Here is a 53,687-nt window from a genome sequence, read left to right as displayed (position 1 = left end):
AAGGTTTGCTGAGCGTATCCTACCATCTAAGCCCAACGAACAAAAACAAAGGGTTCAGTGCCAATTGATTGTAGATAGCGTCTCGCATTTCTTGTTTGGAACATAATTTCATCCCAGCACATATTGATGATACGTATCTATGCCATCAATCAACGAGGACCTTTTATCAAACGCAAGGATAAAATATTTCAAGGGACCTCACAAACGTTTCAATCATCAGACTGCAAACAATTTAAGTGCAAACGAAGACTTTAGGTGTAATACCATTATTGAAAGACAAATCAATCAGTGAAAAAAGATACTCAAAAAACTACAGTAAAAGTTCGTCTTCACTCAATAGAATACAAAAACACTTTAAACGAGCATATAATTTCACGAGAGTCTGTACCCTAACCACGGCGGTTCAGCAGTTGATTGCGCCGTTATCCTGGAAAATAAAAGCTCTGGATGTCAGTATAAGCCCGAAGCCTGCTTACCATATAACAGTACACTACTTTTGGAGGGTCGCCACTTTTGGGAGGGGAGGGCTGGCTCTCTTCTGTTAGGATAGCTCAGAGTTTGCACAAGGCCGAGGACCGAGTAATATATTGCGGATCAGAGATGGCAGAAATAATGGACTAAACAACTGTGGGAAGGCTACAGCGCACAAGGACTAATCAGACAACGTATCTAGGTCCAGAAACAATAGTTCGGCTGACCAGTACCAGCGTTCACCAGGACTGAGATTGAGGTAGGTTGGCAAATAACCGAAACGACCAGGAGGGACTCCTGGAAACGACAATGGACCTTTTTTGCCGATGTCACGCTTTTCCGATGTTTTCACTCAAACAAAAAATGAAGCCTCGGTGCTCGAGGCTCGATTTATCAGGCCGAATCTAACGAATACGCGAAGTATCATAAGAATCCGTGTCAAACTCGCTTCGTGAAAACTTGCCAACTTTTAAAAAGAAATTTATTTTAAAGACAGGGGTTGCCCGGCCTGAGATACATTTCTTTGTGAGGTGAGTTGGTAAGCCTTGGGCCCCATGTTTTCAAGAGTTTGTAACGGATTCTTATGAAGCGTATACTGTCTAAATTCGGCATGATAAATTGATCTACGTTTTTTTCTGTGTGTGTAAATGCGAAAAAAAAATAATGAAAAAGGAAAAATTGATGATATTGCGTGACATCGGCAAAAAAAGAGTTATTGAGCAGTAAACAGGTAAAGTAATATCTCCTTTTGTCGCCGTCACGGAAAGCTATTCGAAAAGCCAGTGACTCCGTACTGACGATTAGAGTTTCGTGACAATGTGAGACAATAAGTTTATATGGGATCTTGCGTGTAGATACTATTATTATCAAGTACCCTTCAGACTTGAATCTATGTGATATTGTGTTACGTCGGGGTCAAATCGCAACCTTTCAACCACAAAGACGTTCTTTAGACGTTCTGTATCACAGAATTCCAGTCTGGCTGTCGCAATCGATCAAGCAAGCTTCGAATTGGGGATCGGATGAGAGTGGGATAGCTTTGTACCAGCTCAAGCGCTCCCTTTTGACGGTCATGGGTGGCAGAAGGTTTTTAAGTCTACTGGCCATCATCGCTTGGACTGCTCGGACTGGAGAAGCACGTAAGTTGTCTTCGGATCCTTTATGCATGGGTTGCGATGAAATATAAGATTTGTAGACCTTGCATGCAGAAACTCAGACTCACTGCTTTGATGTGATTAAAGATAGTATGATTTCATCGTAAAGACACCGCAGGCCATGTTTTGCCACGTTCGAGGGAAGTTCTTTATTGAAACAAGAGGGTCGTGCATTAACTGAATTCCAACGCACTAATTCATACTTCAAAGAGACTAAGATGTTGAAAACTTACTAATGTTTTGGAACATGAAATTGGGCAATTATCTTGTCAGCCTGTTGGAGGGTAGATATACATCAGGGGCGGCCAAATTGGGCGACGCAGACTTAAATAATCAGCTGAATTTATTGAATATTCCCCATTTTGCAAGTGTTCTATAGGACATTATCTAATCCAGGACAGAAGTGCTTTGTTCTCACCCACCACAGTGGGTCACTACCGTTCTGAATTGTATTCGTTCGACTATATTTTATTTTCGAATTCCTTACCGAGTTTCTTTGATTTCTGCGGGTTACCGCTATCCACGTCAGCTTTTTTACGTGGTAACTTAATATTAAGACCGATCTCCGTTAGAGCTACCTTTTGGAAAAGCAAATATCGTGGAACAATTTTATTTAATTCGAACGGGATGGGAATTGAAGAAATGAATTCGGTTCAAAAAACGACAGATAAACGTTTATGCCACGTCTTATTCTTTGTTCCTTTGATATTGATGTTGTTGCTACTGCTGCTTTTAGCGTCTTTTCTTCACATTGCAACACAAGTAATTGGATAAGAGTAACCTATTGTTAAATAAAATGCTCCATTTATCTAGAGAGCAGATTTTAAATGCTACAATCACTTTTATAGCGTGACATGTAACCGAGCTGTTAGCTTCTTCCGGAGTACGACATTTGTAGACTGCAGACCGCAGACCGCAGAATGCAGACTTCTTTAACTTTTATCGTATTCTCAAGAATTCTCATTTCCATTACCGAGAGCTAACCGCTATTCAGGCTAACCTGAGTGATATTCAGGTTAACCAGAACGCTATTTTAGCCTAAATGTAGTCTGCAGATGTCATACACCGAGCTCTTGAGTTTTTCTGCATATCAGGTCACCTTCAGTGTGCATTCACCCACGTGAAAAATTGGTCAACCTTGAATAGAATTTTTCTTGTCTTCAACTGACAGTAATCTATTTCACATAAACATATTAATACTATGTTTATGTCAGATACATCATTGTCAGTTATGTGGCACTGGATTAATAAATTCATTCAGGCACGTAAAAAGCCTGTATTGATGTATTTACTCGTGTCAAATTTGGAACGAATCAGTTTGCGCATACTTTTTGAAACAAGCAAAGTAGTCAAGGTATTGTACTTGATTTGAGTACTCTATAGGGCAAAACAAAATCAAGCCTAGGCGAAATCTCTTTTCTTTTATTTGATAGAACTTCAAGCATGTCCACCCATTGATCTTGGATTAATTTTGGACAGTTCTGGGAGCCTCAATTTTGGAGACAACGAAGAAAAGATACAGGAATTTGCTAAAGCCCTGGTAGACAAATTTGACGTTAATCCAGGTATAAATGGAACTCATGTTTCAATAGTCCAGTTTGACAACGAAGCCACATTGCTTCTGGGATTTGATGACCTTCAAACAAAGGGAAATGTTGGAAATACCATCAACTCTTACAAAGTTCGAGACGGACAGACATTTCTTGACAGGGCTATTGATTTGGCAAACGAACAGTTTGAGATAAGCAAGGGTATGAGAGGACCCGAATACCGCAAGGTGAGAATAATGCCTTCTTATCTTCAGATATGCACTTGCAAGTTAAAAGCCTTGAATATGAGATCTAAACCTGCGCGTGACTAGTTTGCACTGCATGCATGCAAACCTTTGATAACTTCCTTGCTACATCGTTACCATACAGAACGGCTAAACTAGTTGGGAATTCCAACTAAACAGGTTACGGTAAAACACGATATCGTGAATATTTCAGTCGACCGTGCCAGTAACTAATAGTTTGATTTTAGACATCAAGTAAGTTAAACCTGCATACGAGCCAAGTTACCCATCAGACCGGCGCTTATCTCCGGTTTCTATGTGGCGAGTACGAGTATTTCTTCTTCCCCTTGGATCATCGCGGGGCTACCCCCAGCATCAAATTCGCTGGTACCCATTTATACACCAGGGAGTATAAATAGGGGCGCTGTGAGAGTAAAGTGTCTTGCCCAAGAACACGACACAATGGCCCCGGCCAGGGCTCGAACTCGTATCCCTCGATCCGGAGACAAGCGCACTAACCACGAGGCACCCGAGGCCATTGGTTTCAAACAAATCTTGCTTAAATGGCTGAGTTTGACTTGGAGTTCTGATGCAAATGGAACTTAATTTCAATAAAAATCAATTTAACAAATTTGCATCTGCAAAATTTTGAAGATGTTGTCCGATATTACGGCGGATATTATGGCGTTGAAGTAATTTTTGAGTCAGGCTGCGGCGGGCAATAAAGCCTGATATAACACACCCATATTCTTGTAGAAATGCTATTTGCATCGAACATACGGCTAGTGTTGTTGTTGTTGTTGTTGTTGTTGTTGTTGTTGTTGTTGTTGTTGTTTGGCTAGTTTTGCCTTTTAGAGAAAGGAAGAATTTTATGTGGTTTAGTTGAAAACAATCATGTAAAACTGTCATTTGTTATTACAAATTTCCAACATGCAAAATTATGTTCTTTTCAAAATCTCAGCCATTGGGTTTATTCTTAAAATATTCTTAAAATTTCGCAAATCTCAGCTTCGATATTCTTATAAATCACATTCTTATAAAAAACAGAGTGTAGCTGAAGGATATATAAAAAGATTCTTATCACACTTCAAAGAGTTAAAACGTACGGCAAACTTTGCAAGTCCTATAACTGCGTTCAAATAGTATAAGCCAAGAAAATAGGTAAAGAGTCGACAATCTTTGCGGATAATGCAAGGAGAGCGAGTATTGGATTCTTAAAACGAATTCTTGCAATTCAAAACCTATTTTGTCTCTGCAAGGTCCTGGTCATTTTTACCGACGGTGCTCAAACTCAGAAGACACAAAACCCTCGAGATGACGAACGTATCTTCCCAGGGGATAACGCTCAGAAACTTAAGGACAAGAATGTTACAGTTATTTCTGTTGGTGCTGGTACCCCTGACCCAGTGGAACTATTGGGTATGGCTACTGACCCCAGTAAAGTTATCATCGGAGAGTTAGAAAACCTCGCTCGCGCAGTTAACAAAATAACTGAGGAGATATGTAAAATCGAAGTTACGGTAAGGAAACTGTAATTACCTTACAAAGGTATTTATTAAGGCAGATTTCGTACGAATTAATATTGACAATCAGTAGAGGGTCCAACATTAGGCTTGTTCAATCCCGCATCCCGCTGCGCTTTTTGGCTCAATCCCGTCATCCAGCGAATGTTTATCTCGATCCCGCCAGGTTATAGTCGCAATTCTCTGTGTAATGTCCGCAACCTGTGATTTTCTGTTTTTCATCCCTCATCTCGCCGTCAATCTTAGGACTATGCCGCATCCCGTCAGTCAAAATGAGCAAATTCCGCTCCCGTCGAGGTATTCAGTTTTATTCCGCACCCCTCCCTTAAAATTTATGTCATTCCGCACCCCGCCTTTGTTTTTACTCACATACCACATCCCCTTAAGCCTATGCTGGTCCCTCATCAGCAATACAGCTAAAAGGACCATTAGTCGAAGACTGTAGATACACCTTAAACGATGGATTGACAGATACACAGAGGTATTTTACGATTTGTTAGAAAATATATATTTAAAAAATTATCTCGTGTAGTTTCCTTAGAGTAGATATTCGTTATTCATTATCCAGCTGCTCCAGGTTTCCTTGTTTCTGTATGCTACAGAACATTGGATTCCTTCACCTTGTTTTTGCACGCTGTTTTGTTTTAATTATTTCCTTATTCCCTCATCACATATACTTTGATAAGTCGGCTCTGTATAAGCACAGATTCCTGTAGTATGTATTTTATTACGAATACGTGTATATTATCAAATTGTATTTGCATTATTTTTGTTGTTGTTGAATTTTCCATGTTTTATTGACTATATACCTACACTCATAATACGGGGATGCTAATTGGTTTTTTAGTTGTTTTCCATGAGGCACGGCAAACACAGTTGTATGTGTACTATTTGTACTACTTACACTATAACAGCATTTCTTAATTTCACCGGCCGCTTCAAACTGAAAGAAAAACTTGGAAGAGTTCGATAACTCCTTATGAAAACCTCCGCCTGCAAGGCGAGTTTACCCAAACTTTCTAACTTCCCCACCCTTCTTTTGTGTTTTCATCAATCTAGTGTAAACACGCATGCTATTTTCATTTTCTTAACTTAAATCCGGCAGGTTATCGGTCCACCTGGAGACAATGGATTGACAGGCCCAGTGGTCAGTAAAAACCTCTTTTTAATGAATAATAGACGAGAAATAATAGACGATACACAGATAATCTGAACGAGTTTATGATAAGGAAAGCGAAAGAAATTAGGAAAGCCACAGTTCCACAGTTATAAGTTGTTCAACATTGCTTAGAGCGGTTTTCGTTTGAGAGTCGTAAAAGCAAAACCAAAGGAATCACTCTGGCCAATCGCAACTTAGAAGAACACGGACAATCCAATGAACCAATCAAAACTCGAAGTAAATTTACGTAGCTGACGCTTAGCGCAAGAAAACTCTTGCGAGCCAATCACGATTGGTTTTCGTTTTACTTCTGATTAGTTGAAAATGTGACACGACTCTTTTTTTTAGTCAGTTGTGTAGCGTAGTTCATGCGAAACAATTACTTTTCGACACTCAAGTGTAAACCTCTCTATTGCAATACGATGTGTAACTGCATGAGGTCAATTAACCTACTGAATGTCCTTACTACGATTTCTTTCTTTTCCTCCTTTATTGGTGTTATTTGTTTGGTTTGTTAGTTTACTTTATTCCTTTATTATTTCCTCCCGCCCTAGGGTTTACCCGGACCTCGTGGATCCCGCGGGCGAACAGGTCCAGTTGGAAATACAGTAAGTTGTCTTTGATGTCAATGACTTCTATAGCTATTTACCTTATTTTGATACCAAATATGCAATCATGATAAAAATTTGCGACAAATTAATGTAAATATGTAGCTTATTATTTGTACTGTATTGTGGGATAGTGAAAGCACCCGAATAACTTTTATTGTAAGAGGTTAATAAAAACAAGATAACGGACAGCTCATCGTCGATGCACGTTGAAAGTGCTAATTTTCGAAAGTTCACTCTCCTAATTTCCACATTATATTGCCTAATGCCATTAGGTATCATAGATGCATCATAGATGCATTGGTTAAAAGATTATTGGTTCATTATTGAAAAAGTGCAGGTCGTAGTTTGATTGCTTAATTTTTGAGATGCTCCTCATTAAGGAGTTGAAACCTTTGTTAAAGACCCAAAAAGACTATTCGCGTTAAACTTTCCACTTGACTATGCGTGCTAATTCCTGATTGCGTCATCACCACATTTTTAGTATCTCATTTCGTGTCTCGTAGGAATTCTTTTACATTTATATTCGTACATTAAGTGAACGTCGAAACGTCGTCACAAAATTTTAAACTTTTTTAAAGTTTTAACCAGATGGTTCTCAACATTTTTTCTCAGTTTTTTAAAGTTTTTACAGTTAAATTGTATAGCAAACCCTCTTTGGCTTTTTCCCCGAACCGTCTTTGGCTTTTGTTGTTCCTGTGAAGAGGATACCTGCGAGTGTATAACTAATGGATGGGGACTTGGCCATTGATGGGCCTGACATGATAACACAAGTAGTAGAATGCAAACAAATTTTGTAATTTCACGGTTACTGCCCTCTTTCATTTTCTAAGGGACCTCCGGGCAGGAAAGGAATTGCGGGGGCCCCTGGACCACCAGGTCCCCCCGGACCGCCAGTTGTTGGACGCGGGTCAATAATTGCTGTGAGTATTCCAGCGGGTATTGCAAGGAGCCAATTTGTTAGAATTTGTCATCAAAGCGTTGTTAGAATTCATCTTAAACCATAACAGAGACTACTTCACCAACAAATCACATTTAAAAGACAATTTTCTACTTGCTGGTAAATTCGCATGTGTTCAGCGCTAATCGCACAGTAAAATTGAGGCATGTCTTAACTTCCATTTTCCAGGCAGGTCCCTGGCAAATCTGCTGGCCAGAATACATGTTATGCACTCGATAACAAGTTAAAGGAGCTAATTTACGGTATGCGCATCCTGAAAAGTTTAGCGTACGTTTTTCAAATTCGTCGTTTGTAATCCCTGTCAGTCTTCTCCATCCTAAACCATCCGTATCCCTTTATCTTTTATTATTAGTTGTTAGATGTTTTTTTTTTTTATCTTAGTAAACGATTGTTTTCCGGTTTTCTACAATTTATAGGTTATTTTGTACATGGCCAAAATACCGTAACCGAGCTCCTTTAAATTAGCCTGTAAAGTCACACCTACGTGCTCGCTCTATTCTATTTGTTTCGGTCGCAGCTTGGATGGTCGACTGTACAGCTTGAATCTCAATGGTCAACTCTCATTAAGCATGCAAAGGCTATCGTTTCTCGAAATCTTAAGTGACGTACCGTGATTGATATTCAATTCGCACGAAAACGCCTAAGAAGCTGGAAACTGTGTCACGCAAAAACTTTCAAGTTCGTGACTCAACTTACGGCCAAGCTCTTTAATTACGCGTGTCTCTGAAGGAATGGGGATTATAAATGTGTGCCAATTTCTGATTATCGTTTTATTTTGTCAGACTCTATCAGGAATCAAAGGACCATACATGGCGCCAAATATCATCTCTGAAAGATCTGATCTTATAGCTGCACCGGTGAGTCAAGTTTAGTAGTAATGATTACTTTGGATCCGGATAAATTTAAAGGTTTTTAATGTCTCATCGCATTGTGGTCGAGTGAATTAATGTGGTAATACTTCCGGGGTTAAAGCACTCAGTTCTGCTATTAATTGGATTTGTCCTAGATAGTCGCGAACTCGAATCATCCTTCTCTGGTCCCAGAGGTTTTCTATTTCCGGCTTTTACTGAAGTCCCGTGAGTCGATAGATAGCTAACTGGTTGTAGATAGCCAACTGGTTAGCGAAGAGATTTTTTTCGATATATTAAAATTCAGCTTGGCAGTGAGGCTTAGAGGACACACAAAAAAGGGAATTGAAAGGCATTTTTATTCATTTCTTTTTTGTGTGTCCTCTATAGGCCTCACTATCAAGCTGATTCTACCAATTGTGGGTCGTAATATAACTGTGTTGTGTACTTCACAAACTTGACTTTCTCTTACGGAAACCTCACACGCTGCAACTCGAGTAACACGCGAACTTACTAATATCTCTATCCTTCACTTGAAGTCGCTTTACCTTCAGAGAACGAGTACGATTTTCCATTTTCAAACCAGTGAAGTTTCCAGAGCCCTCGATAGTGTTTCATGTTGGTTTTAGCAAGAGAGGGTTGCATATGGAATGTGATGGATACGTGACGTGATAATGTGAAGCCTGCAAACTAGAATTGTTAAGTCGCGTGCTTGTACTCAATTCTTAACCCTAATATTATATTACTTCTTGAGGTGTATTTTATTTGTAGTGCGCATGTAGCAGTTTCATGTCATCTAATGTGTTATGTTATTGTTTCTTTTGTTAGATTGGACTGCCAGGAGTTCCCGGTCGCAAAGGAGGAATTGTAAGACCGATAAAATACAGAGGAACCGATTTAATACGGACACGAAAGGGCCACGCCAAAGTGTCTGCATTATCCACTGGTCCATATTAAGCGGGTTCTCAGAAAAGCGTTGCCCAATTGGCTAACATAAAGACTAAAGAATTCAATTTTAACGAACGGTGTATAATGCCTTGACTGAAATTTACGTTCAAAGGCAAAACAACCTTATCAAATATATCGCTAAATGTCTTGTACTGGATGTTCTTTTGCCAGTTTCAAACGCGACTAAGTTACATGTGGGTCAGGCGCTTCTGCTTTTAGAACTTATATAAACCTTTCATTTTCTAACAGGGTTCATTTGGAACATGATCGCAACAAATGAAAAAAAAAAGTGCAGAGGGAAGATAGACAGTGTCCGTAAAGCAAGTTTAGTTTGTATGGCAGTGCCTCATTCGGGTCCTAGGCATGTCCTTCGCATGTCCGTATTAGCCGGTTTCCGTATTAAGCGGTTAGAGAAAACACATGAGCTATTCGTTGGGACAAGCAAAACTGTCCGTTATAACCGGGTTTACGTAAAGCGAGGCTCTACTGTACATAGTAAAGACCTATTTAGGCACGCAAAGTTCTAATTAGTACCGAGCTGAGGGCGCCATGACAGTCCTAAAACACTACCGCTATCCTTTGGCGTCATAGCTTTCTCTGGTGCTGCCTTATCAGATACTTTTGGCGGGAAACAATTTCATTGTGAGACGTCATGTGCTATCGAAGTAGCCAATAAGAACGCGCATTGGAGGGTAAAAGTTCCAGCTACACACAATGAGCAGATGTACCCTAATATTCACCCACTTAAGTATACTCTCTTGACTTTGACATGGTGCAAATTTATTCATCTGAAAGCAGCTTCAACGTTTGTTTTCAGGGTTCCATTGGTGTCGCCGGGAATGTTGGAGAGGCAGGAAATACTGGAACGCCGGTGAGTTGAATGTAATATACTTCATTTCAAATCACTCAAAACATGAAAGAACCAAATTTAACGAGTTTTAAACCTGAAATGAGCTAAATAATTGCCAGAGGAGGAAGAGAGGGATTGAATGGCGTACGCAAATCCGCCGCTCTGCAAACCTATTCACCCCTCCCCCCACCCTCCAAAAATAATCTGTAATTGTCACTTTTCTCGCTTAACCACGCTGTGTGATTTGTGCAGAAACTCGCGCTTCCTTGTTAAATAAGCGATCAGATACTAAACCCAGACCAAGCGCGACCTGACAATACACTTGTTTACGAGTTCCTAAAATGTCCAACGTTGATCTCTTATCAGGGAAATCCCGGCGCTCTTGGACCAAGAGGAGATGTTGGATTACCTGGTACTGATGTGAGTTATATATCTATATATATATCTAAGCTTGATAAAAGAATCGATAACATTATGTATTATATATATGACTTGTGTTTGTAGCCCGGCGATGTAACGCGCGCTCTGATTAGCTAATACAAGGGCATTATACAACTGTGTAATAAACAACTCGAACATTCGGTCTTCACGAAAAAATCCCAAACCTCGGCCTTGCCGTATCGACCGAGTGATAGCGAGGTCAACACAGCATGGCCGATTTAAGATTCTCGGTATGAGATTTTCACGTGAAGAAATCACTCTCGGTTAATAAGTTATTATTGTAACACTTGTTGTGCCCAACGCCACTTTGACTAGTTTGCTTTCGGTGTCAAAAAGATTGGATTATGATTGTCCGCGCGAGTTAGTCTGATGGAAAGCAACCGCGAAGATGTCAGAAAATTTCCAACACTAATTAGGAACCTTGGTAAATGGTATCCAGACATTATTGATCTGATATTTCTGAATTTCGATTATATCGCAATTTTCTTACTTACGTTAAGATGATGTTAGTTTGAAAGGTGAGTTTTGGGAGGTGCGTTAATGCGGGGGGGGGGGGGGGGGGAGGTGAGTAGTGCTTCAATAACTTCAATGCCAATCCTTCCTTTTAGTGAGGAAACTTGCTAACTTGTTTGTTGCCTTTCTTTGTTGCTTTTTTCAATTATTTTTATTGTTTTAGGGAGACCCTGGTCCAAGGGGATATCCTGGACCTCCGGGATACCCTGGAAATAACGTAAGTCACACTCAACCCATTGAATTATCTAAATAAATTTAAAGGAGCTCTCTAGTACTGATTGTTTTTGGTGAAGTTAAAAGGGAAACCCGTGTTAGACGAAGGCGAAAAAAATGGGAGCACTGAAGAGTTAGTAATAAAACAAAGTGTCAGAGGTGGCTAGTTTAGCCAAGATAATTTTGGTCCGCTGGAACCGGGAGGAGAGGGGTAACCTTTGGGCCTTTTGAGAATATTAGGCGTTTTCTTTTTCAAGATTTCCTATCCATGATAAACAAAATGTAAACAAAGCCTCTAAGGCCCAACTGGCTCATAGCTCTCGGCACATACCTCCAACGTCTGTCGACATGCTACTAATAGTAATAGACATGGGATAATCGACACTCTTCAAGTGAGCTTGCATTAATGTGTTAACATTTCTTTCAGGGACCTGTAGGCGATGTCGGTGGAACGGGGCTCCAAGGATCAAGGGGTCCAACTGGCCGTGATGGAAGGACTGGATCACAAGGGGATCCAGGGGAAGATGGTGACCTGGTATGCTATCAATAACTGTTTATCTGCCCAGTAATACTAGTCGGTATAGACTGGCTGTATTGTTGGGTGAATAACTGCAGGTGATCTGGTATGCTATCAATAACTGTTTATCTGCCTAGCAATACTAGTCGATATAGACTGGCTGTATTGTTGGGTTAAGAACTGTAGGTGACCTGGTGTGCTATCAATAACTGTTTATCTGCCTAGCAATACTAGTCGGTATAGACGGGCTGTATTGTTGGGTTAATAACTGCAGGTGATCTGGTATGCTACCAATAACTGTTTATCTGCCTAACAATACTAGTCGATATAGACTAGCTGTATTGTTGGGTTAATAACTGTAGGTGTATTTACTTGGTTTTAATACATGATAAAAGTAACAACGTAATGATTTCCATTCCCATATTGTTAACTTGTTTACACATAGGGAGAGAGTGGTTCTGTTGGGCAGCCAGGGGTGGAAGGAACCGCGGTAGGTTTTTTGTTCTTGTTTTTGTTTTTTGTTTTTTGTTCCTCTCCTTTTTTATTTGCAAAGATTAACAATGCTCAAGTTTATTTCGAGGAACAATTAATATTTATTTAGAGTAGAACGAACAATATCGTTTTCTTGAATGGAGGGTGCCCAGTGTTTAATCGTTGATTTTCTTCCTTCTTATGACGACGTAGGGCCAGCAAGGAAAGACTGGGGCAACTGGTGCCGCTGGCTATCCAGGACCGCAGGTGATACTGATTATGATAATCATGAACAAGAGTTGTCTTTACCAAGTTACTTAGCAGACCTACTCGGATATCAGAAGATATGTTCGTTGGCACAAAGTGGCTTGGATAGTTTACTAAGTGAATTGTTGGGCAGATAACAACAGTAGCGACTAGATATATTATAATAATAGTAATAGCACCTTTGTTTAAAACAGACCAACGTGGGGAGCGTTTGCACAATGTTCCGAGCCAGAGACTCACGTTAAAAACTCTCCACAAAAAAATTAAAAAAAAAAAAAAGAAGAAGAAAGAAGGAAAGACATGTGGTTTGTTGATTGATAAGTACATGGAGATAAGTGGATTGTTGATCCTAACTGTCGTACCTAATTTTTGTCTTCTGTTTAAATAAGGGTTTAGACGGTCAGCAAGGCTCTCCAGGACCTGTTGGTTTAACGGTGAGATAAAGCTAGTTATTTTTTATACAAATTACGTTATTATTTTCGAAAACGGTTGCAATCTTTCAGTGTCTAGATGAAGCAAAATCAGGCTGATTACTACCGTTGGTATCTCGTCATGGAAGCTGGTCATATATCTGTCTAAAATTGAACGATAGACGTTTAAACGTTTAACCAAAACGTAACGTCTTCTGCAAAGAATATTCAGTTCATTATTGTTGACGAAGATTGTGCGTATTAGGAGTTTCGCTAGTAGCTAAGAAGTATGGTCAAAATTATAACTATCAGCAGGGAAATGACACGCTTTTTTTAGCAGATAGCTCAGAGATCCGAGAACTACAAATAAAATGACAGCTGTTAAATTGACTGAAATTGAGTGTAACTGAAAGCTTAAAAATCGTGAAAAATGTAAATTCGAACACTTCCATTCAACCATTCCAGTCAGATATTCGAGTACATGCAGTTGGGCTGACCAGACCACCTGAACTTTTTCCCAAAAAATGGATTCCAAAAAATGGTATAGATGAGAGGTTAGACCTAGACATAGACATATGACTTGGTCGCACACTTACCTATGGCAACGGTGCGTTTCATAGACTTGATAAGCAGAGTCTACAGGACGCACCAGCTAGTTTACAGGTGCGGCAAGAAAGCAAAATAACAAAGTAAACTGTATATTTGGGAATAAATATTAAACTAAACTAACTAAGATTATATATTAGTTCGGAGAGCATTTTTAAGTCAGTGAAAACATGTTATTTGATACTCAGGGTATGCCCGGTCAGTCCGGATCTCCAGGAGCTCCCGGCACTGTGGGTCTTAAAGGTTCCAGTGGCAGGCCAGGATCCCAAGGTGAAAGCGGCTACACAGGCATGACGGGGGAACAGGGGCCCCAAGGAAACCCTGGGATAAATGGCCAAGAAGGAGAACAAGGAAGCCCCGGTGCAACAGGATCGAAGGGAGCAACGGTGAGAATCTAAAATTGAAATTAAGAATTATTTTCAATTTTATTTCTTTGTTTAAAATCCGTTTGAGGGTCTATGTCACCGACCAGGTATCTTGCAAAAATTGACCTGTTTTTTCAACTTTGCCAACAGTATTTTCAGATTATCATTATTCTTTGGTATCTTCTTCTTTACAAAACCATCATTTTGAGGTTTGATGTACTAGAATCTGAAAGTCATTTTGTACATTCGACCCTGGTTTTAATCAAACGATGGGTAATACCTTCCACGGGATAATCTAGTCACTATCCAGTGGATATCGTAACTTGTTTTGTCAACACGTATTTACTGGATAGGAATTTATCCGAATGAAGGACAGCGTTATCAACCTTGAGAAAAACAGCTGGGCCACGGAAAAGGACTGAAAGTATCGCCACCAAGCTCTTGTAAACAACTTACTTAATAAGCTCTCTGTGCTAACGTTTTGTTCTTCCTTTTCAGTATTCCGAAAAGTATTCAGTGAAAATATTTTAGTTTCACGTTCTGAATAATTCAACTGTCTATTATCGTCTCCATTAGTTACTTTCTTTTTCTTTGGTGCTTTTCGTAAATGCTTTAAGGGAGTGGGGGTTAAGCGTATACTCAAACTCAGAGAGTATAAAACGCGAAAAAAAACTTGAAACACGGTCAACGTTTCTGCCTTGAATAAAGTTAAAAACAAAACAATAAGGTTCTATGGTAATAAACATTTTACGTTTAAACACGGACTCTATTCCATCCCTAAGGGCGACCCAGGGCCGTCGGGTGAACAAGGAGAACAAGGAGTCACTGGAGAACAGGTTAAACAGGAAACAAGTTTGTGTTAATTGTCTTTTTAACATCCGTGTCGGCCACTAACAAATGTAAGCTTACGCTTCCGTTTTGAACTGATATATAACTTGACGATTACGTGATTTTTGGCCCCTGCCTTCTTTCGCCTCGAAATCGTCCTTTTTTCTAACCCTTAGTTAAAGTGAGGCTCATTTAGGGATAGTTTGTAAGCCATTTCGTAGTAGTAATTGGTCATAATAAGCTACAGGGAGACTCGCTACGGATTCCCTGGTGCTCTGTTCAGTGAAAGGCCATCCAAGCGTTCTACTCCAGGTCGTCCCAGATTCTTTTCTTAATTTCTACACTCGTGGCATATAATTTACACATCTCTCTTCTTTATTTTCTCTGTTATCTTTTACCGTAAAAAGGGATCAAATAGCGGGAGAAATTTCTATTATACCGCGAAAGGGTTAAAAGAGTAGCCATACTATTATGTATTTTCTGAAAATAGACGACTCAGGATAGCGGCTTTAGGATTTTATATAGTTTCTCATCATATCTCCAGTATAAAAATTTCCATTTTTGACAATGTTTTTCTACATGAATGCTTCAGGGTGAGCCCGGCGATATCGGAGAAACAGGACGCCCAGGAAGCCTTGTAAGCGAAGTTTATTTAAATGATCTCAGTTATGTATATAATATTGGATGATTTTCGGCAACTATCAGTTCCAGAGCGACTACCTTTGCATTTTTAAGTGATTATATCTTTCGCATAGGGTTCTGCTGGAGTAACTGGTCGAGCAGGATTTACTGGAGACAAAGGAAGTGAGGTATGTCAAACCAGGCTGTATCACTTTCGTTTTGCTGTTGCTACACGTTGAGGGACAATTTGATACACCTAACGGCGAGACAGAATTTGTTTAATTTTCGCGTCGATATATCTGTAAAATCTTGAGGCTGCAGTAAAACTACTTTTTCACAGATTTTGTAGGTGTAAATTTACTTAAGCTATGTCACGTCAGCATTCGAAATTTTTGTCCGAAGTATTTTTCGGAAATGAGACGTGTAAAATGAAACCTCCGAAATTTTAACGCCTGAAGTTTTCGGCAAATTATGTGTCTGTTATTTCGTTCTTATCTAGTGCTTTCAACACAGAGTTAAAGTTGGAAATTTCTCGGTGGTAATAACCGTAAATAGTTAAAACGCTGAAGAATAAAAAACTGACAAAAATAGTGTTCAGCGTCGCGAAAGATTTGCTTGTTATGCTATTTCTGCATCCACAATATCATTCGCACAGCACACGAGAAAAGTTAACAGCTATGACAGCATTCAGTATATAAGACCTTCTCTTTTACCCAAAGATGCTTAGCTAGTGACTGAAATATCGAATAACAACGCCTTCTTCTTGCGCGTCGAACGCAATCTGGGATCGCTTCGGCTTTGTTTTGATCCGCCCTATATCACGCCACCGACTAAGACAATGAGATACAAAAAATTGCGGTGGCACCAATAGTCAATTGGTAACCGAGATTTCTCGTGCTCTGCGTGATGCCCTTCGTGAGAAATCAATGTTCGTTTGGCCTAGTTTTATCCCGTTCAGTTCTAGTCTTAGCGATTCATTTATATACCATTGAAAAAATTGCAAGCAAAGCGACGAGTAATGTCCTGTAAATTAAAGATATTTTCATAAAAGATAACAAGGAAGCAGTATGCACATTAACTGATGTTTTAAATATCTTTTTGGATAGGGTGAAATGGGTCGTCCAGGAAGCCCAGGCCCTCCGGGTCCCACAGGACGGAGAGTGAGTGGGCTCTAATCAATTGTTACATGTTGTTGTGGATTTCGTTAGCATCGAAGCTGCGAAGCTTCATCGTTTAAGCTGATGAGCAAAATAAAAAAATAAACAACAGAAACAAATGAAACCAAGACAAGTAATTAACATGCAACTAACTTCGTTAATGTGTTTGTTTTTGAGAATGTTTATATATGCCTTTTAGAAAGCTGCTTGTTACCGCCTCAGAACGGTAGTGTTATCTTAAATCGGATTTGACATTACGAGGACTTTACATGAAGTATAAGTTGAGTGAGAACCTCTGTAACCCGGTTGTACGTTCATGGATTTGTTCGTGTAGAATTTTGGTTTTGTGAAACTGGTTAGACATATGGAATTATGGTCAAAAAGTAACAAACGTTGTTGAGATGAAGTATCGGCAACACCGCCTGTTTTGTGTTCTCCGGTGCGAAAAAAAAATCAACTTGTAATCGTTTGTTTATAGGGTGGATCCGGAGACCGCGGTTCTCGTGGTATCCCAGGATATACAGGATCAAGGGTAAGTATTCTAGTACAGAACTCGAAAAGAACATAATATTCTTGCTTTTTCGAGCGTACCTTTAATTTGCGCTCAAAAAAGGCTTCACTTCATCTCGTTTGTATATTTGATGCTTAGGGTGAAACAGGTTCCCAGGGTGTGATTGGACCAAATGGTGCACAAGGAATAGAGGTAAAGATGAACATAGTCTTTACATTAAAATCTTTGACCTACTGTAGGTGATTAATGTAATTCCTACAACCTTCACAAAGTCTTTACAGTGGCCTGTGTAGCAAATTTTCACCCCAGGCGCGCGTGGTTGCTTGCTCGCTTGTTCGATCTCCACGCCCGGAAAATGGAGAGGAAAATTTTGCTACGCAGGTTATCTGTAGACGAGCATCTTTAATTACAGCTGAAAATGTAGCTCCCACAACCTGTTTATAGTCTTTACGTGAGTTTCTTTGCCTGATAATCAGTGATTACATAGCTCCGCAACCTGTATTTGCTGGGTTGAAAAGTCGGCGTGGCGTTTGCAGGGATTTCAGTTAATATTTCTCACTTTTTGTGTGTCTTTTGTTTGTTTCGTGTGAATTTAATTTGAGATTACTTTTAACTGTTTTTTTTTTTTTTCAGGGAATTGTTGGAAATCGAGGATCAAGAGGCTCCCGAGGTCGAGCCGGTATGCAGGTAATGAAATTATGTGCAGGGTGGGATAGGAAAACCGTTGAAATAAAATTGCTTGTGGAAGCGAAATGTCAGTCTTTATAAACAAACAATGCATTTGTGTTATTAGCTTTCTAATGCCTTGTCTTCCTTTTCTTCCATTTACGTGTTTATCGCACCGAGATACATGATCTCTATTCAACTCTTTAGGAAGATTGCATTATAAATCCTTATGAGCTTTCGCTTTACAACTTTTTCTTGCGTAGTCCAGAAAAAAAAAAAAAAACGACACTAGAACTTCTTTACTTGTCATTTTACATGGTCTAAGTTCGTTGCTGTTGAGAGCCATCGTTTGGTAGATATTCCCGGGGTTTTATCTTCGATAAAGAATAATAACATGTTAAAAGAAAATAAAGAACATGTTAAGTGACTTTATACCAACACGTATCTAAATTGTAGTTTTCTTTTCTTCAGGGCGTGCAAGGCTTGCCTGGTGTTCCAGGACCGCAAGGAGAACGGGTAGAGTACTATTCAGTTTGGTTTGTTTGGATCACAATTGTCCACTTCTGAATAATAGGAGGACATGCTGGCTTTTAACTCACAATTACGCAACAAATAAGGAAGCAGCAAAGTAAATTTTCTAAACAAACTGGCTAAAAACTGACAAGTGACCAAAGCGAACAATGAGATGAACTGAAAGACGGCCCGAAATCCACATATTTACCTGGTTTAGTGTCTTTTGTTCTTTTTATTCTGTTTCTTTCCAGCAAATTATGTGCTATTAATAAACTTAGCAATGTTTTCAATTTGGTCAGCGTTCTCAACATCACACCTTAAACTTCGTAATGTCACTGCAAGCTTGGGGATGGTGCCTTATCCAGTTATGTTTGATCTGCAGGGTAGGAGAGGTTCTGGAGGCCAACAAGGATTAGCAGGAACACCTGGAGCAGCTGTAAGAATTGAAAAAATCAAAATCAATGGGACTCAATTAACGTACAGTACTAAAAGTATAGTTCTCACGGTCTTGCTAAATGGGGCATTAAACTATTAAGATCACCATGTAACCCTCGGTCTGCCCCAGAGACTACAAATTCATAGGATACAAGTCGATAAGGAGGATCTCAATAGAGGGACGGGGTACCCTCGACGGTTGATGGTTAAAAAATATAGCTTTTTGTAGGTTGACGGGTATGATTTTCGGTTATTTGACGGCTAACGGCATCTTTTCCTATAATTTGGACTGTTGACAGCTAACATATTGGTCTTTTGGTGGTTGACGGTAAATCCCATTGCCGGAGAACTTCGACCAAGTATTTATTTGGTATAAAGGGTGTTGTGAGATGATGCCTTTGAAACAAGTCTCGCAGTTTTGTCCAGTAGCTAATGCACATAGATCTGCTGCTTGTGATCATGACTTTGATTGCATGAGTTTTTTCATTAAAAGTTAAATGGTTACATTTTTTGTGTTTGATGACGTGCAGACGTCTATGATTTTCTTTTGTTTCACGCGGGAAAATAGGGGAAATCTGCAAGCAAGCCACGATTTTTTTTTTTTTTCGCACTAAAAATAGACAACTGACGTTATATTTTTTTTCTTCGAAGGGAATGCCAGGAGAGATTGGCGAAGCTGGGTCCCCCGGACAGAGGGTAATTTTTATTTATACATATATCCTGTCCAATATACAATTAAGTTAATCTAAGGCCCCGTCCGCACTACACCGAAGAAATTTGAAAACGCAGCTTTATTTTTACGGTTAGGTCTACCGTCTACACTGATCTGTCACGAAAACGGAGCTCTTCGAAAACACTCTTCAAACCGGAGGAATTTGAAAACGCAGCTTTATTTTTACGGTTAGGTCTACCGTCTACACTGATCTGTCACGAAAACGGAGCTCTTCGAAAACACTCTTCAAACCGGAGGAATTTGAAAACGCAGCTTTATTTTTACGGTTAGGTCTACCGTCTACACTGATCTGTCACGAAAACGGAGCTCTTCGAAAACACTCTTCAAACCGGAGGAATTTGAAAACGCAGCTTTATTTTTACGGTTAGGTCTACCGTCTACACTGATCTGTCACGAAAACGGAGCTCTTCGAAAACACTCTTCAAACCGGAGGAATTTGAAAACGCAGCTTTACTTTTACGGTTAGGTCTACCGTCTACACTGATCTGTCACGAAAACGGAGCTCTTCGAAAACACTCTTCAAACCGGAGGAATTTGAAAACGCAGCTTTATTTTTACGGTTAGGTCTACCGTCTACACTGATCTGTCACGAAAACGGAGCTCTTCGAAAACACTCTTCAAACCGGAGGAATTTGAAAACGCAGCTTTATTTTTACGGTTAGGTCTACCGTCTACACTGATCTGTCACGAAAACGGAGCTCTTCGAAAACACTCTTCACACCGAAGGAATTTGAAAACGCAGCTTTATTTTTACGATTAGGTCTACCGTCTACACTGATCTGTCACGAAAACGGAGCTCTTCGAAAACACTCTTCACACCGAAGGAATTTGAAAACGCAGCTTTATTTTTACGGTTAGGTCTACCGTCTACACTGATCTGTCACGAAAACGGAGCTCTTCGAAAACACTCTTCAAACCGGAGGAATTTGAAAACGCAGCTTTATTTTTACGGTTAGGTCTACCGTCTACACTGATCTGTCACGAAAACGGAGCTCTTCGAAAACACTCTTCACACCGAAGGAATTTGAAAACGCCGGCTTTGCCTTGTAGTGTGGACGGGAAACATTTTGAAAACGGAGCTTCTCGCTCGAAAACGATGACATTACGATAATCGCGTGATTTCCCTGCCTGAGTTTTCCTCAAACACAAATCCTGAAAAACCGACGATCATTTTTCAAATTCATTTCTCCGGCGTAGTGTGGACGGGGAGGCGCGTCTTTGATTTTACTAATAATACGTGATGATGGTAGTCATCACATACATTTTACATTACAGATCCCTTATTTTAAAGTCGACTCAAAGACTACTTCTTACTACTTGGCATCTTACTTAGCTTGGCCACGGCAAGTTCAAATTATTCTTTGATCTTTTTTTGTATTTAGGGTGAGACAGGAGTTGCTGGAACTGTCGGTCCGCGAGGAATAAAAGGAGAACAGGTATTCGAGGGCCTCATTTCCATGTCAACTTTTCAGATTTTAAGTACTGATCCTGCGCCAGATAAAATCCCCACGATGTTCCAAAGATTTCCGACCACTTTCCGAAGATTTCCGAAGATTCTCCAAAAGCTGTCCGAAAGCCACACGAACGTTTCCGAACAATTTCCGAAAACCTCCGAAGATTACCGAAGACGTCTGATGAAGATCTGAAGATGTTTCGATCATACACTAACAGATTTAAGTACAGTTAAAGGGTCGAAAATGAAATCAGAAATGATATCACGCATGCGTGGTAAAAATGATATCTTCACATGTGGGATAGCGTTTTTATCAATTTGCTACCACTCGGTATAGCACTAAATTTTATATAATAAAGTTTATTTTTTTTCTCTTTTTTCAGGGTCAAGAAGGCTTACAGGGATCCGATGGAGAAGTAGGACTCCCAGGAGAAAAGGTAAGATGTACAGAACTTATCTCGATTATAGTGGGTGATAAGAATCGGATAGCTAGCTATGTGTGGCTAATTGTTTGATCAAAACCTTGTGTTTGCATTTCACAGGGCGAGCAAGGAGTACCTGGTAGTGTAGGCCCGCGAGGATCGATGGGGGTCCAGGTTTGTTGGCTATGAAAACATTAGTCTCCATTTGGCGCGAAAATATGCTGGGATATTTGTCCGCGGACATTATCTGTATTTTGAGAAGCGAGCAGAATAGGTTTTTCTAGAGCGAAGTTCGAGGAAAACTGTGAGCTTCTAGGTAGCGAAAATATCTGATGGATTACAACGTACATTATTTATTACGGCGTTGTTAATAGTCTTCTTTACGGACCAACCAATTGCGTGTTTCACTCATAATATGTTGCATGTTTTCATCATTAGGGTGTTTTAGGCCCCGAAGGTTCAAGTGGATCAGAAGGAGGCGAGGGTGACCAGGTTAGCTCCTATGCCATTCGTAACAAAAGACACATTTCATCCGTTTCATTTTTTAAAACGAATAACAACAAATAACAACAATGTCGTTATTTTTCTCAATATATGCAAATACAAATATTGTTGCATTTGGTTTATTTGATATGTATAGTATATTTCATACAAGGTATCCGTTGTCGGTGATCTTGTTTTAATGAGACTAGAGACCTAATGAACCGTTAGGTTTTCGAGTTAGCCTCCAGCCTAATCATGTCTAATTGTAGGACAGATCGACGAGTTAAAGAACTGTTATTAACTTCACTGTTCAAGCCTGGTATTTACGATTTAACAAACATCTGTTAAAATTCTTCTTTTTTTTTTTTTTCACTTTTGAAACTTCTCTTTTTAAAACACTAATATTTTCTGGCAGCAACGTTCTGCTTTGGTTGAAAGAAGACATTTAATATAGTATATGTTTACATCACCGTGACGATTTCAATGTTCATGAATGCGACTATTACCATGCAATGTTTATCTTTAGTTCTTCGGGCTGTGCCTTTTCATATTATTCCGTCGAGGACACAATGATCAGTGCAGCTAGCAATTTTATTGCCAGTTTCATTGTTTTTTCCTGGTTTTGTTTTGTTTTGTTCTGTTTTGTTGTTGTTGCTTTTTTAGGGGGGCGAGTGAGTGCAAATCAATTTTATTGCCAGTTTCATTGTTTTTTCCTGGTTTTGTTTTGTTTTGTTTTGTTTTGTTTTGTTGCTGTTGCTTTTTTTAGGGGGGGCGAGTGAGTGCAAATCATTTACTGTTTAGACACTGATTTATTGATTTTTAGTCTGCCCTTCCCCTTTGACATCTTTAGGGAGAAAAGGGATCCCCAGGAAATGAGGGATCAGCCGGCTTTTCTGGAGGACAGGTTAGTTCAATTTCAATACCTGTGGCCGTCATTTTGTTAACAAGGGTACATTGCTACGCTACTCACTATCTATCACAGAATAGATAGCGTAGCCAATCAGAGAACGGCATTCGTGATAGAACGCCAGTAGATTTACACTCGATAGAAACACGGTACATGTTTTCTACCTGTCCAGAAACTAATCAGAAACTAATCAGAAGAAGTCGCGAACGACTTTACATTTGTCGTTCATAGTTGCTTCATAATATTCAAGCGTGTAAACAAACATTAAATTAAATCTTATTCATCGATATCTTGAATTTCTCGTTTTAGAGCGTCTACGGTATAACTGCACACATTGAATTTACAGAAATGTCGTTTTCTACTTGTTTTCCTTTTACAGTAGAACCCCGCCTTACGGTTACCTTGTTAATACCGTCACCTCTTTATTACGACCGCTTTTCGTGTTCGAGCGAAACGCCCACACATTTTTTTATAAGAAACCAACAGTCATATCCTCATCCTTCACAGTGAATTCTTAAAATTAGACTCTACCCCGTTAATACAGCCACCCTGTAAATACGGCTAAATTTTCATGGCCTGTTGGTGACCATGTCAACGGGGTTGTAATTGTAATAGAATCGACTGAGTACGCATGACATCCTCAGGGCCAATGTGCACAAAGCTATTAATGCTAGCAAGAATATATTGTTCACACATTTAGATACAAACCTAACGACTGTGTTTTCTCTAAATTTCTAGGGTCCAAAGGGAAATGCTGGTACAAACGGCTCACCTGGACAAAGGGTACGATAATAACTATATCTATTTCTATTGATCAGTTTACTTCGATATTAAAGTTGTAAACGAACTAACCCCTTCCAGGTGTTCAGTTAGTTGGGGGCAGCGCGAAAAATGGCGCACAACATAATAAGGGAGAAGCCCACCAAGCCTCTCTCTCTTCTTTATTTCGCTCCTCCGTTTTTTCGCGCTGACCCCCAACTAACTGGACGCTTGGAAGAGGCGATAAAGTAGTTTATCTCACGCGAGGAAGTGCCAAGCCGTCGTTGAACAGTGTAATGTTGCTGTTACTGAACTGGCTTTGCTTTGCTTACCTATCCGGGCAGAATTTTTCTTTTTATGTAACCCCTTGTATTAAAAAGCTGTATGCGACGGAGGGGTTGAAAGGAAGACGGTGATTTCGGGTGCGAGTTGAAGCGTGATCAAAGTGGATTTTATTCGAATGATATTTTTTTCTCTTTAGGGAAATCCTGGAACTCCCGGATTACAAGGACTTTCTGGAGATCAAGTGAGTCCAGAGCACATTTCAATTTCAGAAAAAAAAAAAAATGAAAATAAAAATGATGTTATTGTCGACCTTGCTATTTTTCCTGTAGGGGGTAGATGGACGAATTGGTGAACGAGGAGACGAAGGAAAACCTGGTCCTCCAGTGAGTACCAATTATTGCAAACTAACCTTAAAAGTGCAGTAAGATAAGTCAATCCAGTCCTACAAATGAAAAGAACCTGCGGGAATGGACCACGATATTTTATGACTAGTTTGCCACAGCACACACAATGGCTACTCTAAACAATGACCTCAAAAAATATAGCTTTAGTTGTTACAAAACATTGGATGTTTTATGTCCTTGGATGATGATGATGATGATGATGATGATGACGATGATGATGATTACTATTACTATTACTATTACGGTTACTGTTACTGTTACTGTTACTGTTACTGTTACTGTTACGGTTGCGGTCGCGGTTGCGGTTGCGGTTGCGGTTACTGTTATTGTTATTGTTTTTGTTTTTATTACCATTATCACTATTATTTTTTATTATTATTGTTTCATTCGCCTTTCAGGGATCTCAAGGACCTGTGGGCGATGCAGGAAGTGTCGGAAATCAAGGACAGACAGTACGAAAACTATCAGAAATGAATTTACATAATCTTTATTAGCCAACTACCAACTTGCTTGTTTTGTCTCTCTTTCTTTTTCTCTTCGTCTGTTTCTGTTTTCCTTTCTCTCTTTCGTTTTTCTCTGTTTCTTTATTTTCACTCTCTTTCTTTTTTCTTTCTTATTTTGTCTTGCTTTCTCTCTTTCTTTCTACCTCTCACTTTTACTTTTGTTTTCCTTGTCTTTTTTCTATCCTTCCTTCCGTCTTCTTTCCTTCTCTTCTCTGTCTCTGTCTCCGTTTTTTTCTTATTTTTATTTTTTTATGAAAGGGATCTGCTGGACCAATGGGAGCAACAGGACCACCCGGAACGAAAGGAGAAGACGTAAGAAGACAAAAGCAACGTTTGATTTACGTGAAAATGATTTACTGTTTATTAACCTTATCCCGTCCTATGTTTGTGTATCACTCATATTCCACGTGGTTTTCTGTGAAGCTATAGTATATGTTGTTTTTTGTCGCAGAAGATAACTTTGTTTGAGAGAAGTATGTTGCTTCAAAATATCCCTTTTTTCTGTTATCATGTTCCAGGGAGATCAAGGGCCAGTTGGTCGCCGCGGTCGCACTGGCGGTGATGGCAGCGGGGTAAGTATGAGGTTCAGGATGCGCAGAGCATTATCGTAAGCTTGATAGACCATTCAGTAGTCAGACATGATTGTAGTCAAATCATTTCTGCCATATTTATGGTTTTAAATTCAACGGTTAACGATCATCCTCTGTCACATATTAAAATGATTGAAAGGAAGCCTTTATTCCCTGATTTGGAAAATGTAAAGGTAAAGTCTGAAGGCGAGCCAGTGGCCGATCAAGCCGGCGCGCATCTCCGGTTTCTGCACGCCACAGTAGGCGTATTTCTACTCTCCCCTGGATGGGATACTAGTCTATCGCAGGGTTACCCCCCAGCATTAATTTCGCCGGTACTCATTTATACACCTTCTTACCGAAAAGCGCAACACAATGTTCCCGACCAGGGCTCGAACCCTGATCGCTCGATCTGGAGGCGAGCGCACTACAGGATTTGAAAAAGACATGGAAATCAGTAACGAACACAGTATGTAGTTCACGTGGATAGAACGAAAGTTATACATTGAAAATAAAAATTGTGCCAAAGAATCAAGTTATTAGCAGACGTTTCGGGCCTTGCCCCTCTTCAGTGCTAAGTTTGGAATTACGTTTTCTTTAGGGTGCCAATGGTGATCCAGGAGAACAGGGAATGCCAGGAGAAATGGGAATAAAGGCAAGTGTTTACCACAGTGGAAATGAATACAGCTCAAAATTGACTTGAAAATGAATTTTGATGATATAAACCTTATTCTCATTTATCATTCATATATAGTCTTAAAGCAGGCGTTACGGATCACGTAAAATCGAAGTGCAGTCGACAGTTTCCGATCCCTGGAATGAATTGTAATCTGACCTAATCAAACGCAGACACAATCGAACAGAGGTAGCAGATTGCAATGCATGCTATTTCCGTCTCGGCTCTACCCCAACCATTCCTCAAATTAAATTCCATCAGCCTCAAAGTCAATTTAAAAGAAAAATGTTCCTTGAATTATTTGGGATGCCTCGCTTTCCCTTTAAAACTTTTTTTAATCTCCTTTTGTAATTTTATTAAAGGGCAGTTCCGGAGACAGAGGAATAGGTGGACAGTCCGGTGCCAATGGCGACCCGGTAAGATGTGTTAATTCAAAAAGTTAATCATAAAGATGTTTAGTTTAGACATACAATCCCGACATAACGAACCTATCTAAGATGTCTTAGAGAAGCATAGCTGCACTTTAGCTGCTAATTAGGGGGCTATTACTCAGAATTCCCATTTCCATTCCATTTCCATTTCCAATTTCCTTACTATATGCTTTTAAAGGACAAGATGATTTCACAGGCTAGATTTTGTTACTCTTGCATCGATGCCATGTCCATCTCGCTCCAGCTGCATGGAGTACCCAGCTAGAACGACTTGTTCATTGCGGAGGCTGACAAGGGAGACAAGAGCTGGTTGGTGGCAAAGTGTAGAGGCCTTATGTGCCACTTGAGATGAAGAGGATAGGTAAACGTGAACGTGAAAGTCACTAACGTTTTCTGGTTTCATACGCCAGGGTCCTCGAGGTGATCCAGGACTAAGCGGACAAGCAGGCTACTTGGGTGGCGCAGTAAGTTTGGCTCACCATATCAGGGGCGTAGCTACAACTAGCATTTTGGTTCCTTTTGACCCACAGAACCAGGCCTACAATTATATCACCCCACCCATATTTTTAAAACAAATTTCTTAGCACTGTCAAATTCGCAGATTTAAAAGATCGTAATTTTTAATTCATCTTAGCATTGTCAATCTCCCAGCTGTTGACCCAGCAGGTCCCGTTTGATAACAGTAAAGCTCATCATGCGAACTTGAATACTCTGTGTGCCATTTAAGGCAAGTGCGTCAGCTAACCAATGGGTGTAAATTGGCCCATTCTGTGTTATTTGGAATTTAGAAATGTCACCATTCAGGTGCTGTCGAGATATACATCGAATCACCAGAAAGCGAAGGAGAAAGCATTTTTAAAGTTGCACATCTCCAAAAGTTGTGCGGGCCATATCTGGAGGCGGGCTAACTGACTGGCCTTCGAATCTTCAAAACCCTGCCAGGTAGAATATATTAAATTGTAAGTAAAAGAGCTGTTGATATTATTCACATTCTAGGGACCGCCTGGTCCAATAGGCCAGCCGGGTGCTGTTGGACCTAGTGGAGTGAAGGTGAGTGAAATTGCAATCCATTACTGTAGATGATTTTCGTGATTGCTGGTCACTTTAAAGGAGCTTAGTGGCATTCATCATCCCTCATCGTGCACCGCAGGACACTCATGGCCATTCGGTCACAGTAGTTATTTTCATAGTAGACATATTGCTTGCTTTACTTGTTATCCAACTGCAGCAAATACCGTGCACATAACAGTACAAATATACAGCAATATTGTACAGTTATTTGTACAGTAGTAAACCTGGCGCACGCACGCAAAACTGTCACACTGTCCCTCTTTCGTTGATAAATTCTTTGACTACAGCAGCTGGATAATGAATCTCTTATTAGATGATTTGGTGTGTAGTATCGCTTTATATTTTTACTCGTTGTTTGTATTTTGACTCGCCCTACGGGCTCGTCAAAATACGGCACAACTCGTAAAAATATACAGCGATACTACACACCAGAGCATCTAATAAGATATATTTATTGCTTATTACTTAGTTATTTTGGGAGCGTGCAAAATTACCTTTAAATTGAAGGAAACCTGAAAATAATAGTTTACTGAGATAGAAAAACATTAAAGAGATAATATTAAACCGTAAAGGAATAAGGATGGTTAAGGATGTAGAAATTACACACGGATTACAAACGACGAACTTGAAAAAGTTAAGCAAAACTTTTCAAGATGCGCGAACCGTGACGTAGCTCCTTTAAAACCTTGTAAGCTCGTCTATTTTGCCTCTTGAATTTAACCTGGCTCACAATGCCATACGTTATTTTCTTTACGTCTACATGTTCGTTTGTACTAATGTCTTCTTTTTTGTTTACTATAGACATGTACATATCAATCCACATGTTAGGCTTACAGATTTGTGTCTTCAAAAACGTGTATATATAGCTTCATCTACCTAACAAGTTCTTTATTCCTTGTTATATTATAGATAGGACCCCGCGCGCGCTCTGATTAGTGAAAAACCCATGTTTTATCAGAGTATAAAACAAATAAAAAGCGTGTTTTATTGTTTTTCGCCACATTACCTCTATATCATAAAGCAAATGAAAAAGCCTAAGCCGTGTTTTACACTGTGATACACTCAAATGCCCGTCGTGTTTGGGCTTATTTGTTAAATAAATATGTTCTAGAGGAATTCTTCTCCCGTGAATTGGATTTCTTTTCTTTTTTAAAAAAAAAAAAAAACTAAGATCTTGAACGGTTTAATAACGTTTTCATTTTATCAGGGTGCAACTGGAGAGTCAGGACCGGGCGGCGGACCAGGTTCTACTGGAGCTGAGGTAAAGTTATCAGCACGCTCGCCAGAATTTACATGTATCTTAGCAACAGAAGACATGTCTCGCCTCAGTGATAAGCTTCATCAATCGCGCGTTCTTGGCAGTTTATAAGAGAAAAACTTTTGATTTTCCAATGGTTTCATGAGGTTTCCGGGTTTTAAACTGGGCCAGACTTTAACGGCTTATAATGGCCAACGAGGGCGTGCTTATTGTCTTGGCTTTTGTACAAAACCGGGTCGAGAACAAGTCAGAAATTATTCCTAGGGTCCTGCGTTAGAAAAACATTACAGGGAATTAAAGTAACCGTTTAGACACCCTTCCCCTTTGTTGCTGGTTTTTGAAAGGACTTTTTTGCATCACCTACAAAAAGGAGTGTTAAACTCATGGCGATCAAAACGTGTAGAAGGGAATGGGTCAGGGTCTTGTGTTTTTTGCACTGCGCGCCGCACTGCGCCAGTTTTAAAGAGACGAGAACACCACAAAAAAGTAACTTCAGGGGCGTTGATGCGACCTACTGTAGCGTTTGTACAACGCACACACGAGGGACATCCCGCGTAATACTGTTAAACCCCGCTATTTCAAACTCTCAGGGGAAACGAAAAATAGTTTGAAATAGCCGATTGTAATGAAGGGCTAATCCAAAGGGAAATGGTTTGGGGTTCGAAATAATGGGGAAGTCGAACTAACCGAGTTCGAATTAGCGGGGTCAAACTATACGAGGAAATACCTGGCATTATGAATTGTCTATAAACTATAAATGTGAAATGTCTTTTCCCTTTTCAGGGTTCCATAGGCAGTGTAGGACTCAAGGGATATCGAGGCGATTCAGGAGAAGAAGTAATGGTTATTTAACACAATTTTACCTCTGATTACAGACTGGTGGCACTTTATTTCGAGACATTGTTTTGTTATTCTGCTTGTGTCTTATACAGGGTGAGGCTGGTCAACGAGGATCGATGGGAAATTCGGGACTTCCAGGACCATCGGTAAGAATTAAAAAAACCTTTTCATTCGATGCATTTGTTTCCTTCTCTTCATTGATCGAGAGCCCACCACGTGACTTGCAAATACCTATCCACCGATAATGGTCTGCTCATGCGTATTACCATCTAAACGTGTTTTTCTGCAACTAATGTTCTGCTCATGTGTAATTGTAACCACGCTCTTGGGTGAAAATTGGCAAATTGCTTCCCTGAGCTGTCCGAGAGTGATTTAAATATGAAAACAAATTTGGTGATCAAATGAACTCGGTTACCGCAAAATATCATGATTTGTCAGTGTCTCGCAGATCAGTTATTTGCCTCATCCTTCTGGTTCTGCAAATAATTGATCTGCTCGCCACTGACAAGTCGCGATATTTTGCTCAACCTCGCCCAATAATTTTTAATTATTTCTCAATTTCGACAAAACTTAAAACTGCCTTTTTTTGCGTTGCTCTTTTAGGCAAGAGATATGCATATTCCCAGCGAAATTTTCACTATTGTTTTATACCTACTGGGGAAATCAGCTCATAATGTTATTCCGGCTGCAATTTATATTTAATAACGAAACGTTTTTGTATATTTTTAATAATCGGCTTTGTTGTTGTTACATAGGGGCCAGCGGGAAGCGAAGGAGTCGCTGGTAGAGATGGTCGTCCAGGCAGAAAGGTATTAGAATTGTTTTTGACTTTAGCAAAGGATCGAATTTACACTTGAAGAATCCCAAAAAAAGCTTGGTGGTCACTAATTAATCGATATTTGTCCGCGGACATCATCTGTTCCGAGAAGCTCTGAGGAACAGCTATTATCCAAGGACAAATATTCTTGCAAATGGAGTCTATTGTGTTTATTATCCTTCAAATATTTCTCGCTACACGCGCAGTTTTGAAATTAGAGAATATCACTCAGATATTCCCCAGTTTTCGCTGGGGCATACTCAGCCACCCGACGCGTTTAGACAAATCGCGCGCTAGCCTATTGAAAGATGTTGTGTCTTTGGTCAACCAAAGCACAATTTCATCTGTGGTTGCTTATACGCTAGGGTGAAGCTGGTGACTTTGGAGATCCTGGAGATAGAGGAGCCACTGGAGCTATGGTATTTACACTTTTCTTGTTCAAGTTGTTTCTTTCTTTGGCCTATATCTTTCAGTTATGATTTTCAGAGTCTTACCTTGGAACATGAGACGACTAAGAGCTCTGTAACACCCCCCCCCCCCCCCCCGCCCTCCCGAACACAATGTTTGCTCATTACAGTTTCTGCAAACTATTTGCCATTGGAGACCACTTGATTTTCAGACGGAAAATTTGACAAGTAACTCAAATTATAACATAATCGTTAAACACGTTGCTACGTGTTTCTTTAAAAGTTACCACATTTCGCTTTGATGTCACATTTTGCTTTAATGTCTTACGCATGACACTCTGAGAGTTATAGTGACAGCAGTGTCTTCCTCAGAACAGCCCTGAAAGTTCGAACCCAGTCCTTCCCTTGATATAGTTACTTGATTAATATAAACTAAATGCATTAAAGCATTATATTGGCGGCTAGTTGGGATAAAAAATATTTTCGTATTGTCGCGCAGTGACTGCAAACCGACGACTTCGAATGATTAAACACGGTTACCTGCCTTCGTCTCCTACATAAAACTCACTATTATACTGAGTAAATATAAACTCGTAGAGATGATGTACGTAGTGTGCAGTAAAAGTTATCTACACTGTGCAAATGGCAACAAGTTAGAGATTAGCGGCGATTCATGGCTTTAAGTCCTAAAATTTGACCTATTTCAGTATTGTGTTGTCATGGCAAGTTTTCAAGCAATCAGGCGCGGCAAAAGTAACTAAAAGTGAGACGACATTACCGTAAAATAATGTCGTCTCTCTCACGTAAGCAAAACTGCACTGTATCTATTTTCGTTTGTTCATGCATGCACGTATGCGTTCATGTATTCATTCATTAAGAATAGTTGTTTTTATTTTCAACGTTAGGGTCGGCCAGGTCAACCTGGATCTCCAGGGGAACTGGGATCTGGTGGAATTGCAGTGAGTACAACCCTTCAAAATCTATGAGGAATTTTACAAGTTGAAAAGAAAATTAAAACGAATAATAATACGTCCTTCCCTTCTTTATTCAGGGTATAGCTGGACTCACAGGGCCAGCCGGACCTGCAGGGGCTGCTGGGATGCGGGTGAGACGATTCATTCATGGCGGTTTGCTTATACGTTAGTCTTAGATGGAATGATCTCATTGACCTCAATAAAAAGCAAAAAAGGGCCGTTCTGAAAACCACGACTGTGATGACCACACCCTGCTCAAAGAATATTATTACTATTATTGATCTGTTAGTTACTTTGTTTTTTGTTTTCCTTTGTTTGTTTGTTTATATGTTTGTTTGTTTTGTTGTCACAAACAGGGAAGCGTTGGTCTGACTGGATTACCGGGAGCTCTTGGGAATGCTGGAGCGAAGGTCTGAATTGCGTTTCTAATCTACTGCTTTGGTAGTCAATATAATTTAAAGAGTTCTTGGTGCAGAACTGTTCAGATTAATTTAGAGAGGTTTGATGATATCGAGCTTGGGGATTTAAATTTACAAATATTTTAAACCTTATTTTGAGCACTACTCACAGATATTTTACACGCAGACCAAACGCTGTAAAATCTTAATTTTAGATTAGTAAACCTTCTACGAAGATTTTGTTGTCTGTAAAAGCCGCGCTTTTTTGTTTCGTTAATGTTTGCTCAGGGCGAAGCCGGAGACTACGGTAATGACGGAAAAGACGGAGAACCTGGAAGTGAGGTAAGTCATTGATCTTGACGCTGTTTTTCTCTATTCAATAATTTAACTTGTTCCAAATATGATCATCACCGTTTTATTCCGTTGCTACTTTTCCCTAGGTGGGAAATTGTTTTCTCTGCGTTTGCGTTATTTAATCGTTGTTTACTTAGAATCATTATTATCATTTTTTTTTTTCGCTTTCTCTCTAAGGGAAACGTTGGAGCGATGGGCTCGCGGGGCGAACCGGGACAACCTGGAGGAGTGGTAGGTTTGGGTTAAAGGATTTCCTTCTCTTTTATATATTTATAACATCCTGATTGATTGATTGATTGATTGACTGACTGACTGACTGACTGATTGATTGATTGATTGATTGATTGATTGATTGATTGATTGATTGATTGATTGATTGATTGATTGAGTGAGTGAGTGAGTGATTCATTCATTTTTTCATTAGGGTGAAGCGGGTGAAGTTGGAGAGCGAGGAACAGCTGGTGCTCAAGGATCCAAGGTATATATGTTAGAAAACATAAATATTTATAAATATATCCTTTGACCGAACTCAAGACACGGACCTCCCGGCCGCTCGTCACTTTTTTTTTTTTTTTTCAGTTCGTCGCCGGGCATTATGCGAAGTAATACAGGCAACATATTCTTTAAAATTGTCCCGCACCATTGTTGCATCGCAAGTTGAGAAGCGTAACTGCGCATATTGACTCCAGTGTTGCATGTTGCAGCAACAAGTTGTTTGAAATAGACAAGAGTTCTACTTTGAGTAAAAAGTAGCTGTGTAACTTGCAACAGATGGTAATACGCATAACAACGGTTTTCAACTTGCGATGCACATATGGTGCGCGCGCGGTAAGTTGAAAGAGAACGTTGCTCTTGTTACTCGGCCTTTATGTCATTGTCCATTTCTATTCATAACCACAGGGAGACCAAGGCAACATGGGATTACAAGGCCCGCAAGGATCACAGGGACCCCAAGGTTCTGCTGGGCCGAAAGGCGAGCAGGGTAATGATGGAATAAGCGGTGATGACGTAAGTGTTATGGCACAAGCTGTTGGCTATTTTATGAATGTAGCAATTGCGATGAAGCCTTAATTAACTTACATTTTGTTGAGTAAACATAATTCAAGAATATACCCAAAGACCTCTTTTCCAATGGAATTTATTAACGAAGGTAAAAGATATATTAAGACACTTACTTTCGTGTGTTTCGATATGCAGAAAAAAGGTAACGTCACAACGTATTTTGCGTTACTTGTGTCGAATTTAGAATTCCCGATAACAAAACATTGCGATGTTTACCTCATTTCATTTATTTTAACAACTGAATTAAAATATAACTGAATTAAATATTAACTGAATTAAATATAACTAAATTTAAATAATTTTAAAATTCTTCTCCTTCTGGTCGTCGAGTTATTTGTTTATTTATTTATTTATTTATTTATTTATTTATTTATTTTTATTTTATTTTTTAATTATTCCAGGGAGGGCCTGGTGTGGATGGACCTAAAGGAACTGTGGGATCGTCAGGAGAGACTGTGAGCGCCATATATTAAATAGCTGCAGTTACATTATATAGTAACAGAGTGCATAACAAATAACCTTATATACATTAGTTACAAATTTATTGAAATCGCCAGAAAATTATGTAATAAAACAGAACTTACAAATTTCCTGATCAATTTTCAGGGCGATACTGGAGGATTTGGAATAAAGGGTGCTAATGGATTGGAAGGACAGAAGGTAATAATCATTTTACTTTTTTTCTGCCAAATATTATCTACAAATGTGTCCAAAAATAAATACAACCGCATGTTGTCTTATAGGGCGCTTTCTATTCAACCAAAAATCCAGGAACTTTGGAAACAGGGACAATTGGTACCGAAGTTTCCTTAGAAAGTCTCCCTAAAATCCGAAAATTGTTAAACTTCCGAAATGCACGCCATTCAACCGAGAATTCCAGAAATCCAGGAAGGAAAATCAAATGGAAAACAGAAATTCCCGGTTGAAATTTTCGGAAATTTGGGTATCACTAGCGAGGTTGTCCTCTTTTCTGGAAATTGCGAAAAATGCTGTTCCGCCAGTGGACATTTGGACGAATTGAAAGCGCCCAAAGACAATATTTTTATTTCCCCCGATATTCTTGTATGCCGTTTTTGTCAACATCACAAGCTTTATCCTCCAACATGTAAAATAGCACTGTTGGTGCTGAAGGTATTCCAACAGCAGGAGCTAAGTTCTTTTTACTGTATGCATGCCACTTTCAATTCACATACAGCCGTATAATTGTCCAGTTACGAATCAGCGATGTTGACGATGTTAACGAACTGTTACAATTTTTAGGGAGAGAGGGGAGTGGTTGGTGATCCAGGCCCGCCGGGAAGTCCTGGACCTAAGGTAACGTAAGATAAACTTGTTGCACTGAACGCCGCGTAATTTTACACATCTAACATTTGAGGAAACAAGTGGCAAAATATTAACACTTCACAGATTTGCATCACACATGTGAGACTATGTTATTCAACAAATGTGCCTTTACACCGTAGTACTTGTTTGCCCAAATTTGCCACATATTTCCTCTTCTTCTTTTGTTCTTGTTTGTGTTTTTTTTTATTTTTTTTTTTTTTCAGTGCAAAGTGGCAGAATATACTTTTTCTTTCATTCGTTAGCTATACTCGCCAGCATGTAGCACATTATTTTGACTTAGCAAAAGACGGTAATAATTGTTAAGAACGGTGCAATAGTCTTCATTTTGGTAATTAAGACGGCTACAGAATTATAGTTTTAACATATGTGATCCAATAAATCATGATAAATACACATATCGTTGATAAATTTGCGTCTTTTTTTTTGTTTAGTTTATTTACCGTAAATGCTCGAATTAGCGCCCGGGGCGCTTATTTCAAATTTAGGAAAAGATGGGGGGCGCTTATTCGAGGGGTGCGCTTAATCGAGGGGGTGGGGGGCTTTTATTTTATTTTTCCCAAATCGTGGCCTGACATGATCACTTTTTTAATACACCATCTGCGCTTAAACAACAACATAAGCTGTTTATCGACATAAAAAGCTGATCCTAAAGTTTAAATCGCGGCACCGTTAGTACCCTGACGTGTTCAACGTGTTCACTTAACGTGTTCACAAACTGAAATAATGCAAACCTAATGCTACATGACGAAAACTATACATCCTTCGTTGTCTCAGTACTCGTCCATAAAATAGGGGAAGGGGAGGGGGTGCTTATTCGAGGGGGGGGGCGCTTATTTTAAATTTTGAGCGATAGGAAGGACGATTATTCGAAGGGGGTGCTTATTCGAGGGAGGTGGGGGCGCTAATTCGAGGATTTACGGCATCTAAATATGACCTCGCTTTTTCCTGTGGATCTTTACCAGGGCCAGCAAGGAGAATTTGGTCCTCGAGGCGATGATGGAGAGGAAGGCGCACAGGTAGTGATATAAAGATTGAAATATCAGCCACTGACTATTGGCACCTTACATTAATTTTTGAACGTAATCTACTAACATGAACACAACGATTTTACTGTTTGTTTACCTAAATCATGAATTTCCTTAATATGCCGATCACCACCGCCATCGGTGGGGTCATCAGCATCATTGTCTCTGTCATCGTCGTCATCATCATCATCATCATCGTTATCAAATTCATTGTATGGCACGTTAGTATGTAATGAGTCATGGCATTGATCGTTTCCGGCGGTAATTTCCTCTCTATTCCTTCAGGGATCTGACGGTGAGAGGGGACTTGCTGGAAACGACGGAGAACAAGGCGAAGTGGTACAACGATAACGTTAATGATAAGGAATGAATATGGTTTGATTTACATAGTCGGCGGTAATTTATTGTGATAGAAAATAGCAGACAATACAACTGAATTGTTTTGCTCACGTATTATTATTTCCATCTTCGAACCAATTAACTAGAGCTACGGGCATGTCAATTAAAAAGTCTTTTACCTCCTATTTACTATTTCAATTTAGAATAAGAATGTGACGCTTACCAGTTTGAAGCAAACTCTTTTAATTGTTTGTTTTGGTCGCATTACATTCATAAATTTTATCCGGATTCTCTCCTCCTCCATGTACTTAATCTAATAATCTATACCCCATCAAGTGTGATACACAATTGGAACACGGAATTACGTTAATTAATTAGCGGAGGAAAATCCAACGTTTTAGATAAACTTTTTTTTTTGTTTTACAGGGTGCAATGGGTCCACCTGGTCAATTAGGAACGAAGGTAAATAGTAGTAGATTTTTTTAGATCAAACGTTTAAACCTATTCGATTGTCAGTACTCTTTTTGAGGTGGCGTATCATGCTAATACTTGCCACGACAACCCCCCACCCCCCCCACCCCCGAGTTTTGTGCCCATTTTCTTACTAAAGCTAGGCCATTCCACTTGATATAAAGTTCATTAATTATCTTCAACGAGCGCATACAGACGGTACCCAGATTTTGCACTAATAACTCATGGTATCTTTGTTTTTTGTTTTTTCCTTAGGGTGACCGTGGAAGACAGGTATTTCCCAGTGGAGCCCTAAAAGTTGACTCATTCATGCAGTTCAGGACTTTATTAATGTAAATGGTTAAGAACCATTCACGCATTATCTATCCACCCCCCAAAAAACATAATTCATTTAACACTCATTTTGTGTGCACTATTCAGTTTTCAAGACACGAACGGCCTTTTCGTCTTGTTGATTAATTTTGTCCACAAACTACATTGCCTTTAATACTTTCTGATTCGAGGTTCAAGTTAACGAAACAAAAGGAATAACATCGAGGTTTAGGGATGATGTGAGTTCCAGAGCCAAATTGGAGTTTAAAATCTCTCGAAATCGGCCCCTTAATATGATTCCTTTACTATTAGCATGTACATGTATAATTAATGACGTTGGCGAAACAATCTAATATTCGCGTTTCTTCTTTATTCTAGGGAGACGAAGGTTTACGGGTAGGGTCATCGTTAGTTACCATCAAATTAATTTTAGATCACCATTTGTCAGGTAAAGAGACAATGAAGAGGCAACCGACTTGGTAAACAAACTCGGTAAACTTGGTAAATTGGCTCAGCGGCCAAGGTTAGGTTGATACGTTTGGTTTATTTTGAATGAAAATCTTTGTTTTAAAAAACCTTTTGTTTTTGAAACTGAGGATTCGGCCCATTTTTATATCGGGTATGTAATGGTGGCAAGGTAGATATTGACTTTGTTCCGTGCTGAAATATCTTGACTTTCACCTTTCACAGGGGGATCCTGGAATTCCTGGACCTCCAGGTCAACCGGTGAGTACGTATTCGTTTGTCGAATTCACGAGTCCATCGTGGTTTCCATTTTATGACTCAAAAAAGCGCTTCAATGTGATTGGCTGAGAGCAGGTCTATTTATCGTGAATTTTTAATTTGTACTGCAGTGGATATTATGCGCGCGCGTCCGTAATTTCCTCAGTCATGTAATAAATGAGTAATCGTGTAAAAACTCGAGCAATTTAGGATTTACACCACTCGTGATATTTGAGAATTTTCAAATATCACGAGTAGTGTAAATCCTTGATTGCCCTATATCTATACCTGTAACTACCAAGTAACATGGCCTACTTATGTAAAGCAGTTAAAAGTACGCTTCGTTCACACTGTTAAGTTCAAAAAATAAAACACGTAAAATTGTCCCTCTGTTTGTTGAGTTTGACAAAACTCTAAGTTATCATGGACTCACTTTCATTTAGGTACGTAAAGTGCAAAAGTGCAGCAAATTTTTCATTGCTTAGATCGATTAGTTGATGGTTTAGCGTTCTCTCCCAAATGGAGTTATATCAGAAGTTCTACAGCTATCCTTCGGTTGAAACATGCAGTTATGTTGTATCTGCTGATTGCCATCCACGGAATGGATATCGTGTTATATATGTGCTGCCTGCTTAATGTCGTCTGGTTTTGTCTCCTTTGCAGGTTTCCATCGGAGATTTAGTGGTAAGCGACCAGCTAGTATCTTCAATTGTTTTGTTGTTATTGTTGCTGTTGCTGTTGTTGTTGTTGTTGTTGTAGTTTTGTGTTGGGTATTTACTGCGGATCTACCTAAACTGCAATGACGACGTTTTTCTTAGACTTCTTCAGGGTACACTGGTTTCGGACAACTTACTGAGGCATCACGTGACCCACCAGTTACGGCCGAGAAAGCAGGGACAGTAAACCTTTACAGAAGCCAACAGACAGCAAAGGTCATTGAACTTCAATTGTGTAGTTTGCAACAGTAGATTGTTATATTTCTCTGTTTTCGAAGGTCTCTTTACGCTAAAGACTTGCAGTACTTGTATTCGAAAATTTACAAATTGCAGCAAAATTAAAGGGCGGTTTTAATTGTAACCTACCTCAACGGGCAATATAAATTATTTACCCGTTATTGCAAAGCTCCGAAGCGGTTAGATTTAGTGCTCTTTCCAACGATTACTTGGCTAAGCGCGTCTCCCTTTAACGGAAACTAGCCACGTCGTTCTAAAGCTGTTAACGTCAAAAGGTCTAAAAAAATGTATCACTATCAAAAGTTATCGTCGACAGCTGGCAAGTTCAGCAAGTGAAGCAGAACTTAAAAACCAACCACCGAGCGCTATGCCAACCAACAGAAGCTGTAATGTATGTCCTTAACTCCACAATAGAGCGTCTCACAGAATCATATCATCTTTCTCATTTACATCTGACTACAATCTCTTATAATTTATGTCAAATAAAATTTAACGGAGTAAATATATTTTTTTTATCCTTTAAAAATTAAAGGTTGAAGAGGAGGACGTTGATCCTGTAAGTTTTAGTTTTACAGTTTCACTTTTTTTGTTATTGTTTGTTTTTGTTTCTTTCAATTGTCGTAATTCTGATCCCTGTTTTTCCATTTCAGCTATCAAATTTTGTCACTCTAGTGAAGGAAAAACTTGAAATGTTGAAAAAGCCAAATGGCACAGATAAATTCCCCGCAAGGACCTGTAAAGACTTGTACATGTCTTATCCTGACCTTCCAAGTGGTATGATAATTATAGCCTATTAGTTATATGAAATATTTTTGTTCAAAACGCTGATGTTACAGCAGGGTATACATATATGAAACAACTTAACCAAGTACCATGAATCATAACAACGAAATGCTGTTTTTACTTCACAATTTATCTTAGATTTGTTCATCATCCACCTTCTTACCGGTGGCTGTGTATACCATTTGATACTATTATACTTTTTGTTCTTTTTAAAGGCTCTTACTGGATCGATCCCAACGATGGTTTACCTAACGATGCCATAAAAGTCCGCTGCGAATACCACACTAAATCAACCTGTCTGTATCCCGTAAACAACAGCGAGGTAATCTCTGTTTTTTTTTGTTTTTTTTCTTTCGGCTACCGCCCTGCGAAGTCAACACTAAGGCGGGAGTAGTCTCTTGATAAAATCGTGACAGAAGGAAAGTGGGTTGTGAAAATTTCTTCAGCTCGTTCTAAAATTAGCATTATAATGCCTCTGTTCAGTGAAGTTTCAATGCACCTGCACTCGTCGTTATCAGTCGTTTCCACTCGATGAAAAATTGTCGTTTGAATTTCCCGACAACCTCGCGAAGTATACCCAAAATTTCAAAAATTTCTTGTAACCGAAATGTCTTACAGGAATTTTCGGTTGAATGGTTCGCATTTTGGATATTCGGCAATATTCGAAATTTTCCGGAAACTTCCAAGGAAGTTTTCGCACCATCTGTCTCTCTTTCAAAGTTTCAGAATTTTTGGTTAAATGGATAGTGCCAATCGTCATCAGTGTCCTTACCGGTCATGATTGAGATGACGACGGGGAGGAAGAAACGACTATATTCATATTAATTTTGCTATAACTCATTTGAAACTGTGTCTTGTGTCTTCTTGATTCGTCTTGTATGTCTTCTTCCCAAATGCTTCTTCTCTCTAGGCGTACACTACAGGAAATAAGAAATGGTTCACGGGCGCTGATGGATACAAGTGGCTCAGAGAGGATCTGCGCATGCTTAAGAATGTACGTACAGTTTATTGGTGGAATGTATATGTGGGTTAAGTTTGTTGTGGGCTCTTACTGAGAACCCGGGTTTTCCTCCCTCCACAAAACCCAACATCTCCAAATTCCAATTGACCAGGATAGAGAACCCGCATGAAAAGGCTGATGTGGCTTCCTCTATAATTATTGCAATTTTTTATATCCATATGAAGTTGATTGCATACTCTACCTGACTGAAACCAAAGTGTCCATGCCCAAAACTCATTGAAAGACTAGCTCAAATAAAATCAAAGCCTTCTAAGCTTATCAATATTGTTTCGATGCATGGATATGCAACATATTTCTAGTATACATATCAGTTGACTTACCCATTCATTTATTTATTTTGGTTATTCAATTTTTAAGTGGAATCAAAATTTTTGAAATATACTGATTATTGTCATAATCTTCTGGTATTTTCGCGGTAAACTTTTCCGGACCGATGAATGTTTCCTGCAATAACGTGAATAATAATCTTGTCGAGTTCAAATGGCAAAACATAATTTCCTCAGTCCCTTTCATACGCTCCGAGAGGTAATTAGTAAACGAGCTTAAGGGGCTCTAGTTTCAGGGTTATCAATCCGTTTGCTTGACATTTGCCCAGATACTAATTAAGTTGTGATTTCCTTGCAGATTGAATATGTGGCAGAGCCCAGTCAATTAGAATTTCTCCGTTTGCTGAGTGACCGAGCCAGGCAGAGAATTAAGTACAACTGCAAAGACTCGGTGGCCTGGGGTGATAAGAACAACGGGTTATCCAAGTCCATTAAAATCAAGGCTGACAATGGAGTTGAAATGCACGCGAAGTCTTCAAACAAATTTAAACCCAAGCTCATCCTAGATGGGTGTTCGGTGAGCTTATAATATTGAAATGATGTTATGTCATATTATGAGCATTTGATATGAATGGGGAAAAAAAAAGAAAAACTCAGTGCAAAATAGTATTTTCGTCCAGGTAAAAAGAGGTATGTCTAGGATAAGGACGGTCAAAATAATCAAGCTTAAGGTTATGAAGAACTTCATGTGTAATAATTACATCTCCGCTTGGTTAATTGCAGGTAAAGGATGGCAAATGGCATCACACTGTCTTAGAAGTGGACACGCCTAAGCCTTATCGCCTTCCCATCCTCGACATAGCAGCGTATGACATCGGAGACAGCGGCGAGGAGTTTGGAATAGAAATTGAACGTTTGTGCTTCTCTTAGCAAATAACCTCGGTGCTCCAAACAGCTTAATTTCAAGTTACAACACAATTGTTTCGTATTGCCTTGAATTAAATTCACTCAACTTATGTTCCTTAGAAAACAGAGTAACTTCTTTTGAGAGGGCGACTCCGGCCCTCAGTGCCTCAAATTGAAGACTGAAGTAAACCATTTAATGGTTCTACTCTTTCACTGATCCTCTATATTCCTCCTTGGTTGTTGTTTTTTATTAATATCCTTTTACAAAAAAGAAAACCTAGATAGGACTGTTATCTGAAAATCCAGTAAATAACATTCAACGTTTGCTTGAGGCATTAGCGATGACATATTTATGATTTCAAATTTAGCTGCATTTCTTATTGTAAATAAATGTATCAGTAAAAGTTTCATAAGAGGGTCTAATAATTTCTTCGATATAATTTTTTTAAATTTTTTTTTATGTTATGCTGTTTTATTTTTATTTATTTCTTTTTTTTTTTGTAGCATGAGAAGGATGTGTTTGGTCATTTGCAGTGCAACATAATGCAAAAGCCACTCATAACTTTTTCTTGTCCATACAAAAGTAACTGGGTTTTGTTGTTATTGTTGTTGTTGTTGTTGTTGTTGTTGTTGTTTCAAATGCAGTTAAGTCTGAAGTTGAAATTGACTACCATAGTATCCAGTCTCTTTTGTAAAGGCCTGTTTACACTACGCTAAAGAAATTTGAAAACGGCCTTTTTCACTCTGAAAAAGCATCAAATGTTTTCCGTCCATATTACGCTGGAGAAATTTGAAAACGCAACGGTCATAGGTCATTATGGATTTGTGTTTGAGGAAAACTCGGGCAAGGAAATCACGTGATTATCATTACGTCATCGTTTTGGAAAAGCTCGCACTGAAACGCAAAGCCGGCGTTCCCAAATTCCTCCGGTTTGAAGACCGTTTTAGAAAAGCTCCGTTTTAGTGATGGATTCTGAGTGTGGACGTTCGGCCTAACGATAGAAATAAAGCTGCGTTTTCAAATTTCTCCGGCGTAGTGTGGACTGGTGCCTTAGGATCAATGTTCAGCTGAGGCCTTAAGTTATTTCTTTTTTCATAGACCTTCATAGGCATTGCAAGTTTATTGCACCAGTGTTGTCGAGTCAAAATTAATACGTTTCAAACTGTTGTCGAGCCGTAAAATAAAATCAGTCACGTTCTTTATCAAAGAAATACTTTCATTTTTAGAACTTTAAAAAAGGTTTCCCAGTGACAATCACTACGTGGAATAAAACAAATATTCAGGTAGAGATGGAAAACTTGAGGGAAAGAGGCTTCGCCATTTCATAACCTATACCTGGATCTCTTTCCTTTCGACGAAAATTTTTGGTTTGAATTTCCGGAAATTTCTAGGGACTAATGGAATAGCATTTCCGAAACTTTTGGAAGAGAAAATTTATTACCAGGAATTTCCGATTTTCCATTTAATTGGTTGAATGGTTCGCTTTTCGGAAATTCAACAATTTCCGAAATTTCTGGAACCCTTTCCAGGACATTTTCGAACCATCCTATCTCCGTTTCGAAATTTTCGGAAGTTTTGGTTGAATGGAAGGTGCCCCAGGTCTCCACGAGCTCAAAACCCGAATCGCTGGCGTTGAAATTGAAAGTAAAGAATACTGAACATGTTTTGACAGGCACAAACGTATAACTGGTAGTCAATGTGGTTATTGCTCATTCCACGTCAGGCATCTTGGTTTTGCATTACGACGTTTTGTGATTGGCTCAATAAATCAACTGCGACTCGCTCATACACTTTGTCTCGCGCTTTGTGCCGTTTTCATGTATTCTGTTGGAGTTTAATGTTTGATTTGTTAACTGGATTGTCTGTACCTTTTTCACCGGCCAGGGTATTTACATTTGATTCTGGTTTTTTCGGCACTCGATTAAAAATCGCTCTTATTTCCAATTCCTTTTATTAATTCATGAATTACGTTAAAAACGTTTGGGCTTCCCACATTATCAGTTGGTGAGGTTAACGAAGAGACAAGCCGCGGCAAATGCCAAGCGGTAACGTCATTAATTTTATACTAGCCGGGAAAACAGGAACGAGAGATTTTGCGGTTTTTAGAACACTTCGTTCACCTTGCGTTTCAATTTCCTAAGATTAAACATTTTGCTCCGCACTCCAGTTTCTTTTACTTGAAGTTGCACAACGTGTTATAGTATGGGAGCAATATTTCTGGCTCAGTGCATTTGACAGCACTTCAATATGAAAAGAAGCGAAAAAACAAACAACTTCTCGACGTCTTCAAGATGTCATTGCCAAGTTTCAAGTTGTCATCGTCAACCTTGGCATTTTGGAACTTTGGCACTGACATCTTGACGAGGTCGAAATGGTGTTTGTTATTTAATTACCTGCCTATTTTCATACTGAACTGCTTTGCTCAAGCCTTACTTCTCCAACATTTAACAGCGCTCCAGGAAATGTGCGCAAGAAAACCTCGAAAAGAAGTATTTTGTAATAAGCTCTTAGACTTATTACTTGGCTGTTTTGTTAGAACATTTTAGCTGTAGTATTACCCGACGTGTTCAATCAATAATTTTAATCGATAACATCAATAACAATAGAAATAAATAAATTGTCTCGGGAATCGATAAAAATCGATAAAGGGATACATTGAGAGTAATCGATAATTATCGATTTTTAAATTAATGCTATCGATTTTAGCGAACCTATCGATTTTATCGACACAAAACGACTCCACTTATTTTAGGGCAACGAAACATCAGAAAATGAACAGATTTATACTAGGGGTAGGTTCCTTAAGGATGATCCGAATCAGGATCAGTGATCCGAGATCACTGACTCGGATCATAGTGCATCAAGGGAACTGATGAATCCTCTCCAGAGTTTATATAAAATATATTCTTGAAACTCATTTGCTCGATTCTGATGATCTTGTTATTTGCGCTAACTACAACTCCAGCCTACGAGCGGGTGTTTGACCAGGGCCTAAGGTGACTCAGTGTCCCAACGAGCTTAGCACTGAAGTACATGACAAGCGATGAAAAACGGCTTTCCGATATCGAATTTTCTTGATTGAACACGCCGGGAATAATGTCGTATGGTGCTGTAACTAACTGGTTGTCCAGAACATTGGGATATAAAATCAATATCAAGCCGCCTCATTTAGGAAATCATCATAAAAGAGGACTACTTCCAGCTAATGTAAAACAGAGCAAGCCATTAGCTTAACTGCGACTCAGTAAGATCTGTTATACTGGCTTGAAAAGGGCCTCTTCATATGAGCCCGGTCAACCGGGCTGGCTCCGGGCTGGCTCGGTTTCCGAGATCTCGCCTCGCCACTCTTTCCTTCGTAAAAATGTCGGTGGGTTCATATGAGGAGCCGGGCTGGCCCGGTTACCGAGATCTCGGTTTTTGCGACCGAGATCTCGGTAACCGGGATGAAAATTTTCCCATATGAACACTCCAGCCCGGGTAATCGGGACGAAACTTTTTAGACAAAATAGCTACGCTTTCGCAACATAGCTACCAAAATGGCATAATTTTTGTCTTTATTAGTAAAGTTACAAGAGTCCACAAAGCTACGACAGCCGCGAACGATACAAGTTAATGTTCCACCATTTTGGTTGTGTTCCTTGGATTTTATCCCGGCAGAACGGGCTCAAATTTCCCATATGAACAGAAAACAAAACTCGTCCCGATAACCGAGCCAGCCCGGTTACCGGGTTCATATGAAGAGGCTCCAAGATATATGAACCCAAACAAGTTGGCAAACTCTGAGGTAGTCTGCGAGCAGGCTCTCATCGTTGGCGGTACGAGCAAAGCCGTCGACGAGCGAAGCGAGCAGGTGAGGGGTCTGACAGGAGTGGGTGAGCGAAGCATGAGAGCTTGGTCACAAGGGTATGAGTAATTAGCAACAGTAAAAAGATCTGAAGTGAACCAACACATTATGTCCTGACCACTAGAAGAGAGAATAAAGACTGAAACAGGATGACAGACTTAGATGTATGACAAACGAAGATTTGTAGACATTTAATTTCGAGAAATTTTTTATTAAAACGAAACGAATATCGTGAGGCTACATTAGTAACTGTTTTATTCCTTTTATTTAACAAAGGCAAAGCACTTTACAGTAGAAAGACTACCAAACCACGCTCCTCGAAAGTTACCAAAATACAGTGGAACTACTTAATTGCCCTAAAAAACGTTACTACGTGTATATTATTCATATTTATTTTAATCCATGCAAGATTTCTTTTTCAGTTTATGTGCAATTCTGAGAAATTGGAGGAACGTGCAGACACTAACGATTACTAAATCTAAATTCGATTTACAGTTAATTCATGCTAGGATAAAATCACAGTCGTCTTCTCGTCTTCCTGTTAAGAATAAAAACAACAGTAAGCGGATCAGTTGTGTTCCATTGGAAATCCGCGAATCTGATTGGTTCGCACTTAACAGTTAGATTTTTCGCTCTTGATTTCTATGAGGTGATAGTGGAATAATGTCATTGTTTTAGTATAATTCTAACTGAAATTTCCTTCAAATAACGATTCCAATTATTTGTGGTCTTAGTATTAAACTTCAGGCTTTAGAGAATTCGCGCGGACTGAATTAATTGTCAATGTGGCATTTACAGTTGTGTTCGCGCGCTTATCAGTTTCTTTAAAAAATTTCGAGCTTTTTTAATCCAAGAAACCGTAAGTGCCCTCCTTTTAGGAATTTTGTTTAGTAATTTGTTTCTAAATGTTCTTTCAAAACTTCGGAGGAACGAGGAAACTTTGCAATTTTGTCGACCACACCAAGCCTTCTGCACACTAATGGCTGGTAATGTGTAATGGCTGAGCAAAATCAGATTGTAGCATTTGTGTTAGTATATTAGTAGCATTTTACTAATCGCTTGTAGACAGCGATCGTACGCGCTACTCTTGAAACTGAAAATTACTCGTAAATTTGTGTTTATAAATACACAAAAATGGAGGTTTGGTGCTGTTGTCCTTTAATAATAATAATAATAATAATAACAACAACAATAATAATAATAATAGTAATAGTAATAAAAGTAAATCGTCAGGGAATAGTCTACATACAGTTACTTGTGCTGATGTTAAAGTAGCTCAGTCACCGTATTTGAGTTATTTTGGCCACGTGCAAAATTATTTTTGAATTGAAGGAAACCTGAAAATAATAGTTTACTTAGCTAGAAAAGCACTAAAAAGCACTAAAGAGATAAAAATAAACCATAAAGGAATAAGTACGGACAAGATTAACACGGATTAAAAACGACGAATTTTATTTGAAAGATTTAGACTAAAATTTTAAGATGCGCAAACTGTGACGTAGCTACTTTAAAAAAAAAAAAAAAAAAAACTCCATTTGTTTCACACTGACAGTAAAAGTTGACAGTTACTTGTGATAATACATGATAACCGTTTTTTAATCGAGAATCTGTGATGTCTGGAATCCTTATTCGATATAAGGTGGGAATGCCGTCATCATTTTGTTAGCGAACGAGACTTTGGGCGCGATACCCAACGAGTTTGCCAAGCAGAAAGGTCTGGGAAGAGTCCCTTGGCCGGGACGAAACGAAAGCCCGGCGTCAGACTTACCACAAACATTGTTTCACATTATCATCTTTAATTTTCACACGACCTACCTGTCAGATTTTAAAAACACACGTGGCATGTTCGCCTACACCATGTATGGAAGTCATTGTAATTTCGAGTGGAAGTGAAGAAAGTTTTACGATTGCAGTGTGATTCACTGAACATTCTGCATATCGGTGCATAGTAGGGGTCATCGGCACAAGACCTCTTGCTCAGTTCTGTGGGAAGAAAGAGATCCTTTAATGTGGTAAGTGGTCAAACTAGGGGCTTCATGACAAAGAAGTTACGAAAATAGCGCATGCGTATCAGTAGTACCTAACACACGACGCATCATACCCTATGTTTGGTCAGTGTATTGCAATTGTCTATCCCATCGTTACATATACTTTGCTTGAGCTTTTCTGCGGTCTGTCACTTGCAGAGAAGCTGCACAATCCGTATTTAGGGCCATTATACCTCGAGGAGACCGTTCGGCGTGGCTCGCTGAGAATCTCTTAAACTTTTCCAGGGTATATTTCAAACCAGTTGCGCAGGCATTTAATAGCTACCCATAGTTCTTAGGCCATCGTAACTTGATTAAAAATATAACGCAAACAGTGGTAAAAAACATTGTACCGACTCATGTTTTTGCTAAACTTGACGTTTCGTATGCTAGACGTGCCGAGCTCAAGCTGTGAGAGACACACCATCCTTTGACCTTTATGCCTTGTGATTATCAACATTGTAAGAGGGGGGAGGGGAGAACTTGCTTCGTGTCCCAGCTTTTTGGTCTGGAATTGTAGAACCACAGGCGGCCCAAACTCACATTGCGTGGAGTACTCTTTCTTAGCAGAGGAAAACCAAAAAGCGATAACTCGCTTTAAAGGCTTCAGGTCGAGCTGAGAAGCGAGATGACAATAGAAAAGACAACAAGGCATTGAGGTAAGCCATTTTTATGTCAAAAATATCAAACTTTCAGCTATCGTGTCGATTACCGTTTTTCCGCCATACAAACCTTTATAAATTCAAACCGTTGTAACACAACACCACCATATGCTGCAGGGCGGAGTATGGCAAGCCGTTTGTAGCAAAATTAAATCCTTGCAATATATGTTTAATCCTTTAAATAACGGTTTTATTTAAAGATAGAAAAAGGCATTCAATCCAATGGTAAATAAAATTTTTGGTTCAATTCAATCTTTTAATACCTGGAATATTGATTCAATCCAATACCTAAAATATTGATTCAATCCAATACCTGGAATATTGATTCAATCCAATACCTAAAATATTGATTCAATCCAATACCTGGAATATTGATTCAATCCAATACCTCGAATATTGATGCAATCCAATACCTGAAATATTGATTCAATCCAATACCTCAAATATTGATGCAATCTTCCTGGGCCGAGCGCGGCCAACAGGAACAAGAGTAACTGAGCACTAGAGAGCACTGAAAACATGGCGGGCGAAGGAGAACTAGATTTAGAAGTTGAGTTTCCTAAGTTTCTTGCAGACATCTTGGATAAAACGGAAATAATTTTTGAGAATTTTGACTCAGAAGTTGCAGAAGCGCACGCCGAAGTTCTTGATCAAACCATTGGTGTGCTTAGGTAAATGAGACATTGCTACAACCGAGACACAAGGGACACGGAAAATTTAGATTCCATTACTGCCGCTTTTGTAGATGTAAGTTAACCAATTTTTATGTGACAAACATATTTGTTTATTAAAAGCTGTGTGTGCTAGCTTTTTGTGGCAAATAACATAAACTGTGGCAAATTTTGCTACCACATTGGTCTTTGGTATTGTGCATATTTCTGCTGTCCAATCATTACTGGCACACTAAACTTTGAACTGTAAACAAAATTTTTGCTGTGCCGTGTGCACAGTCAAACATGTTTCTCACAAAAACTGCTTGTGTAAACCTGGCTTTAAGTTATTTTTGAAATAAGAACCTTTACATTTTACAAGACAGCAATCATTGAACATTGGGATGTGTTTTAAGTTTTTCAATGTTGTTGTCTCATGTTTTGCATTATTTAACCCACACGTGGTACTTCTTTCGTAAAAACGATGTTTTTCTTGATATTCTATGACAAACATGGCACCAATTTGTTGTGAATATCGGGTACCAAGGGCTCAAGGCTAACACTACTGCCAACTAGCCACACATTTCAGTTTTGAATAGTGCATTTTGCACTTTCACTAGCCGTTGTGACAATCATGATGGAATGGAGTACTGGTCTACTGGATGAAAACAAAATTGAGAATTATCCTGACAAAGTAAAACTGAAGAGAATAGAAACTAATGAAAACAGGGAAACTATGAGTGGATTTCGTGGAAATAATTGCCTTAATAAGCATATGATAAATATTTAACTATTAAAGGGAGATAAAAGAAAATGGCAACACTGATAAAAGTACATCAGAGATTGAACATAAGCATATTCAAGAAAAGCAGGATTCGTGTTTGTGGGAATGAAATTTTCTTAGTGATTATTATTAACATTTTAGATGCAACAAGAAATGTCCAAGATTGACCACTCTTATAAAAAAGTCAGTGAAGCTGTGTATGAAAAAGGCTGGCTGGTGCAAAGTTAGTTTTGCCTAGTGACATGAGTCCTGTTAGTAGTCATTACGCCAGTGCACCAAGAGGTTAGTCTTGTGTCCTGGGTACTTTTGAAAATAAGATAACAAATTAACCTTGCAACATTTTAATATCTGTTTTGATAAGCACCTGAAAAATCTACAAGGCAGAGTAGTGCACATGGCAGTTATCAAATGCCCTGATTTCTCTTCAGTTTAGTTGTGTTGCTAGAACTTAGGCATTCTGTAATTCAAGCAGTTTCTGAATTTTGTATATCAATGAAAAGGAAGATGAGAAAATAATTTACTTGATACAGGGTGAGGTTTTCTGTTGTGAACTGAGTTGCCAAAATACTTTAAGGGCCATAATCTTCTTTACCCAGCCCACACATATGTAGTATTATGCAATTGTCAGTTGCCCAAGTTTAACAGTCACTAGTTCTAGAACCTCTTGGAAGATGTCTACTCCTATTTGACTTGATTATCTTAAGGGATCTAGCCTTTCCAATACAAATGACTGCACTGAATCATGTTGTCCCAGGTCAATTTCTTCAACTACAACATTGTTATCACTGTCCAATGGAGTTGGACCATCAGGATCATCACCATAGTATTCAAAATCATATGACTTTCCATTTGAAAGGGGGTTTTCAGGCTGCATCATATGATTAAGCCACATTTGGTATGGCAACCAGTTTTTTTTCTGTTCTTACATTTTGGTGGTTGAAAGCTTCAGTGAACTGGCAAAGAGCAAGGTTTATCCTTGGTTGAAAAACTAAGTGTAAGGTGGAAAGATGTACTGAATTATCAGTGTCCAGGATGCCTGACAATTCCATACCACAAAAAGTGTAAAAGTTCAAGTGGGAAGCACAACGGAAACATCCCTCCACAATCTTTCAATTCGTTGGTTGTGTCGATGGCCCTGCAGTGAAGCAGCCCCTCTCCTCTCTTCTAACCTGCTCCATTGTATCGCACACACCAACGTTTTCAACACCATGATCTACTCGTACTCTGGAAGGCCAAAATTCTCCGTCTCTCTTAACGGCATCCAGAAACAATTCAAGAACTGTTTCTGCTTTATTGTTGGCACTACATTTCAAAAACATTATTCTCCGAGAAAATCCGTCTATAGAGCCGAATTAGTATTTTCCGTCGGATCAGAGAGTGATGTCCATCCAGATGCCAAAGCGAATTTACGCACCCCATCTCAAGACAGTATTTTGGGGATCTAATTTTGCTAGCCTTTCTCTTATTCTTCTCCGTTGAACCCGTAACCCAATGGACTTAAAGAAACCTGCAATGAAATTATATCCATACTCTTGAATGATTTCGGTTCCTTATCAGGTAAGCTGTTGAAACCCCTCATATCTTCTCAGCCATACTCTGTCAATCTTCTGTGAATTGTCCATCTCCAAACTCCAATCATCTTTGTTATCGTTGTCCAGATGAATCCTAGTCCTCAAAGTTCCTCGAGTACCTCAACAGGAATTTTACGAAATGGTCTTCCATGATTCCAACTTCTGAGTCAAAATTCTCAAAAATTATTTCCGTTTTATCCAAGATGTCTGCAAGAAACTTAGGAAACTCAACTTCTAAATCTAGTTCTCCTTCGCCCGCCATGTTTTCAGTGCTCTCTAGTGCTCAGTTACTCTCGTTCCTGTTGGCCGCGCTCGGCCCAGGAAGATTGAATCAATATTTGAGGTATTGGATTGAATCAATATTTGAGGTATTGGATTGAATCAATATTTCAGGTATTGGATTGCATCAATATTCGAGGTATTGGATTGAATCAATATTCCAGGTATTGGATTGAATCAATATTTTAGGTATTGGATTGAATCAATATTTTAGGTATTGGATTGAATCAATATTCCAGGTATTGGATTGAATCGTGAAAATTAAAAGATTGAATTGAACCAAAAATTTTATTTACCATTGGATTGAATGCCTTTTTCTATCTTTAAATAAAACCGTTATTTAAAGGATTAAACATATATTGCAAGGATTTAATTTTGCTACAAACGGCTTGCCATAGCGGAGGTCACGTTTCGCATAACCAAACTCGGTCGTTATGTAATAGTAGATGTCGGTGGTAAATATGTCACGTTTCAAGCGTTGAACGTTCGCATAAAGATTTTAAAAAAGTAATAATAACTCCACGCGATGTGAGCTTGGGTCGCCTGTGGTAGAACAGGCGAGAAAATGCAAGGAATTCATTTCGGCCCAGGACTTCCTCGGTAGTGAGGCTTTACAGGAGTTTGTCAAAACATAGACGCTGACCTTTCATGCTAACTTTTAAGTAATTGTAGATTGATGTGTCAAATCTTTCAAAGCTTTCAGACCTTTCCTACGTCAATTGAGAGAGACTCCTGAAGGGAGACTTCTGAATGCTCACTGTGATATATTATTAGCTAGCGGCGAAACCAAAAATATTGCATAGCGCGAATCGCAAAGCAAAAAATTCACCACCGTTTGTTTAGTTTGGGTCTATAATCTAGCACGTGCACATAAGGAATACAGGTCGCTTACCATAACGATCGACGTCATCCATATCCATATCTCTCAGATCATCCATTAATGCCTCAGCTGGGAACAAACGAAGATAAAATTACGTCAGATTACATTTTTTTTTAAACGTACGGTCACCTTGGAGACAGAGCTGAGCGTGAAAGTGGCCGTTGAGGAGAGGTGGCAGTTGTAGAAAGAGTAAATAAAGAGTAAGGAGTAAGGATTCGCTCCGACGAAGGGCTAACGCTCGAAGGTTTGACTGTAGTCAAGGGATGCCGGAATGACGCAAATTTTAAACAGTTTGACTTCGACGTTGTTTGTGGTCTTCCGGTTTTCCTTTTTCTGCGCTTCCAGTCTTTCTTGATCTCATTTGAGTGTGTTATTATTCCTGGAATTTTTATGCCTTCGCAAATATTATTTATAACCATGTCCGTTAAGATAATGGTCCAAACACATAAAGAGTAACCGATTAGATAATTTCTTCGAACGCAGTAGGTAAGGGTTCTTGGAAACGCGATTTCCTCACCTTGCACTTCAATTGTATTTGAAATGCTACTGAATAATGCATAAGTAATTTGATTTTCTTTTTTTCTGTACGGAATCGTATCGGAGATAAAAGCATGAAATAGGGACATTAGCTTTAGTGTGCTTTGTACGGTCTTTTGGACTACTCGACTCACCATCAAACTCCTTTCGGGGATAAAGATATCCGGCTTCCACTTGGAGCATAACAGTAAAGGCCACGAGCAGACAAAAAGCAACTTGAAACTTTGCCATCTCGTTGAATTGATATTTTTCCCTCTGAAGTAGTCAGGCTTCTGATGTCTTGTCGAAGGCTCGAAATTATGAGTGCCAGTGAGCTGGGCTTCTCTTTTTTAAAACCTAAATCACAAGGGGCTCTTTCATAATTTGAATTGTTAGTGTGGGTGTGGCGTCTGTTCAAAGCGTCCTTATTTAATTGGTTGCTTACAAATCTGAAATTCCAATAATTGAATGTTTTCACTCCCACCAGGACAACCGCCTAGGCATATTTTTGAAAAAAAAGAACTTTCATAATTAATTCCAGGTCTTAATTGTAATTGTTGCTGTATTTTAAAAAGGGTTATTGAATATATAACCCACAACAACTTCTTTCTTAATCGGGATGAGGAAGAACAAAAGGAAATTTTAAAATTAACTCAGCTTTCAGCCAGAAAATCTTTAAAGCCAGCATTACACC

At 39.1% G+C, this 53,687-nt stretch overlaps 2 protein-coding genes across 2 annotated transcripts; one reads left to right on the top strand and one right to left on the bottom strand.

The window, feature by feature from the left end:
• The first annotated feature begins 1,384 nt into the window (after positions 1 to 1,384).
• LOC110069293 (uncharacterized) lies at positions 1,385 to 43,568 on the top strand. The gene is made up of 70 exons (XM_089284083.1): positions 1,385 to 1,610; positions 3,059 to 3,402; positions 4,659 to 4,919; positions 6,028 to 6,069; positions 6,636 to 6,689; positions 7,523 to 7,612; positions 8,433 to 8,507; positions 9,327 to 9,365; positions 10,264 to 10,317; positions 10,663 to 10,716; positions 11,414 to 11,467; positions 11,891 to 11,998; positions 12,426 to 12,470; positions 12,665 to 12,718; positions 13,108 to 13,152; positions 13,923 to 14,120; positions 14,882 to 14,935; positions 15,520 to 15,564; positions 15,683 to 15,736; positions 16,655 to 16,708; positions 17,184 to 17,237; positions 17,355 to 17,408; positions 17,850 to 17,903; positions 18,354 to 18,398; positions 18,778 to 18,831; positions 19,482 to 19,526; positions 20,946 to 20,999; positions 21,400 to 21,453; positions 21,559 to 21,612; positions 21,877 to 21,930; positions 22,772 to 22,825; positions 23,567 to 23,611; positions 24,069 to 24,113; positions 24,202 to 24,255; positions 24,675 to 24,728; positions 25,038 to 25,091; positions 25,298 to 25,351; positions 25,950 to 26,003; positions 26,387 to 26,440; positions 26,866 to 26,919; positions 27,452 to 27,505; positions 28,734 to 28,787; positions 29,568 to 29,621; positions 29,717 to 29,770; positions 30,380 to 30,433; positions 30,807 to 30,860; positions 31,754 to 31,807; positions 31,900 to 31,953; positions 32,179 to 32,232; positions 32,509 to 32,562; positions 32,752 to 32,805; positions 32,999 to 33,052; positions 33,475 to 33,582; positions 34,038 to 34,091; positions 34,243 to 34,296; positions 34,897 to 34,950; positions 35,943 to 35,996; positions 36,291 to 36,344; positions 36,771 to 36,806; positions 37,071 to 37,088; positions 37,506 to 37,523; positions 37,818 to 37,853; positions 38,514 to 38,534; positions 38,669 to 38,782; positions 39,336 to 39,359; positions 39,454 to 39,577; positions 39,802 to 39,908; positions 40,497 to 40,580; positions 41,232 to 41,450; positions 41,657 to 43,568. The coding sequence occupies exons 1-70, from the start codon at positions 1,544 to 1,546 to the stop codon at positions 41,801 to 41,803; spliced, it is 4,809 nt and encodes a 1,602-aa protein (XP_089140209.1). The 5' UTR covers positions 1,385 to 1,543; the 3' UTR covers positions 41,804 to 43,568.
• A 2,246-nt stretch (positions 43,569 to 45,814) lies between these two features.
• LOC110069270 (uncharacterized) lies at positions 45,815 to 53,341 on the bottom strand. The gene is made up of 4 exons (XM_020776763.2): positions 53,149 to 53,341; positions 52,490 to 52,546; positions 47,440 to 47,607; positions 45,815 to 46,162 (listed from the first exon to the last, which is right to left on the bottom strand). The coding sequence occupies exons 1-3, from the start codon at positions 53,243 to 53,245 to the stop codon at positions 47,450 to 47,452; spliced, it is 312 nt and encodes a 103-aa protein (XP_020632422.1). The 5' UTR covers positions 53,246 to 53,341; the 3' UTR covers positions 45,815 to 46,162; positions 47,440 to 47,449.
• Between the last annotated feature and the right edge of the window lie 346 nt (positions 53,342 to 53,687).

Source organism: Orbicella faveolata, unplaced genomic scaffold, assembly GCF_042242905.1.
Source record: "Orbicella faveolata isolate gen_17 unplaced genomic scaffold, um_ofav_v1 contig_13, whole genome shotgun sequence".
Lineage (NCBI taxonomy): Eukaryota > Metazoa > Cnidaria > Anthozoa > Scleractinia > Merulinidae > Orbicella > Orbicella faveolata.
Note: the sequence above shows the minus strand (reverse complement) of the source record. Positions and strands in the feature narration are given on the sequence as shown.

Excerpts from the sequence above, each read along its gene's own strand:
- LOC110069293 (XM_089284083.1), top strand. The coding sequence starts at position 1,544 with ATGGGTGGCAGAAGGTTTTTAAGTCTACTGGCCATCATCGCTTGGACT. Across the intron at positions 35,997-36,290 it reads ATGGAGAGGAAGGCGCACAG|GGATCTGACGGTGAGAGGGG; the intron begins GTAGTGATATAA and ends CTATTCCTTCAG. Across the intron at positions 40,581-41,231 it reads ATCTGCGCATGCTTAAGAAT|ATTGAATATGTGGCAGAGCC; the intron begins GTACGTACAGTT and ends ATTTCCTTGCAG.
- LOC110069270 (XM_020776763.2), bottom strand. The coding sequence starts at position 53,245 with ATGGCAAAGTTTCAAGTTGCTTTTTGTCTGCTCGTGGCCTTTACTGTT. Across the intron at positions 52,547-53,148 it reads TCCCCGAAAGGAGTTTGATG|CTGAGGCATTAATGGATGAT; the intron begins GTGAGTCGAGTA and ends GTTTGTTCCCAG. Across the intron at positions 47,608-52,489 it reads GGATGACGTCGATCGTTATG|AACTGAGCAAGAGGTCTTGT; the intron begins GTAAGCGACCTG and ends TTCTTCCCACAG.